At 39.7% G+C, this 51910-nt stretch overlaps 1 protein-coding gene across 1 annotated transcript; it reads right to left on the bottom strand.

Moving 5' to 3' along the window:
• Positions 1 to 8726: 8726 nt before the first annotated feature.
• On the bottom strand, positions 8727 to 45684 carry TPPP (tubulin polymerization promoting protein). The gene is made up of 3 exons (XM_008945082.1): positions 45374 to 45684; positions 19761 to 19914; positions 8727 to 9201 (listed from the first exon to the last, which is right to left on the bottom strand). The coding sequence occupies exons 1-3, from the start codon at positions 45682 to 45684 to the stop codon at positions 9007 to 9009; spliced, it is 660 nt and encodes a 219-aa protein (XP_008943330.1). The 3' UTR covers positions 8727 to 9006.
• Positions 45685 to 51910: the final 6226 nt, after the last annotated feature.

The following is a 51910-nucleotide window of genomic DNA, read 5'->3' as shown; positions in this document are numbered from 1 at the left end:
GAGGTGACCTTATTGCTTTCTACAACTGGCTAAGAGGAGGTTTTAGTAAGGCTGGTGTTGGTCTGTTCTCCCAAATTACTGATGATAGGATGAGATGAAATGGCCTCAAGTTTCACGAAGGGAGGTTTTGATTGGGAATTAGGAAGAATATCTTCCCTGAGAGAGTGGTCAGGAGAGAGTGGTTAGGCACTGGAACAGGCTGCCCAGGGAGGTGGTGGAGTCACCATCCCTGGAGGTGTTCAAAAAACGAGCAGATTTAGCACTTGAGTCCATGATCTAGTGTTTAGAGAAATGCTAGCAGGAAGGCTGGACTTGATGATTCTGGACATCCTTTCCAACCATAGTGATTCCATAAGAATAACTGGTAAAGATGAAATATATTCTGCTCTGGTTGCTCACAGAGTATTTTGATGTAATTTATACATTAAGCAATTTGCCTAACGTCTAAACTGTGAAAACACTGTTGATAACAAAATTTATCAGCAAATACCATTTACTTCAGGAAATCCAGGAATTGATGTAGTAACACATTTATTGATCACTTTACCAACTAAAGATACAATTTTATACAGTCAGTCAACAGCAGTTACATTTTATGAGAAGCTATTTTTAAAAAATGGTGTTTACAATATGGATTTCACCACAAATTTTCAAGCCAAGCTTTTACAGTGCTAATCAAACAACTGCTGTATTTTTCCCCCTAAAACATAAAAAATAATGCTGTAGACAAAGTAGCCTTGCCATTGTTAACGTGGGGTTAGAATTTAACATGACAACATTAAAAGGTTTAAAACATCCATAATATTGTCATTTCTTCCACATTCACACTGATAAAGTGATGCATTTAATACTTTCTAGCATTAATAAACAGTGTAAAAATATATCGCATATATATATATATATATATAAATTTGTTTCCTTTTCCTGAAAAAACCTAGTACAAACTAGTAGTATATAATCCCCCTTCAAGTTTCTTTTACTTCCTTTAGAGATTGAAAAGTAGTAGTTTTAAAACAACAAAAACAAACATAGGAAATAGGGAATAACTGTTGTGCTTCCCTATAACCTCTTGTCATGGCTACTAAGCATATTAACCCCTTGGTAAAGGTGGTTCCATTTCTGCTAACACCAGTTAGAATTTTGGCACTGACTGCAATGGGGATATGATTTTGCCTAGTGTGCTTTGCACTGGATGGTGCCTGGCCCCCTTTTGATCAAGTGGTTAGGATACATCTATCTATTTTAATTAAGAAATGTTATGCTCAAGTTGTTCATTTGCAATGAAGGAAAAAAAAATTCAGTGTTAAATTATTGAGAAAAAAAGTAAACTTGTAAGGTTAAATGATCATGTAAAATTTTAACCGTGTTGAAAACTTCACAGTGAACACAGTAGGCCAGTATAGCTGAATGTTAATGTTTGCAATGCCTACACTTACAAATATTGCAGGTTATTATCAGCACACAGCAGCTTCCCGGTTTTCTGGACCAAGATGAGAGACAAATGAAAATAAGAACACGAAATAGTAAGATTCATGGAAGGTTTTTATCATGCTGTACACTGCTCCAAGGAAGACAATGTCAAGACCTATCTCAATACCACAACTATTTAACGATAAAATTTTTATTAGTGCTCTAGGTAATCAAAGACAAACCAGTTTTGTCTCTACACTTCACGATCAGGTCCTGACAGCATCCACATACAGACCTGTGCAAACGAAGAACCAAAACAGCTAAACCAAGTTAGAAACGGATGTTGGAACAACATGGATAGATAAACAAGCTAGCAAAGGAATAAAGTATAATGGGGATAAATAAATGATTCATGACTGAAGAAAACCAACTCCAAACATTCAAAAATTATACTTCTGTATAAGTATATATTTCTCCTTTAATAGATAAATCTGTGAAACATAAAACCTTGCTAAGAATAAACTTCAATGTACTTATCTAACATTGACCATTTCTTTGCTTTACAGAATGTAAAAACAAATCACCTTGTATTGTAAGCATTATACAAAACATTTTCCCTGCTGCAATAGTTTGCCAAAGCTGATATACTCTGAACTCAGCACAGAAATAAACACAAACACACTTTTTTTGCGTCCTACAGCTTATTTTTGTCTATGACGTTGCCATTTCATATACTACAGTGCTAAAAAAAGTAGTTTGCCAACAAGATTTTGTACGGGACAACAATTTGTAAGTTAACTGACCTTACACAAAGCCTTTGTAAAGAGTTAGGTAGTTAGCATGAATATTACAGACATACAGCATCTCAGTTGCATGAATACAACCCTATTTAACGGAGCCCAGGCTGCATTATTTCACATTATTTATTTATTTTGTTTAAAAATAGCATTTGAGCAAATGCAAGCATAAAGAAACTCATGTGATGTAAGCTGGAGCTTAAAATAATTAACCACTGTGGGGATACAGATTGCTATCTTTTCTCTTTTTGTTGATCATCCATAACACAGTTCTGATCAAAATTTAAAGATAGATGAAGAGTGAGTGTACTTTTATGGCTGCATTTTTAATTAACTTGAATGTAACCTCATTCACATTTTGTCCTGAAAAACATACGTTGTAATAGAAAAACCTCGAATATGATAACTGGAGGTAAGGGCAAACTATCATGAGCAATATCTTTAAGACCTTTACAAATGCTTACAACAAAACTCACTTCATACAGTGTCATAAGCTTTATAGTACCTCACAAAAAGAGATGCTAGGTAACTATATTCAAAAATAACTCATTGGCTCTTTATCTGCAATGCAATATGGTAGGTCCTTAACATTCTTCTAAATCAGGTTGGTCAGCTGAGCATTTCAATGTCAATTTCCAAATGTAAGGTATTAAAAAAACAAACAAACAAACAAACCAAACCAACCACCCTCTTCTGTAGTCTTGCCACTCTTGTGTAAGTATGCCTCAAAGTAGTGGATATGTGCATGAATGTGTGCATGTGTGTCATTATGAATGTATTTTATAAAAAATCATTTCAGACTACCAGTATTGCAAACGTCTGTCAAGAATACCCAGAAATATGCTGGGTTTTTTTCCCTTTTTATTTATTTTCAGGCCTGCTCTTGCCAAAGTCTACCTAGAGCGAATGATCAACGAGCTTGAATGAAACAGGTAAATTCAAATGTTTTCTCACAACAAAGTAAAGAGTTATCTCTTAAACTTGTTTTGAAATCCATATTCTCCATCTAGATTTTGAAGCAATATAGCCAAGGTAATATACTGGAAAACGTGAAAAAATACCACATCTATTACAGCTATTTCTCCTTGCAAAAACAAATTACTTGGACAGTTAAGGTGTGGAGATTCTATCTGCAATATTCTTTAGCTTCCTGAAGCAACATTCCTAGCTGGGATACCTTTCAAAGTATGCTTTTTGAGTTTAATGCTCTAGCATGAATGCAGCTTCAGGTGTCTCACTAGTTTTAGGATTCTGAAGACTTAGAAAGAACATCCCAGTCCATCATTTCCAGCTTATATTTGGCAATCCAAATGGGCACTTGGGTGCACAAAATGAGTAACTGAATGTCTAAATGCTATTTTATGGGCAGACAATTCAAATACAGGAGGTACACATCTATCAAATGGAGGCACTCCACACTGTGAGAACTTCACAGATGATTGAGATCCCTCAGTATGCTTCATGTGCTTGGTTTTACAAAGGTTTATGCAAGGTTCAACTCTGTGTTCCCACCTTAATACACCATGACGTAGTACTTAATAACTGATGATGAACTACTGTGTGTATACAGTGTCAACTTGCTTCACAAATTTGAGGCAGAGGAAAATAGAAGGCCCATGTAGGTGTGGAATAACAGCCAAATTCAAATGGTCTTAAATAATTTTAAATAGTCTCTTGAGAGAACTCAGAGTAAATCTTGATTTTTCACCCTCACTCTCTCTCTCCTACTTTCTCACTCCAGAGGAACTCTGGAACTTGTGAAATTGTCACACCAAGTCTATGTTAGAATTACTGAAGAATGATCTCCCCCAGAAATAGGAACAGGGTAGCCAAATAAAAATGTAAAAGCCTTCTTAGAGCTTTACCTTGATGCCATAGCAGGAGAATGGCAGTGTCACCAACTGGCCAAGCTGAACGCCATTGGCTGCAGGACTTGAGTTTGGCCATTGTAAGATTTAAGGTTTAGCTCAACACGGATATGGTTTAGTTACTTAGCTGGATCCAAAGAGTATGTGTTATGTGTACACACACACACAGGCCTGTACAAGGCTTGAGCATTGTACTACTTATTACCAACTAATACAGAACATTCACATGACAAATAACGTACACAAAGGTGTAGTTATTTTGGCCCACATGCAAGGCTAGTGGTCAGTTAAGATGACACGCACTAATGCAACATATCATATTTGATCTATCATGAAGATTAAAGGTTTGTTTCTTGGCCAGTGCAAACAGAGAGAGAATATCTCATTCATGGATGACAGGCACATGACATCAGGATACTCATATCACTGAAATGCAAGGTTATATTTGGAATATCATACATGCAGGCACAAAGAATTAAAATTTATTTTATAACTATGACAAGCCTTAAGGAAAAAAACTTATCAATTACAGATTTAAAGTTTTGGGTTTGGAGAAATATACATGAGGATTTTCTCTACAGATGTTTACAGATGGCTGGGCTACCTATCACTTGCAAGCCAAACCCATAACAGTAATTTGATTTTTATTTTATTTTAATATTGAGACTATAGGGTAAAAATATGAGTGACTGAAATGCCAATTCATGAACAATTTTTTTTGCTATAACACCAAATAATTGTCAGAGGGATTTTTCATTTAGGTTAAGGTCAGTAAAACTCATTGAAATTATTGTACTTCAATCAAAACTATTTTCAAAGGACAATCTCTATGCAGATGAAAAACACAGGCTGTGATGCAAGTAGTTTTGAAATCTACCTTTCCCTTACCTAAAGTGAAAAAGAGAGATGGAAGGTTAGTTTGAAAAAAAAAAAACTTAGTAAAACAACGTGGGTAGATCTTGGCCACTGCCCAACGTTCAGTTTGGGATTCCAAATACTTGATTATGGTTAATGACATCTTTTCACACAGGACTACTGGAACAATGTGTGTTTTTAAATGTCTGCTTCTCAGTATTGTGATACTACTAAGGTGGTCGCTTTGATAGCCACAAAAAGCAGGACAATAATTTTTGTTTCTGATATTTCCATATTGATAAGATTGCTGCAAAACTCTCAACAAATAACTAAAGTGCATGGAGTGACTAAAGGGAATTAGTGAGCAAGCACTAAAAAGAAAACCCATTTGACAGGTTAAGCCTCAGTGGAGATAAAGGAAAGACTGTGTACTGCCATAGGGTTTAATTTTAAGTGAACAGTGTAATTTGAGTTTGCTCTTTAAGGCAGTTACTGCTAAAAGGTACCTGAACTTTGTGATCACATTTCTTTTGGCAGCATGTTTGGCAGTAGTGAAAGCAAAGATAATTAGGAACAACAGGGTTTTATAGAAGATGTTACATAGAAGAGTGATGCATAGTATAAAATGCTGAAAAGCAGTCTGTAAAGTTAGATGGAAGCAGTAGAGATGCCCCAAAAAAGGAGACAAGTGTAAAACTTACTTGGTACCCATGTCCTTACTTTAGATATGACATGTAGTTACAGTCTGGAGTATGGTACACAGGAAGAGCACGTGCCTTACAATGCTTCAAGGGTTGAAAACGGGTCAGCTCCTGTGCTATCCCTTCCCCTCATCTCTGAGGTACCAGCTGCCCTGCAAGTTGAGGGAATGGCAGGTGAAGAAGAAAATATACTTTGCTTCATTCCCAAGCAGACCTGGAGCTTACAGCTCAAGCTACTATTTAGGCTTTTAATTTCCTACAGATACTAGTGGAAAAGTAAGAGCTTAAGTAGGTGGTAGAAATCCTAAAAATACACAGCTGCATATGGTGCTTTTTTTCATAGCCCTGATCTTCCACACCAAGTGTAGTAAAAGGGAAAAATCTTTCCAAAGTTCTGTCTTTCCAGCCACAGCCACTTCTCTGTCACTGTCATATCAGGATGACTTCTTTTAATGCATCTTTTTGAGTTTTAAAACTATTCAACTGTAGAAATGAAGAAGAAACAAAGAAGTGTGTTCCTCAAAATAAAATACTGCTATCTGAAGCATCTTCTCATGTTCTGGTCCAAAGCTGACTATGCCATTGAAAGTATTTCAAAGAACATTGCACCAGGTTCACACAAAGTGCTTTGGTTCATTACAGGGATTTTACACTGTGCAAGTGATGCAAAGTAAGCTGTGGCAGAACCCCAGCTAGTTCCATAAGCCTCTTCTCAGAACCCAGCTCAATTTCTAGTCAGCGTCAGCTTGGCTCTGTCCCTCTTCTCAATTCCTTCGTATGCTTTCTGTTCTAGGACTGTGCTGGTGTCTCTCACACTGTGAACTAGCAATGTAAAACCAACCCTTAAAACCTTTCTTACCAACACTCCTCTTGTGTAGCAAGTCTGGCATTACTCTGTTTTATGTACCTGAGAAATCCTGACACTTGTGCATCTGAGTTAAGTATCACCTGATGTGCCAGACAAGGCAGCTAGCTAGCAACAAACAGTCACATCAACAGTGTGCTGAAGGGCTCTGCAGTAGACTTGACTTCACCTGCATTTGACCTGGGTCCAGATCTTTTCAGTTACCAGCGAGTTATGAGTCAGGTCTTGAAGTCAGTGGGAAGACCAGGCACTCTGCTTTTGCCTCTAACTTAGCTGAAGGACTTATCAAGGCTTAGAGGCTTAACCTTTTTTTTCACATAAAACAGGACTATCATGGAGCCTACTTCAGTAGCACAGGCACGAGTGATGTAGAGGGTTCTCTACATGTAGACAGTTCACCACCATGCTGGAATAACTTAGCACAGTATGCTGTTTTCTGCCTTGGACTGCGCCAGGTTACCAGTGCAACACAAGAATGGATCATCTCTCATTTTCCATTTCCATTCCATGGAAATTTTTCTTCAATAACAGTGGGTAACTCTTGGAAAGGCTTCAGAAAGCTGGATGCTTCTTATCCTGAGCATCCAAAAAATCCAAAAATCCTCCCAGTTAACCAGAGCTAGCCATGGGAAAAGCCATTTACATCTTAAACTAAGAATATGTGATAAGTTTGGCAAACTTCCCTACCTCTTCAAAACAAAACCCAAAATAAATTATAAACAAAAAAGTCTCCAAGTCTGCAAGGAAGTCCTTGTCTTTGTTGACTGTTATTGTTTTGTTTTCAGGCTGATGCATGGGCTCAGATGGTCATTGGAGGCAAAGTTACAAGAAAGGCTACCATTCAATGTCAGAAAAACAAAGCACGAACAATTTCAGGGCTCAACTCCAGTGGTCTGTTTCCAGACATTGGCCAAATATAGGCTATTGACCTTCATGGCACATAGCAACACACACTGCTCACTACATTTTATGTACTCAGACTGGAATGCTTATATGTATAGGGGAGAGCAATAGATTTATTAACCTTTATTCAGGGCTGAACATGAAAAATCAGTGCATGAGCTCTTTTTGAATGAGAGCAGAGCAAAACTGCTATCAGCTGTATTTGAATTCTGAAAATCTTACCTTTTATAACTTTAGAGAAGCTGAGTAATACATGAGGGTACTTGTTCAGCTCTTGTGGAAAACTGGCCCAGCCTTTTCTCTCCTTTTTAACCACTGTAAAAATGCATTATTTTTATTCCTGTTAAGCTGTTTTACCATTCTGGGCCACAAGCAGGTCACACTCAACTGCCTGTACCTTGTGCCTGTGGAACTGGTTCTCATTCTATAGCAGTGGAAAGCCATTCTCATCAATACTCTTACTCCTAGGTTACACAGCAAAAGTGAACAGAGAATCAAATCCCTTGGCTTCAAACAAATCTTACATAAAAGGTAGCCCAGTTATAACAGTACTTTTTTTTTGTGAGCAAATTGCATCTAATTACATGGATATTATTGTAAATATCCTTATTCCAAGAGACCATAAGCTTTCCTTACATATGTTATAGATTGAAGGGAATATGTGTGTAGTCACATTCACTTCATAGTGAATTGGCAGTGTTTAGTCATAATCAATATTTAGCTTCAATTATTAGCTTAATGTCCCTTTCATTTCAAATGTGAGGCTGTGCAAACTTGTGAACAGACTGCAAAAAATGTTAATAGACTTTCTTAGCAATGTCTTGTTCCTCACCTCTCAGGTTAGTACAATAGCTCCATCTAAATCCAGCCAGTAAGAACCATACTACAGTACACACAGTAACATACACAAAGTATACACAGGAGGAAAGTTCTTTCTGTTGACATAAAATACTTTAGAACCTATACTATTTTAGAAAAATCTTTTTTTTTTCTCAGTTTTTCATGAGTGGTGTATGATACTTACAGGCTAGCACCTCGAATATTACAACCACTTACACCCCAGCAGTATATTGTTGACTGTTTTAAGAGAAAGTGACAGATCCTATATAAGACATTTTTTAAAAGCCCCAAAACAATGGTTAAATCAAACTGCATAAATAATGGGATATTCTTCAGAAAGGCTGCTACAAGAGACCCTCTTTTCAAGAGGTTGTCTTTGACATCCTCAGGGCAGCTGGACATTTAGGAATGTTTGAGATCTTTTGCTTGAATTGACAAAGTGTTGTATAACCACTATTGACTTTGGGTTTTTTTTTGTCGTTGTTGTTTGTTTTTATTTTTTTTTCTAAAGCTCAACAAAACAACATATTTTTTGTACCAATATATTTATTTTTGCCAATATATGCACGAGGAATGTAATGAAGTGGCATTGTGCTGCAAGTAGCTCAGCAGATGTTGAAATCAGTTCCAGTTCCTGAAAACAACTTCATGACAACATAGTCTTAGCATTCACAATAACCAAAACATGTGGGATTCATCTACAACACTCTTATAAATATGTTCTCTTTCCCCCTCTCTTTCTCTCTCTGTGTTGTAAACCCTCAGCCTTACTTGCTTCCTTGTACTTTATGATCGTATGTGCCTGCATGCTTGTAGCCAGATACATATCCTGAAGAATCCACCAGATCTTCTCGGCCAGCTTTGCCTTTTCCTTTCCCACTGGGATCAAACCTCTCTTTGTGAGAACCTGTGAATTTTGATGTATCTGTAAGGCGTGATACCGTTGGAGATGAAATGGCTTTCTATTGGGAGAAAGAAAAGAAAAAAAACCCATACATCAGAAACCAATTGTTCTTAATACAGATATTTGTACACGTTACTGCCATTTAAATCTTTGCTAATAATAGAGACTATGTAAATATCTTCTCAATTCCAGCAACAGGATACAAACAAAGTTTGTTTCTTGCTGTTATATACAATGACAATAATCATATAGCCAAGAACAGTAGTGCAAATTTCATCAAAAACTTCTGGAAGAGACTTTCTATATGAAATAGTTCTGATAAATAATCAAGTTCTAAGCACTAAAGATATGAAGAAGTCATAGTGAACAGCCACATTTAAAATTTATTATGTCAACACCCATGCATAAAAGCCTGTTTCCACCATTAAAAAAAACCAAACCAATACAGCTAGAATTTATAGCTTCAAGAGGCAAATTTATTCTTAACCCCAGCACTCATGAGGGAAGTAACAAACCAGAAGGACTGAAAGTTATTTTCAATGTTAGGAAATTAGCAGTCTATGAAATGGCATTGAGCAAAGACTTCCCTCTACATTGCTTCCACTGAGTCATATCAGACTACTTAAAAAATCAAAGTTTTGCTGTCACTGAGACAAAGAAAATGTGACTACAGAAACAGAAAAAAACCCCAAAACTTTCACTGAACAGTGTAAGAGCTTCTTAACCTGTGTGTCTGGAGTAAAAGCGATCTCTCTGACACTTAAGTTTTCATTTTAAAATCATAAGAGAAAGGGCACTAAAGGAGACGGGAAAACACAGAAGGTTCTTGTGTAGTAGTGAAAATGGAGCTAAGATGAACAGACTGATAAAATCTGGGTATCTTTCTTCCGTGTGCCACCTTGTTAGGGTGCATTTTAGAGCCAAAAGTGAATAGGGCTTCACTGCGGTGAAGTAAATGCTCTGGGAAATTTATCATTCATCAAAATCTCATTCTCCCTCTACCCATCGTCAGCCCAAATAAATGCTCATGAATTTATAAATGCTCATGGTGTACTCTGAGCACCAAACAAATGTGTTCAGAGTAACACATAGCTCTTCCATAGGACAATATAAGTCAAAAATCTTTTAATGCTGAACGTGAAAAGATCAGAACCTGGAAAAGATGCTTGAATCTGTACCAAGAAAAACAGGATACTTGGATTCAGTCAGACTGCGAATGAATGCTGTAACTTGTATACCATGGAAGTTACACATTCTCAACACCATTTGAATAAAAGCTCTTTTGAGGGAATTTGTCCACATACATAACTACTTAATGAGAATTTCAGGTTGTAAACTTCTGTTGTTCTCCCTCTGAACATACCTATAATGCTCTGCATAATATATAAACACATAATGCTCTGCAGCACTATCAGATAAGGCCCTGAAGGGAAATGTGTTGTGAAGGTGTGAGTTCTGCCACTACTTAAAAGAAGATGACCAGTTAAGCATTCATTTCTCAAAATAGCATTGCTGAATGACCTGAATGACTCTTGCCTTGCAGTCTCAGAGTACTGTTTGCAAAAGTGGTTATTTTTTTATATTGAAAAACAGAAATTAAGACAATGCTTAGGAAGAAGTATTGCTTCTTAATACATACAGTTTTCCTGTGCACATTGGCCTGCTAGCACCTTATAACCAGGAAACTTGTATTCACAGTAGTGCTAATTAAAAAAAATAAACCCTCTGATCCGCAATTTTGTTAGCAGCCCAGCTAGATAAAATGAAAATGCAATAAAAATGTGTAAGGTGAGACATCAAAAGCAGAAAAGTGAAAACTCCCAGCCCGATGCCCAGCTGAGAATTTATTCTTTCTGTTCCTCAGGGTATTAGTAAATTGAACAGGTTGCACACACAGTCACCCAACAGAACCAAAGGATAATCTGTCCACTGAAGATTACTCTAAAAATTACTTGGAAAAGAAACACATACACTTCTCTAAGAGTGTTACCTATTAGCTGGGCCTGTTAGCTTCACCCTGGGTACAGGTACCAGGAATTCTCTTTCTACTAAAGTAGAAACTACTTTAAGTCTTACTTGTGAATCACTATTTTGTTTTTTTAAGTAAAGTAAAACATGGGGGCTTGTACCTTGAACAAAAACTCTTGCACAAACCACTAGGAACAAGCTTTTATATGATGCAGTGCTTCCTATTTGGTGTTGTTCACGAGTGAGAACCCAGCCACTACTTGAAGACAAACTGTCAGACTGCTTGAGCGAACAAAGTCTTCCACCAGCCACCACTCTGAACCATGATGCATCTATGGAAATGGGCAGTACATGTATCTCACCTAACTTGTATAAATGCACAGGCTTCCCATTTAATTTTTATTTTAAAACTCCTGCAGGGCATAAGAGCTGCAGAAGCATACTAATAAAGGGTCACTGTAGGACAGAATGCATCTAGCGAGGTTTCTTATGCTTAAGTTATTCCTAGGTCATTCTCCCTCCAAAAGATCATATGATGCTCCCTTTACTAAAGGCATTTTCTTAACTATTACCACACTTGTGTGTTCCTAACAAGCTTACCAAGAAAATGAAGATCCCATTCGTGACTCTCCCCATGTAAGCCAGCAAGGAAAAAACTAGGGCATGATACTTGCTAAAGTATCTTTCAGTCATCCTTAACACCAGAAGAAGCTGCTCCACAAGGTGCAAAAAACCTTTATAATCTAACTAAAAGACCAAACTTTGCTCTGTGTTCACTTATACAAAACTATTGCTAAAAGACACAGGATGACAAAAAGTGACAAAAAATTGTTTGCACTATAAATATGGAAATACTTCAAATACAAGACGGCAATATTCTGTATAAAGTTAATTAAAGCTAACACATACCTACTTTCCTTGTATTTCACCACTCCTACATTACACAAAATTATTTTTCTCCAAATGTGTGTATACTTTGCGTTCTTGCATGCAGAGAAAAGTCTCAGAAACTCGAGCTGACTGTCCTTACCAAATTCATTCTCAAGACAGATTGCTATTCTGAGAATTTGTAATGGTAGAGTTGAATCACATTTGCCTCATAACTCAAAATTAAAGTAAATAAAATTTTTGGTACAGTAACATGACTGTTAACAGACATGGGAAGAATTGTACGAGTGCAAAGTGGAAGGAAATGGATGCATACAAACACACAAGAAGAAACAGAAAAATGACAAGTAATAGTATGGCTTGTGTTCAGTAACAAAGGACATTCCCAGAACACTGCTCCCAGGACATCATTCCCAGTGATAAACTTGAGGAATGTGTTGTTTATATCAAGACAGACTGCACTCTGATAAGACTACAAGACAGATGACTTATCAGAAAAAAAAGTTGCACCCTGACAAGAAGATGATAGTAACAAGGTTGCAGCGTGCCACATGAGCCTTTCCTTTTCCCTCACTGAATGGGGTTTTGGGGTTTTGTTTGCTTCTTTCCCTCTACTAATTTCCCTTGGTACTTCTCCATTTGGAACTTATTGGTCATCTCTCCACAGATTTCACATTGACTGCTTCCTCCGGGTGTAGCTTTCATAACACTGTCACATCCTCTGGTGAAGACTTGTGCCAGGACTAAGAGGAAAACATTCTTCTGTAACTCATTCTTCTGCTAGAGCCAAGTGCTTTTCCAGTGCATCAGCAATACAGCAAATGGTTGAAATATAAACACTCTTCACTCTCAGTGTCCAACCAAAGATGTAGTCACATGACCTCCAAGTCCCTGGAAACATCTCAGATGAGCCAGCAAAGGTAGGCATGTCTCCTGCCTCTTCCAGCTAAAACTCCTCTCACCCCAAAAACCTCACTGAGAAGATCAAAACAGGCCACAGTCTCAGAAGCAGCCATGGGAAATAGAAATTTTATTTAGACCAGTAGATTTGCTAATTTAAAGTGATCATGCATTTTTTCATTACCAATTCAGTATTTTCCCTGCTTTGTGTTAGTGTTTACAGAGAAGTGCTGCCAAGACAGTGAGGAGCTTGGAGCATGTGGCATACAAGGAGATGACAGAAGGCTGTTTATTTAGACTCAGAGGAGAATAAAAAGAGGGGACACAAATCTTATTCCTGTCCTCAACAGAGGGGTTATACAAGACATAGAGTCAGTTCAGCAGTATGTAGCAAAAAACACCCATGGAAAAACAACAACAAAACAAAAACAAACAACCAAACCAACCAACCAAACAAAAACCAACCAACCAAACAACAAAAAACAGATAATGAACATGTTTGGAAGGTGAGAAATTCCAACTAGACACACTTCACCACTCTGGCTGGTCAAGCACAGAGATGGCTTACCTAGAGACTTGAGATTCTCTGTCCCTGGAGATTATAAAAATTTGGAATTATGAAGTCACAGAAAGATTTAGGTTGGAAAGAACCTTTGCATCTGAGTCCTTGCCTAGCATAAATCCCTGCTCACAACAAGGCTCAGACGAGCTTGAACAGAAGCTTTTCCAGTCAAGTCCTGAACACCTCCAAAGGTGGTTCCACAGCCTCTCTTGGCAACTTGCTCCAGTGTTTGACCACACACAGGGTAAAAACCAAAACAAACTATCCAACATCTCATCCAAATGCCAAATTACCCATGTTCCAACTTCCATCTGTTTGAAGCAACACCCAACATGAAAGACAGAGAGTGAAAGCTGCAGAGCCTTTTTAAACCATTAACAGTGCCACATTCTTCATTCCTCCTTTCTTATGAAACATCTCTGCAAACTCAGGCAAGTTTTACCTTCTACATCAGAATAACAGATGAATCCAAGAGTAGTTTACAGAACAAATAGAACATTCCGCTTCATTGGTTTTAAGAATTAGAATAAGTTTCAGAAATGCACTATCAATACTCATGAAACTGAATGGAACTACAGCAAAAAGGAAACCAGAGCACAGAAATGAAGAACATGGAATCCATAAACAGTAATGCATATCAAAATTTTTTTTTAAAAAGAAACCAAAGCCCCAAAACATTGGAATCCATGCATACGCATTTAAAAACCTGCAGAAAGTCAGGAACAGGGATGAAGCTTCAAAGAAAAATTTAGGTTTCAGTCATGTTTCTTCAGTCTGGCATGCACACAGACATACATAAAAGTGATAAGTAACTCCACTTTAATAAAGCTAGAAAGCAGTAAGTAACACCATTTTAATTAATCTGGGTGATTCCTTTCAAAGGAGGAACACTTACTCTTATATACTTCTCATCAACTAGTAGTCTGGATAGAGCTAGACCAAAATACATTTAGGAAGTTGCCTTATATGTGACATCACCTCCAGGAATAATTTCAATTCAATAAGTTAAACCTGTCAGTCCCAGATTTAACTCCACCAAGATAAGACCATGTAGAGCCCAGCCTTAACAGCAGATCAGGAACTGTACACAGAGCATTCACAAGTGACCCTTTCTTCTCCTCCTCTGTAATACTAGCCCCAGACTCCAGCTCCCAAGCATTTCAAGACTCCAAGCAACTACAAGTCATGGGATCTAGCAGACTGATCAACATGACCTCCCACGAAGCTGAAGACAATGTGCTAACACAATGTGCTAAGGAAGACTTTCACATTGCTATTAGTAGTAAAGACAAAAAAGAACAGGAAAGGTAGTACAGACTCAAAGGGGGGTTTTAAGCTGGGATTTTGGTGAATCCTTCTTCAACTTAATGTTACAACCACTCTGTAATACAACATGTTCCAATTTGGTCATAAGATAGTCCTCTTAAACTTCTAGATAATGGGAAGAACACAAGAACTGAGGTCTCTCAAGTCAACCCATTGTTTGTTTGGTTTGTTTTGTTTTTTTTTTAAATGTTGAAGGAAGATGAAAACCTGCATCAAATGCAGCGTGCTTCCAATTACCAGAATCACCTTCCAAGTGGTCCACATCTTAACTCTTTTAGTACCTTTATACACAGAGACAGACTAAATATAGTACCTTCATTACACTATTTATGGTCTATTCATCTCCTTTACAAGATGGATGGCTTCTAGCTCATGTCCTTATTTTAGGATTCAAACAACGTACATACATGCACACACCATGCTTTGTTCCTGTTTTTTCCCTGCCACAGTCATCACATACCCCAACCAGACCCCGACCATCTTGGTGGCCCTGCACTGGGCTTGTTCCAGTGTATCAGTCGCTCGCACAGGGGAGCCCCAGACTGAGCACAGGACTCCAGATACAGTCTCACAACTATCAAAGAGAAGGGAAGGAACACTTGCCAGGACCTGCTGGCTACACGTTTACTCATGCAGCCCAGGACACAGCTACCTTTCCTTGCTGCTGGAAAGGTGAGCTGGAAAGGTTCCCAGGTCTGATGGCAGGTCCTACCAGTTGAAAAGGAAGGCAAAATAAGGCATTGAGTATCTGGGTCTTTTCCACATCCCTTGCCACAAGGTCCTCTGTCACACCAAGCAGTCAGCCCACATGTTTGCTACCAGTGTGTTTACAGAAACCTCTCATGTTGTCATTCACCCCAATCACTAGTCTCAACTCCAGCTGAACTTTAGCTTTCATCACTCTGGTCCTTCATGCATGGGCTACATTCTTCCCACACGGCCTTCTCCCTGCTTCTACCTCCTGTGTACTTCCTTTCTGTGTTTCAGGCTAGTCAGCAGCTTCATGTTCATCCATACTGGCCTGCTGCCAATGCTTGCTTGACTTCCTGCACATGGGAATGGACTGTTCATGTGCTCTGAGAAAGATGTCTTGAAGACCAACCAGCTCGCCTGGGCTCCTCTGCCCTCCAGGGCAGTTTCTTGTGGGGAACTGAACAGGCCAAGATCTGCCCTTCTGAAGTCCAGGCTGGTAATTCTGTCACTCATCATCAGGATCTTAAACTTTACAGTCACCTGGTTGGTGCAGCTAAGGCTGTCTCACCTTTTGCATCTTTAACCAGTTCTTCCTTTGATTGTGAATAACAGGTCCAGAATATCTCTTTGAATCGTTGACCATCCACATACGGAAATTTTTTAAAATTCATTTGAGAAACATTATGGAATAATACCATGGTTAACATTACTCATGAGTACCAAGTCCTGGGATTGCAGATTTTTTTCCAACTGCCTGAAGAAGGTTTGATCTATCTCCTCTTAATCAGCAGGTCTGCAGCAGATGCCTACTACAACATTGTCTGTGCTGGTCTGTACTCTGCTCCTTCCCTGCAGGTTCTCTACTCGCTCATCACCTGCCCCAGGACAAAGCTAGATGCACTCAAGCTAGGCCTTTACACACATCACAATCCCTCTTCCTCATCTTCCCCACTGTATTTCATGAAGTGCCTCTATCCATCTATTGCAGCACCCTAGTCAGGAGAGCTGTCCCACCACACCTCCATAATCCCATCAAGGCCATAGTTCTGCAACTAATGTGTCCTGCTTGTTCCCCAGGCTATGTGCTTTGTACAGGGTTTTGAGAAGGGCCCCCAGCCCGGCTACATTTACAGAAGTGTGAGACCCTTCCTTGTCAAGCTTGTTACATAGACACATCTGTTCTGCCCCTTATGACCTTTCCTCTTCAGGTTATGGTAACCCTCCATATCCAGTTTTAACACATATCCAGTTTACCAAGTGAACTCTGCTTGCTCAGGAGATTAGCAAGCCTAGTTTGCAAAGACACTCTTGCTCCACATTGTTAAGATTTATTCAATCCTGCTCAGCAACCTCGTTCTTCTGCTCACAGCAGTCAAAACTCTGTCTGCAACACAAGCCATAACGCCAGGCATGGTTCACCTCTACCCAAGCCTTCCTCTAAAGATTGGGAAGGCAAGACCAGAGCTCCAAGCCCCTCACTCTCATCCCTATACTTCCATAGGCTCCCGATATGCTCCACATTGGCTTTGCAGCAGTACTGTTGGGGACCACAAAGAAGAGGAGGAAGAGGTTCGTGTTAGAAGGCTGGACAAATCTTGGCAGTGCATCTGCAACAATCCCAGATCCTGGCCTATCAAACAACAAAACTCCTGACACACCAGGTGGGGTCAAAAGATACATACCTCAATTGTACGCTGATGGACAATAAACTGAAATACATCAGCTTATCCAAAAGGTTTATGGAGCCAACTCAACAGCAAACAAGACTGATGAGGCTTTAGAGCTGTCTGGTATGATACAGGGGACACTCACACCATGGGAGAACAGGAAAGGGGAGCACCCTCACCATGGGCTAGAGTACCATGGCAGCCCCTCCATTGGTATTCTTCCAAGGATTGAGTGACTCAGGTACTTTTGAAAGTCACAGTCCAGATTATGATTATTCTATTGCATGTTGAGTATGAATAATCTGACCTGGTCTGCAGAGGGTCCAGGTGACTGAAAAGTACAGGTAACTGCCATTTTAGGTAATAGGAAAGCTATCCTAATTGCTAGAAATTCTGTGTGACAATAAGCTACACTGATTACTAAAATCTTTCTATAAAAGCTTTCGTAAAGCTCTAATTAGAATCACAAACCTCTGGCCAGTTCTCATTCCACCAAGGATCCCTAAAAGAACTGCCTGTCCCCGTAGCATCAGGTAGTGTTTGGTCCCGTTATCACCCATATTTTCCCTTTTGTGTGCACACTAAGTTCAGGCTCAGCTGACTCTGATGGCTTTTGCTGATCCTCACCAATGCCCAGAGTACTATACCTGTTCTGAAATTGGAGATCTGTAGGTGTAACAGATCTGTGACAACTTCTTGTTGCCAGAAGTCACAAGCTTCCAGCCTTCTCCATCTTGACAGTCTCTGCCCACTTGGTGTCCAGTTGGCACTCCTTGTGCAGCTGGGTTTTCCACAAATACCATCTCAGTCTTCTCTTCATCTTCCCCCTTAATCTGAAACCTCAGGGCCTTGACAACAGCACATCTCCCACAAGAGAGGCCACCACTGCCCTGACCTCCAGGGAGAGGCAGGAGCACTCTGCAGCACAGGGTCTGGACAGAGGGCTCCCCCCTCTGGAGCCAACGACTCTGACATGCTAATGGTAGTCCTGTGGAGTACTACTACACCTTTATGGATGTCCATGTGCTGTACAGCATGCTCTGCAGCATGTTGAGACCACCACTGTACAGTCTTCAAGTAGACCTAGATAGTCTTGAGCAGAATTTGCACTCCTGCTTCAAGAACTACTGTGTCTCATTTGCTTGTGCTCTATGGCCTGCACTCTGGCTTCCTTGCTCTTCCCCTAACAGGTCTTTCTTTCTGAGAGTTCAGTCCTGCGATCCCACACCACTGTCACTCTGAGCACCCACCACTTAGCTTTTAAAGCGCTGTTGCTGCTGCACTGCCCTGCCACCCCCACAGCAAATTTGACTGTACTGGACCTGAGCAACCTGATCTAGCTTTGAAGCCAGCCCTCCTATGTGCAGAAGGTTGAAAGAGATCATCCAGGTCCTTTCCACTTGAAATTATTCTACATTTCTATGTCAGGGACTCTGTTGATTACACACTGAGGTTCAGCTGGTTTCATTTTAAGAGCCAGCGATGACCAAAGCAAATACTTGTTTCACAGGAGGTGCAGAAAGGCATCCACCATAGCTACAGCACACAGCTTCTGGAACAGGAAAAGAAAGTACCTCTGTCTTGCTCTTGTAGCCTTTGTGTAGGTGTGAGGGCAACTAAAAGGCCCTAGACTTCATTTACATGTCTGACTGTACACTGTCAAAGACATATGGCCTGCACTATATATTCTATTGCCAGATCACTACCAAATGAGCTAATAAAGCTATGGCTTAGTTAACTCCTATCATTTGCCTGTTGCTTTTCTTCCTGCATGACCAAGCCAACCATACACCTGCTGTTGCAGACTAGAAAGCAGCCTGGAATTTCACTCAGTTTGAGTGTCTGGCTACTGAGCCTTCCCAACCACATCAGCCACAAGCAGGGCTTGTCGTAATTCTACAACAATCTGAAGAAGAAAAAATAGACAGAAAAAGAAAAAAAAAAAATCTTCTACCACAATATACACTAAATCCTTATTGTCTGATGTGAAAGTAAACCTTCCAACCTTCCTGTGGAAGCAGTGTCTTCCCCAGCTGCTCTTCAGTACAGACTTATTGCCCTGCCCACTCCAAACAGACAGCGCACAACATAAGAAGTTATGACACAAAAGATCTCCAAGTGCTACCGAAGCACACTGATCCACAAGCCTCACCTCATCATGCTTTCAGCTCCCTCCCTAATAAGTTTAGATTAATGTGTCCAGTAGTCACACTGAAGTTTTCTGTCTGAAACCTGAACCAAGTCTACATGATGCCCAGCATAGCTGTTCAATGGGGTTCTAAATTTAATTCGCTTCTCCTCTTTTTAATTTGGATACATCACTCTCCATGAACATTTCTATGTTCTCACCACAGACAAGAGCTCTCCTTGAATTTTCCTGCCCATGCTGAAGCAATGCCAGTGCCACAGGAGTACACAGTAGTGCAACACTCGGCTCTCGCACAATCTTTGCTCCCTCTCAGTTCAGCACAGTCGCTGCCTTCAGGCCCACAGAGGCATCCTGCTTGGATTTGTGGGTTGGAGAGGGAAGCAGGTGAATGTAACAACACTGCAGCAGGACAAAGGACAACCAGAACAATCCAGAACAATCCACCTATTAGATCAATAACATACCGTTACTCCAGATATAATTGGGGCTTTCCCTTCAATGAGTTTATATATTTCTTGAACTGCTTCCTCATCGCTCTTGTCTTTAAATCGCTTCTTGGAGAGTTCTTGAAGAGCTTCCTTAAACTGCTCAAAAGTGATAGTTCTGGAAGACTTTCCCCTGTAGAAACACGCAGAAATTGAAAGAAATTACAAGAAGCACAACAAGCTTTCCAAGAATAGAATGGTTTCAGTTTACCACAGTGAACAACAGGAAACCGCAACAGAACAGGATCCATGCAGCCCATTTGTGGTGTGAAATAAAACATATCCCGGGAACATCACTTTCTTTTTTATGTACATCAGTAGGATACACTTTAGTAACTTCCCTTGATTAATGTTCAGAAATAAAAAGGAAATAGAGGGACTTGGCCTGCTGTCAGCATGCCTGCAGCTCATCAAATCTAAGGCAGACACATTCAGTTGGTTACTTGCAAAGCCTGCGTGCATAGAAGACAAGAACTTAAGCATCTTAGGTGAGTTTTGTTATTTATTATTTTTCATTGAATATCCATTTATGACATATTATTCACTATTCATGTATTCACAAGTAAATTAAGAATAATACTGTTGTGTCATGCAAATTATTGAAAAGCTTTTAAAAACTTGAAATTCCTTGTCTAATGAAGGCTGAGAAATTTTAAAATTATGCCTTTAAATTTGACACCTGTTCTCCTTCTTAGACCATCACCCTCATTAAATATTCACAGGTTCATGGAAAACATAATATAGCAATCTGATAAACTCACAGACTGCCCAGAGATTCAGAGCGGAAAACTTGGGTTTGTTTTCACTAACAGGAAGCTCTTATTTCCCCATTAGTAAATTATTTGCTTAGGTTTACTTTTAGTGGAGAAGATTTTGCTGTAGCAGTGTACAGTGCAAAATCTGACAAGCAGAGTGAGAAATTCAGACTTCACAAACATCTATTTGTCCAGTCACTCCTGCAGATCTTTTACAGCCAGGCCGAAGAATTCAACCGATAAAACTCTTACAGAGAAACTCAGCATTCCCTACAGAGATGGATTTAACCAAAAAGGCAAGTCTGTTTGCTAGCATTTTAAAATTTTTTGTTTAAGCAGGAGATAATGTAGTGGAGTACACACTGATTCATTCTTTTCTCTACTACAAAATTATTTTTAGTGTTCCTCACTTTAAAATTCAGGTATGAGGCCACAGCATCAGTGAGATTACTCAGAATTATTATTTTTAAAAAATTCTTTTCTATTAATTTTATCACACACAAAACACACCTTTTCCTGTATGATTAAATTGCAGATTCCTTGACCTTTTGAACAAGAATTACATACTAAAATTAAACCATATATTTTAAGCTAAAATTTAAGCGATCAAATAGAAAAAAATCCAAAAAGACTTTCTGATACTTACACTGATGTAACCTTAAATAGTACCATCTTTAATAGGAGAAAATATTTTCAATTACTCACAATGTTACGAAACACTCAAAGTCAGAGAAACACTTGAGAGTCCATGTTGCTGGGAAAATGCTACCACATGAGCTTTGTCACTTTTCTTTTTATACCAATTTAGAGAGCATTTCAAGCAAATCAGAAAAAAAAACAACCCAACCACTCCCCACAAACCCCAACCAGTCCTTTCAACAGTTTATGCAGAAGTAAACAATAGGGGAAAGGATAGAGAAAGTGTGAACCAGCAACATAAATGTCAGGCTAGAAAAATTTTACATAGAAATATAATTTTAATTCAAGTGTCACAAAGAGCCACTGCAAACAACAATTCATCTATTATCAATTTATCTTTGATCTTCTCTTAAGACACCTTAAGAGGTCAAATTCCCCCTCCACTAATGAAAGGAGGAACTGAGATTTCTCTGTTTTAGACACCAACAATTAGGAAGTGACTCCTATTTCAATTAGTCAAACACAAAATGAAAATTCATTGCAGACTTTTAAAACAAGGGGAAATTGGTTATTCATAACAGAATTCAACACTAACACAACCCTTTACATCTTTTATTTCCAACATACTAATATGGCCTGTAGCAATAGGACAAAGGGTAATGGCTTTAAACTGAAAGAGGGTAGATTCAGACTAGATAGAAGAAAGACATTTTTTACAATGAGGGTGTTGAAAGACTGGAACATGTTGCCCACAGAGATGGTAGATGCCCCATCCCTGGAAACAACTAAGGTCAGGCTGGATGAGGCTCTATGCAACCTAAAGATGTCCCTCTCACTGCAGGGGTGCTGGACTAGATAACCTTTAAAGGTCCCTTTCAATCCAAACTATTCTATGATTCCATGAAAAGTGACAACAGTATGGACACTGCATGCCACAAAGGCAGTCATGCTCCCAGTTTATTTCCACCATTAAAAATGCCTTGTTCACATTCAGGAAGCCCCTTCCTGACACCAGCTTTCTGGAGGTCATGAAGTTAATCAAAAACAAAAAACCCTAAAAATCCCAAACAAACAAGGTTCTTTCTATTAAGCAATTGCTACAAAGAATCAGCTCCTTTGTATATATTTGTAACTTGTTTTCAGAAGCTCATCATAAATATCTAATTTCCACGGGAATAACAAAACAAATGTATTAACTTTCATTTTCTAAGTGTTATAAGTTCAAACAACTCATCTACAATTAGGTATGCCAAGAGCAGTGTCTCAGCTATTCTCTTACATTCAGAACTCCAGAGGGCTAATAGAGACCTAGAAAGAAGATAAAATACTGTATATTAAAAAAAGGAAAGTGGAAAAAAAGAATGGAACAGGAATGTGTGAACAGCTACAGACACACAGCACAATCAGACACTGGAAATGCAAATTAAAACTATGCTACCAGAAAATGAGACAAAACAGAATATAGTAGCAGTAGAGGCAAGGTGGGGGAAAAAAAATGCTTTTATAAAAACAGACTTCAAAAGGTTGTCCACCTCAGTGAAAATAACAAAATAGATGAGTGACATTAATGATAAAATATTTTTTAATATCCTGTACTTTATTATGACATAAAGAAACCTTTAGGAAGGATACATTCTTACATGACATTCCATTTTAAGCTCTGCTTTTTACAACAGAGTTGCTGTAATGCATCACTTTTTGGTGGAGGGAACAGTGTATTCATGGTACACTCATGGAAGTTGCTTGAATCTATGCCCACCTTTGGGAAGAGACTGAATACATGCAGAAAAAATTTAGGAAGCTTCCCATCACTTCCTCTTCCTTGATAGATGTCTCCACATGTAACCACTAAAAATGGGGAGATTCTGAACTAAAACTTGAATTTTTCAGTTTGCTTTAGGAAGCCCAAGTTCACATAAGTAAAAGCATCCATTCTGATCCTGGACATCAGCATAGTTAACATAAAGTGTAAAATACCAAACATTGTCCCAAAGTAGGTTGCAATAGCAAGGGATGATGTTTTCATTTGCAAATTATACTGGTAACAGCATCCTGTGTTCAATCAAACCTGGAAGTACCAGTTTCCTTCCATGCGCTTTTTGTCTCATTACTGAGCAAGGATAAAGCAGGGTGCACCTATTTCATTCTAAGTGTCTGAAATTGTGGAGCCTTGTGAACTGTCATGCTTCGAAAATCTGAAGCAAGAGGACTTCATCAGCTCACTAAATCAGTAGTTAATATCTTTATCAGGCTTTATTTTAACCTAAATATTTTAGGCTTCTCTCATGAAAACTCTCTTCTGCATTTGAAGTTAACCTTTTCCTCCTCTTGGTTTTACTTTTGTAACATTTCCCTCGTATGTGCTTCACTCGGTGAAAATTCATTTAAATTAAAATCTAAAGTTAAAAAAGAGAGGAAGCTATTTTCTTATAATAACACTTTGCATTTTATCTTTCAGAGGGCTGAAGAAGCTGATACAGCCACTACAGTTACAAAAGCTCTTTCTGTTGTTCAAGTACAAAGGCTTATGGCAAAGTCATTACAGATGAGAGGACTGGGCAAAGAACAAACATCACCTGTACTTCTGCCAGTTAAAGCAGCACGGATGAACTCATTGCTTGATAATCCAGGGAAAGACAAGTAAGAAACACAGGTAAGACATCCTTCTAGATCTCACCAGCAATCCCAGATGAGCTAACACATCTCACTCATGTCCCAAAAAAACCCCAAAACTAGAAGCTAGGTTTATTTTGATTCACTCTCCCTGGCAATGCGAAAATATTTGGTTAAAAAGGAGACCAGTCTACATACAAGGAAAAAATGTCCAACACAAACACTGTTGAAAGGAATCTAGAATATTGTCACAAGCCAATGGTGCATGGCCAAAGGTCCTCTAACCAAAAGTGAATGCATTAGATCCCAAGCAGTTAATCCATAGAAACTATACGAAAATGTTTGCAAATATGAAAAGGAAAAAATTCTCAAAGACAGCTTGCAGTTTATTAGCTATTTTTCAGGACTTCTGTTACATTATTAACCTGAATTTGTACAAATAGATGACAATCAGAGATAGGAAGAGAGACATAACACAATGAACTTCGGTGTTAGCACCCAGTCTCCTCGGCCTTTTGATAACCAGCAACCTTCCTTGGTGTTTTGTGTCCACACACCGTACCTATGCTTTGACTGTGTTAACATTCAGGGAGAACAAGTTACCTCTTTTGATGACAACTGCTAACCAAGAAGAGGACGTGGCAGTTGATCGAGAAAAGGAAAATGAAATCTCCACAGCAGAAATCAAATGGTTATATAAGGCAGTGCTGTTTTTATTAATGGGACTCAGAACAGAAAAGCTCAGCATCTCACTACAGACTAGGCATTTTATGATTACATGATGTGACATCTTACTCAATGCAGACAAAATTCAAACACAACTAAAAGAGGCCTAAGAACAATGGCATTAAATCGGACTTGACACAGTAAGATCTTAACTCCTTAAGTCTCAAGATTTTAGCGCTTCAATTATACTTTAATTGAAAACTGAATTGGATCTTGAAAGAAAACCCTTGTACAAGGAACAGAATAATGACTCATTATTATGTAACAACAGTGAGAATCCAAGCTTCCTTTTAGTAACATATCATCTAGAAGTTTTTCAGTTTTTCCTTTAAATTACACTAAAAACACTCAAAACTTTTAAGTGCTGCTAACTTTCGTGGAATTTCTTGTTTTCCTCCAGGTATTTTGTGATGTTGCACCAAAAAAAAAGCCTAGCTCTGGATCTTCACAATGTGTAATGTCATGAGGGGTTTCTAATTCCCTCATGCAGGATCTTTACAGCTACCAAAATCGCTGTTTCACCTACACTGGGACTATCCACATCGGAGAAGCATGAAAAGAACAATGCATGATGGTGGCAAGGCAAAGGGTGTGCATTCCAGGGGCATGTTTTGAAATCAGTATGAAACTAAAGTAAAATTACAAGTGCAATTTGAACATTTTATTGCTTGTTCCTATAGGGAACAATGTCTGGAACACTCTGTTCCAGTGAGGCCTCTGACAAAACTCCTATCCTAATTCAGAAGCTACACTGTTCAGTGTGAAGTAAAAATGTCACTGACTGAAGATGAGAAAAATGAAGCGAAAGGGATGGAAAGGTTAACCTTAGATTCATATAGAGCATTTAATTCATAGAGCATATTATTCAGGCACGTTTGTGGATGACCATAATGCCAAGATACTCATCTTTTGTAGTCAAGAAATTCAGAAAGCACTAGCTGATAGCTGAGGTACTCAGTTCCAGGACATTCCCCCCTACCCTCCAAGTAAATATTTCCAGTTACAGACTGGTTCGGGGCTTTTTTAGAGAAAAAAAAAAAAGTGTAATACAATTTGATACTACACATAAATGTCTTTGCACAGCTATTTCTGAAATATATTTTAAACATTAAGCAACATGGCTTGATGTATTTGGTGATAGTGATAGCAGTGCATTACTTCCAAAAATACTATTACAGAAACCAGAGCATCAGTCTCATCTAATCCAAGGTGTATCTTTAGAATTTAATACCACAGAATTGAAAAACAACATGTTTTTATCACACTGTCACAACAAGTATATATCATTGTCAGATGGCTTTACAATAGCAACATTCCATTTTTTCCAAAGGATTTCACAGGGTAGGATTTTTTTCTGTATCAAATGATGTATAAACATGAAACCAATTTTTGAACCCAGTGACAGCTCAATGATCATGAACTCTCCTGAGAGGTAAGATATATTCAGGTAAGCAAAAAAGTCTATCTGTGTGGAAGGAGTTGTTTTAGTGATCTTGAAGGCAGGGAGAAAACATGGATGTACGTACATCTGCTAACACTTTCTGCTGGCAATATAAGAAGGTGGCAGCACTAAAAGTAGACAGCTGGTGTTAACTGAGAGTGCGAGCTCAGTCTACGGGACTCATTGGCCATGGATGGAGATAGAAAAGTGTGAAATCAAGAATGACACACCAAGTGAAAGAAGAAAAACTAAGTACAAGGGGAATCCAAATCCAGAGGACACATGCAGAGAAACCCACAAGATGTCTGTTTGTCATAGCCAAGGATCAAATCACAACCTTCAGGAAAGGAGATTCCAGACTCTTGTTTCCTCTCCTTCTGCATATAGAAGAAATATCACAATTTCTCTTTCAAGCAAAACGAAGAGTTTTAATTGTTGAATATGGTGTTTTTTAAAATGATACATGCAAAACTGAAACCCACTCAGAAATCACATCTAAAATTAATTCTCTGTGGTAGGATGTTCAAAAGAATGTCAGAAAAAAACTCTCTACCTTAAGAGCACAGTTTTGCTTACTTTGCCTTTTGCAATAGAATCATAAAAACATAGAAATGTGGATTGGAAATCCATGGAAAAGACCCTTAAGACCCTTAATCCAGTGGAAAAGACCTTTAAGATCATTGAGTCCAAATACAAAACTAGCACAGGCAAATCCACCACTAAATCATGTCCATAAGTGCCATATCTACATGTCTTTTAGGTATCACCAGGGATGGTGACTCCACCACTTCCCTGGGCAGCCTGTTCCAGTGCCTCACAACCCTTTTTATGAAGAAATTTTTCCAAATATCAAATCTAAATCTCTCCTGGCACAACCTGAGCCCATTTCTTCTTGTCCTATCCCTTGTTACATGTGAGAACAGACCAACCCCCACCTTGCTACAACCTACTTTTAGGTAGTTATAGAGAATGATAAGGTCTCTCCTCAGCCTCCTCCACACTAAACAACCCAAGTTCCCCCAGCTGCTCCTCGGAAGACTTGTTCTCCAGACCATTCACCAGCTTTATGGACCTTCTCTGGACACACTCCAGGACCTCAATATTGTTCCTACAGTGAGGAGCCCAAAACTGAACACAGTATTTGAGCTGCACTCTCATGAAATGCTGGGGTTTGAACCCCGAGCCCTGAATTAAGGTTGACATATGGGTGATTCCCACAGCCCTTCATACAGAGGGGGTGAGTTTGCCTTACAGCTTCCCCCCAGGGTGCGGCCGGCCCTGCAGGGAGAGCCAGAAGGGAAATGAGCCCCAGGGGTCCCGCACTGAGTTGACAAAGGTCAGGTGAGGGATTCAGTAGTGTCTGTCTGTGGAGTGCACTCCACAGAGCTGCCTGGTTCAGGGCAGACCTCCTGACTCTCCCTGGAGCTGGGCCCCAGTCATCTTGGACCTTTGCAAACACGGGCTAGAAGGGTGAGAGCTGGCCATGTGGGCACCTTTGTCTTATGTGTTTAACCTGTTGACCTGGCTCTTTCCCATTCCATTTATGGGAAAATTTGGTTCTTTGTTTGTTCTGCCTATTGTCGGTCGGGCAATGTCGTTGCTGGGATCACTGGGGGGAATGTCAATTGCTTGTGAACTAATTGACTTGTTTGTACCCCCAGTGATTGATCATGGAAAGTCTTTCCTATATTCAACACAGTTCACTTACTGGTTTGACTTTCTGCTGGCTGTGTCATTCCTGATAGGCCTAGTCATTGGCAAAACACCTCAGCAGTGCCAAATACACCAGGACAATCACTTCCATGGTCCTGCTGGCCACACTATTTCTGACACAGGCCAGGATGCCATTGGCCTTCTTGGCCACCTGGGTGCACTGCCGGCTCATGTTCAGTCGCTGCCCACCAACACACCCAGGTCCCTCTCTGCTGTGCAGATTTCCTGCCACTTTTACCCCAGCATGTAGTATTGCATAGGGTTATTGTGATCCAAGTGCAGGACCCAGCACCTGGCATTGATGAATCTCAAACAATAGGCCTTGACTCATTGATACAGCATGGCCTGATCCCTCTGCAAAGCCTCTCTACCTTCCAAGCAGATAACACCCCACCCAACTTGGTGTTACCTGCAAAAGTACTGACAGCTCCCTCAATCCCCTCATCCAGCACTGGCCCCAGTACTGAGCCACTTGTGACTGGTCACCAGCTGGGTTTAACTCTCTTCACTGGAACTCTTTGGGCCCAGCTATCTAGACAGCTTTTTACCCAGTGAAGAGTATGTCCATCCAAGCCATGAGCATCCAGTTTCACCATGAAAATGCTGTGAGAAACAGTGTCAAAGGCTTTACTAGCATCCAGGTAAACAACATCCACAGCTTTTCTCACATCCACTAAACAGATCACCTGGTCACAGAAGGAGATCAGGTTAGTCAAGCAGGACCTGACTTTCATAAACTCCTGATGACTGGGCCTGATCACCCGGCTGTCCCGTATGCGCCACATGATGGCACTCAAGATGAACAGCTCCATAATCTACCCTGCACCAAAGTCAGACTGACTGGCTTGTAGTTCCCCCAATCCTCCTTCTGGACCTTCTTGTAGGTGGGCATCACATCTGCTAACCTCCAGTCAACTGGAACTTCCCCAGTTATCCAGGACAGCTGGTGAGCACTTCTGCTGCCTCCCTCAGTACCCTTGGGTGCGTCCCATCCGTAAACTTGTGTGTGTCTAAGTGGTGGAGCAGGCCACTAATAATTTCCCCTTGGATTATAGGGGCTTCATTCTGCTCCCCGTCCCTGTCTTCCAGCTCAGGAGGCTGGGTACCTGGAAAACAACTGGTCTTACTACTAAAGACTGAGGCAAAGAAGGCAATAAGTACCTCGGCCTTTCCTCATCCTTTGTCACTATGTGACATCATCCAACGGCATCCAACAAAGGATGGAGATTATCCCTAGCCCTCCTTTTGTTGCTAACGTATTTATAGAAACATTTGTACTATCTTTTACAGCAGTAAATGGCTTTGATAGGTCCTTACCACAGTGACTGAATAGGGGAACACCAAGCACATTAAATTCTTCTCATGATGCATAACAAAATACATTCAAGTTAACATGAAACTGAAGCATAGTAAAAAACGGCTCAACAAAAGCAGTCAAACATTTTTCAGAGAGATGATGCTGTCAGCAGGTGACAAGAAAACAAAAAACTCAGCAAATCGAAAGCATAAATAACAATAAACCAAGGCTGCTTCTGTTCAGACCAAACAATACATGTAAAGACAATGGGCATGAAGACAGAATCCTTATTTAAACACAGTGTTTTAATTTTTTGTATGTATCCAAAGAAGTTAATTTGGCTTTAAGTGGTCTGACTTCGTACATACCCTACATTTTCGGAAGAAGCTCTGTTGCAACATTACCATAAAGCAGTGATGCATGTATCTATCACAGAAGTTACTTCTCTCTGCTCCCTGAAGCATCAAGGTCATTCCCAGAAAAATCATACTATTCTTTTGCAGAACAGGCACTGAAATAACCTCCTTGAGAACATAAATAGTGATGAGCAGTTTCTAACTACTGGAAAGTGCAAGAAGCTGAAAAAGCTCATGTTCTGGTAACACTTGTAGCTTGGTCTGAAAACATTATTGCTTATGTGTGTCATAGAGAGATACATAAATTTAGATGTAAATACTTGCTTTTCTGTTATCAATGCCTTCTAGTCAAGTACCATTTCTGGACTGTTTCCCTTCTCGTTAATTTTTCCAGTAGCAAATTGTTCTTTCCTACAGAAAGAGAATTAGGGCTAAGGACAGCTGTCAATGCAGGTAGGAAGTCTTCAGGCTAAATTATACCTCAGCAAAAGCTATATACCACTTGATTACTGAGAAAGTTGTCACCTCATTTCTTCTATAGATCTACAAGTCTAAAGACAATTCCATATGTGAGCTGTGGCCAATGCAGAGAACAGTCTTTAATAAGCTCCTCTGCTATCCCTCTATCATTTCTGCCTACCATATCTTATGGAGATACATACCTTTGCACAGCTTAGGGAAAAAACAGATACTGCACCTGACTCCTTAGTTATTTTGTGTACCTTGAGAGCCATATCTATGCAGTTCCCATCCTAATACAAAGTTGCACGAATTGGCAAGGCAACCATCAGTCTGACTGAAGATTCCTCTCCTAATCATAACAAGAAATCCAATACACCATTGCAATAACTGTAGGCCCTTGAGCTCTGAGAACTAAACAATTCAATGTAGGCAAAGCAGAGACTGAACAGAAAAAAAAAAAAAAAAAAAAAGAGGGTTGCAAATCACAGAATTCTATCCATTTCCTGATAAAAAACCTTAGATAACTCTACCAAAGAAAGTCTGCCAAACAAGTAGTTACAATAAAGCTACATATGGCTTCAGAAATAAGTCATTTTGATTCCAAGGCAGTCTTCCTCAGAGTGAGAGAGATGGATGTGTCCAAAGAAGGAAACATATTTTACTAATGGAAGTCTCAGTTGTACCACAGAATCTGCTGAAGAGTCCATGTGAATGATATCTTGGCACTTTGTGAAAGCTATAAACAGTGACCACATTCCATATGGGAATCTACCTCCTTCCCTGGATTAAAGGTTTGTCAGTCAAAGTGCTGATTCATGTGCATCTGAAACTAACCCAAAAGAAATGCAGAAAATTATGCCAGTTAATGCCAATACAGATATTCTTTCATTTACATGACACTTCTCTCAATTCAAAGCACTAGCTGCATCTGAAAGATCCAAAATTTTACAATAAATGGAGGTTTACCCACATAGCTATCTTGCACACATCTTCATGATGAACCAAAATGATAAGGAACAATTAGGAAGCCTCCAAGAGGCTGGAATGAATTGTGAAAGCAGAGAGGAGACTGTGAAAGAACTAGTGTAAATTCTTTTGGAAATCTGTGACTTACTTAGATCAACAGCTACTTAAGGCAAGTATCAATGCAGCACTGGGAAAGATTCTGATGATTTTGGAGATGTATAACAACTTCACTGACTAAACTAAGGAAGCAGCAGGAGTTCACTGGACTATTTGGGGAAATTTCTGCCAAATTTAGCCTGTCTCTTAAATCTGTTGCAAAATCTATCGGGGCACAGGATGGCCCTTCATGACAGGATGAAACTGGAGCTGTGCTGAGATGAGTCCAACTGAACAATGATGCTGTGAGGAGATACCACTGAATAGATAATATGCTGTAATAAGCTCAAAATACCTTAGAAGCTTTTCCTTCCAAAAAAAAAAATCCCAAACCTTATGAAGTAATAAGCTACACCAAGCATCAGAAACCTTCTTGGAAAGGAGTACAAGCTCCCTTTTGATGTACCTCTTTTGTTCTCTGTCAGGTCACAACTCTCCAGGTTTTGAATATAAACTGCTAAACATGTGCTGCACTCTTGACTTCCACGTCGTACCAAGGGCACCTTCTGTTTCATTTCCAAACAGGAATTACTACATTCCTACATTAGCAGTATCTAGCATCTCTTAGTTACTTACATTCAGAAAATAAGGCTTCACATCTTTTTTTCCTGAACTACTACCTCAATTCTGAAGCTGTCATTTTCTTCAAAGCCACCAGTTTTACCAGCTGAAGCAAGAAAGTCAAGTAGTGCTTCAAACTGTCATTTGCTAACAATATGGTATTTTGGTGGAAGAAGGATATTCAGTGTAGTAGTGCCCATTCCCACAGTGGTTTGGTACAGGAGGGCAAGTTTTCTAAATTGTGGCCCGTTAATAGTGCAATTAGCATTAGAATTTTGTGCTTTTATTCCTGTGCATATATCAACAGACTGTCTTACCTACCATATGCTTATATACCCATTTATTTGCTATATGAAACATTTTTGATGACAACCATTAATGCATTTCCATGTGAGATAATTCAACATCTGGTCTCTCACACTACACTAGCACTGTCTATAGGGAAGATTGGTCTTCCTAAGGAAGTCAAGTAGATGCTTGCAGCCTATAAAGCAAAACTTCAAACTGACTCTTGCAGGAAAACAGGATAATATAAAACCAACAGATTAAGATATACCTGCACAGTGTATAACAGCCTGTGCAAGTCTACTGTGGAAACCACCCACAACAAGCAATGGACAACTGTCTTTGCAGGCTTAAATGCTAGTTATTTTTATCACAAAACATCTATATTAGGTATTTTTATACAAGTAGTTAATTTAAACCTAGCTTAAGTAGTTGGTACATGCATTTACAATTGAGTTACCTTTTCACAGTAAGGACAGCAAACCCAGGAGGAGCTCAGCAGCAACTTGTTCAGGCCAATGCTCTGCTTCAATTACTAGACAAAATCTGATAGGGTAGAACATAACCAAAGCAAGCTTTAAGCATTGCTAAACACTTTTTCCTACACCTACATAGGTCAACAAAGCCCTATGAGACCAGAGCTACAAAATCAAATGTCTTTGTGCCTTTCTACCCTGCAGCAGAGGGCTGTCTCCTTTAGAGGCACTGTAAGTCAAATCCTCTCACTATTTAAAGCTCCAAAAATCTTCAGAGATTTTTAACTGGAGCTCAAGGAAGATGATAAGCAGAAATCTTGGTCAGAATTCTTCTGAGTACGTGCAAATGAAGCACACTTTCCGTGCTTCATTTTCTAAAACAGCAGCATATGACAACTCAATAATGCTGTTGAGAGGTCAGTCAATACTGTAACTCCTCTAAAAATCACCACTTATGTTGGAAAACTGTGCTGTTCAGTAGATGACTTCCAATATTAAGAGATTACACTTGCAGCAAGCACATATTAGAATCTAATCAACACTTGGCACAAGTTATTTAGATAAATGTCCCTAGAAAGTACATCTTGTCATCTTCTTTATCTCAAGGCTTTGACAAACGGAGTTGAAATGTTTCCAAAAAGTGCAAATGTCATGGTAGATAACATCAAGTCAGTGTCCATAATTTTAAAGAAAACCAGTTCTCTATGGGTAGCCCTTAAGTCTGATAACTCTTATGGACCTTTACTGTTTATCTCAGGTGACTATCACTTCACTGTCCATCTGAACTATGCCTTTCACAGACTAGTACTTAAAGATGCAGAACTAGAACTTAAAGAAGCCCATGACTGGGTGACACAACATAGCATCTAAGAAGAGAATAAAAGGAACAATCTGCCAAGCGTGCATGAGACCCTGTATTGTTAGTCACAGAACACATCACTGAAACAGAAAAATAATTATTAAAATCAGACAAACTGTTCAAAATGGCTGATGTTGATTGAAGTTGCAGTCAGCTGGATTTGCAGGTCAAACTCAAAATGAGACTGTTAAATCAGCAAGTGGAGTTCATCTTACCAGTACAGAAGGAGGGAAACCAAGCAGCTTCTTTAACTGACTGCTCAGTACCCTCTCTATAGCTTTCTCTATCTGGCTAGAGGAGACTCAACAGGTCACAGTCTGTTGTCTTGACAGAAAAGATCAAGCTAGTGCTGTGCATTTTAGTTCAACGGCTTTCCCAGCTATGCCATCCACTTCAGCATAATGTAAAGCTCTCCCATTACTCTCATCTGAGGTGGAGTGATGAAAGAAAATCAACCTGTCTGGAAGAGGAAGATTTTCTGTAAAAGTAAGGAAATAATTTCTATTTATTTTTATGACAAAAGCTTAGAAAACCAGTCATGCTATTTGTGCTATCTAATAAAAGATGAGCAGCTGGAACACATTGCAAATGTATTGGCCCTTCCAAGGAATTACTAAATTGAATACTCTTCACTGTTCATTTTAAACCAGTACCAGGATTTACTGGGAGTAAAAAATGTTTACTGAGATTATAGTCATCTTTTAATCATTTATTTAATCACTTATCATCTTTTAATTATTAGCATGAAAAATGTCTAAAACTCAAATGACAGTTAACCACCATTTTCATCTGACAGCTATTTCCAATACAACACCTGAAAAGTCTCAAAATTCTTTTTTTTTTTTTTTTATATAGAAAATATCACCTAATAGAGTGGCTATCAGCTCCCATATAGGGTGTACATTTTCTTTCATCATACTTACCTTTCAGTACCTTCTCCTGTTGTTTTCTCACATTTGAAACCTACCTCTCAGCTTACAAAGCACTTTAGATGAAAAATGTAAGACCCTATAAATGCTAAATTACTCCCTTTTTCTTCATTTATCTATCTCTAACCTCTTTTAAGAATACAAATTCACGTGCTCGTTTCTTTTGCTAAAAACAAAACAAACAACAACAAACCCAAAAATAGTCCTCTTAAATCCTGCTTCCCAGGCCACCTTCTTACAACGCTGTAAACACTGATCTCTGAATACTTCCCTTGACACCATGCCATATGAGAACACTATGACACATGCTATTCTGCCCACAGGAGCACACTGATTTCCACTTGGATTACAAGTGCCCCCAGCATCTGTTTCCATAGAGCATCCACCACAGGAAGAAAATGTAAACAGCTTAAATTTGGAAGAAAGGTTACCAGCTGTTTCAAACTGAGACACAGGAAGACTGAGCATGAGCAGTATGAAAAGAGAGTTCATTGTGTCGGCTTAGTGGCACAAACTAGCTTGGCGTGCAGCAGTAGCTGCTATACATGGGAAGGTGATTGGACAGGATAGTAAACAGTGCAGTCCCCATTTCTCATCTATCCCATACCACAGAATCTTTTTTTTGCAAAAGTGGACACACAACACCTTTTTGTGGAATACAGACAGCACATGATGATGAGTAAGAGCTGCCCACCCTCTCCTCTATGATCCTCTCATCAGTAGCCTCTTGATTATTCCATTACAAACTCCATTCTCAGCACTATAAGTTCCATTCAGAAGCTTAACAAACACCTCCCCATGCCGAGCAATAAACATCTCAAATATCATGAAGCAGACAAATCCAGGGTTAATTGGTACTGCACTAGGGATTATGAGTCCATCTGGAGATCCCGTATAACTGAGTTAAGATTCCAAACAATAAACACAGACCTACCTTGTTTTCTCATACTGATTTTTCAGTTGTGGTGTAATGAATTATTATGTTACAGTATCACTGTATATCTGTTGTTAGCTGAAAAAAAAAAAAAAACTTCTCATTGCACACACTTTTATGATGATATAAAAGCTATCAGTTCCATCTTTTACACAGTGAAAAAAATACAGCCATTGACAGCACAATTGCCCCTCTCATTAGCTCACTTTCTCTTTAAAAATAATATTTGCAACTGAAGGGCATAGAATAAAGACCCAGGACATCTGGGTAATGAAGCAAGTGCGGTCATGTGTCATGAGAGTCACAGCCTGGTGCCAAAGATCACCACTGTTCTGCAGCTGCTGGTGCCCATGATCACAAATGGCACTAAGTGGTACAATGCTCTGCTGTTATCAGCAGAGACAAAGAGATTAGCAGGTCGACAGCACTAACTCCTTCACATCAGATGATGGTGGAATATCTGTTTAACTTTAGAGCCTTGTACTTTTATGTTTTTATGCTGAAGGAGGACTTCAGAAAGCATCCTATGAAGCTTGTGACACAATCACGAGAACTGGGTAACAGCACAAGACTAAAAGATTCTCCAGACTTTCAGGACTCTTCCTTCCAGAATGAAGTTGAGACAAAGAAGTAAGACAATTCAGTGCTGCTACAGTTCTGTTCTTTGTTGTCTGTCAGCACTCACTACCATCCTTTTTACAAAACATGCAGTTTAAAACACCAAACTAATACCAAGAAAGCTGGAGCATTCACCTGGCACAATGCAACAGGCTGGACAACCAGATCAGTGCAGTGCCACACAGTTGTAGCTGCATTGTTTCCCCTGAGGCAGCTAGCACACTCTATGGCAGCTCTCATTAGCTGTGTGCCATGCAGCTTTGCACAGAGCATGGCACCATTCCCAAAAAGGATCTCCAGAACCAATTATTGGGAAGTAAATGCAGCAAGAAAAGCTACTGGACTTATCATACATTCAAAACAGACACGCAGTGCAATTTTTTTTTACAATGAACTCCTGTCTTCACTGGAACTGCTTGCCTGCAGATATTTTCCACTGCTTGCCATCACTGACAAAGATTCAAGTTGGATTGAAAGCTGTTCCACAGCTTAAGCAGAAACCTACTGGCTTGATGCAAAACTGCAGCAAGGTTTTCTGTGTTCTTCTGTCTGAACTATGAATGAGAAGATAGGACAGAAACACCCCCTTCCTCCCTTCAGTATTGTCTTTTTAGTAACCAGTGGATCAAATGAAGCATCAGAGGCAAGTACTACCTAACAAAATGTGAGCATTACTCCCTCCCACCTTTTTTTTTTAAAAAAAAACAAATTATCTTTTGTCAACTCACATGGTAAATTAAATTGACCATATTAACACTCTGATGGGAGAGCTGCAGAAACTGGTGCTGGCTATTCAGGATACAATGCTGCTTTTCAAAATAACCAGCAGCTCAGTCATGGTGCTTTGTGCAGAAAAGCAGCAGTGTGCCAGGACTGCTTGCACTGCTGAAAATGCTAGCCATGGGCAGTAGGGTAAGGTGCTAATGTTACTCCTTACCAGAAGGTTACCATTTCAGCCATGGTCTTCCTGACTTGACTCTGTCAACTGTGATCATCCTTCCTCAGTTCCTCTCCAAAATTGAATGGCTTTCTGTATTTGCTCCTTCGACCATAAAACTTCAGAATCTAATAGCATTTCCACCAAGAAAAGTTTGCCTCAGAGATTTATTTATGTAGTGACAATGTTCTGGCCAGCCTTCAGAATCAGCACAAACATTAGCAATCTTAGTAAGGTTTTAAAAGTTATTTATCTGCTGGTGACATTCAAAACCTTTGTAAAGAATGAGAACTTAAAACTGACTATGAAATGGCGAAAAAATATTCTCAAAGGGAAACGTTTTACTCTTGGTGGGATTATACCAAGACTGTATATCAAAATTATTTAAAAAAAAAAACAAACCAAAACAAAATATTGGAATCCATGCATATATATTAAAAAAACCTGCAGAAAGTCAGGAACAGAGATGAAGCTCCAAAGAAAAATTCGGGTCATTGTACATGACATACAGCAGGGCTACATACAAGAGCAGGGCACATACTGCATGGCATGACTGAGTTAGCCTAGAACAGTTTAAGAAAAGCTTCATATAATTGTCTAACCTGGTAGAAGCATTCCAACTTAAAATTTCTGGGACACAGAACATAGGGCAGTTTCCTGTGGGAAACAGAACAGGCTAAGACTTGTCCTTCTGTAGTCCATGTTTGTAATACTGTTGTTCATCTTGGTCCCTCCTCTAAGAATCTTAAACTTCACAGTCATGTGGTTGCTGCAGCCAAAACTGCCTCATCCTTTACATCTTACTCATCTTCTACTTTGATCCATGGAAAATGAGAGATGAAGCCTACATTGATGTTTAAAAGTCTAGAAAATACTTGCTTGTTAATCATTAAAATAAGTTAATTTTGTAACTGACACAGATTTCACACAGATGCTATTATAAATGAAAAGAGGCAACTTTAAATGATGCAATATGATGACTTGCAAAGGAAAAAATAAAGGCAAAAACTCCTCTAAAAACCCACAACACAGGAACTCATACCAGAGCCCTACTTCTACTCTAAACCAGCACAAGTCCTTGTAATCCACAAGCAGCATGTGCCACAAAGTGTAGCAAGCACCAAGCAAGCTCCTCTATCGTACTGTGTATAGTATCATGCAGCATTCTCTATCAGCTGGGAAAGTAACCATCCACCACTGTATCTACAGCTTTCCACGTGATACCTACTCACACAAAAAGGTATTTTTAAAATCATAACCACCATACATCTTGAGGGGTACAGAATTTATCCATTCTACACACACAAAATTAGCCTGCATAACAGCAAGTGAATCTAAATCCATCTGGTAAGTGATCACTGGTTTACTTTTAGAATTTATGCCTCTTGGCAGAAGGGGGAGAAGAATTTCTTTGGTTTTTTAAATAAAGTGCAAAAGGCAACATTAGATTTGGCTTCTTGGACAGGAAAGGAAATTGGATCTTTATTTCAATTAAAATATAGGTGATGTGGTAAAGAACACTTGCTGTTGTAACTTACCTGCATTTCCATCTATAACTGCACTACTTCACAGTTTGCCTGGAAGGGAGAGATTTATTAGCACAGATTATGCTCTGCATACCACTCTATATGCACTCAAAGCTTACCTCCTGATGCAGACACATTGAAGTACACAAGTTAACTGTTATGCCCACTTCATGCATAAAGTAGGATTACACAAATCAGATTCTAGGTCACTATTAAGAGAATCTCTCCAGCAGGGAAGTAAAATACAACTTATAACTACTATATGCTTCGTTTATCTATAAAAGACTACTTCATACCTATCTACATATTTAAAAAATTTAAGAGAGGCTTCAGTAAAATCTCTGCAAAATACAAATTACTTCAGAGAAACCTCGTGGAGACATACTTGTTTTGAATGAGTGCAGGTGTCAAAGTATTCCTCCTTTCAAATATAGTAAGAAAGCAAAAAGTATCATATTTTTCAATACAAAGAAAAGATAACAATTGTATTATAGCTGACGAATGGATAAAACAGGTGCTCATTCTTGATAAGAGTTATTTTGCCAGCTGCTCAGAGCAAACATCGTCCATTTTAATTCTTCCACAGTCCTGCAGCAATGGTGAAGTAGTGCTGAATTAAGACTCATCTAGTCGCAGGTGGCACACCCCCACAGACAGACCTGACTGATCCAGACTGTGGGAACTAGGCTGAACAGCTGACTGTGCAAGATGTTCTAAGAATAAAGTATGGGTGGGACTGCTCAGAAGTCAGAGCACAATAAATTGTGTTGTGAAGATTCTCCATGGGAACAAAACCTTCCTTTCTCAAAAAGATGGAGGGGAGTTTTCTGGCCTTTACAACACATGGCTTCCTCAGCAACAAGAAAACATGTCAAAGCAACATCAGAAACTATTAGTGGAATTTGAGAGGATAATTATGCTTTCACTTGATCTTTTACCAAAAATATTTTAGAGGGTGGGAGTAAAGTATATTTAAAAAGCTTCTGTAGATTTAAGTAGTTCAACAACAACCCAGTATAGAACAAAAAAAAATTTGTTTAAAATTTAACACATAGTAACATCAAAACAAACAAATGTTTCCATGGAGACAACTATCTAAATAAATGCTCACAATGGATCCAAGGTGTGACGTCACCCAGGCTTGCCTGCAACCGTAGTAACATGCCAATGTAAACTGAAATATCTTCATTTTTCTATCTAATCATGTCATAGAATTAGCAGGTTTATGGCAGTGCTTAAACCATGCTCGTGCAGTGCTGAGTGCTAACACTTCTAAAATAAGAGCAGAGGTATTTATATCAGGGCTATTATTATTACCATATTAACTACATACAACAAGTGGAGTATGTGCATGGCATAGCTAACATATCACATTTCCCAGAGCAGTTGTTGACCCCAATAAACAAAGAAATTTAAGTTCATAAGGCAACATGCCAGAATGCTGGTCAGAGATCAGTAACATCTATTCTTCCTGCGTACTCTGTTTTCCTTAATACAAAACCCCCTGAAGTTCTTAGACTGCAGTGTCTCACTGTCTTGCTGGATTAAGAAGAATGCAGACACATGCTGCTTTTCATACCAAACACAGAACACTTCTGTGTCCTTCTCCTGTGTCACCAATGAGCTTGCTTTCTCCAAGGCCACAAGATTCATTACATCCATACTTGCACTCTGCAAGCACAAAACAAGACACACAGCCTACAGACTTTTGCAACTCTCAAAGAGTAACATAAAAGAAACAGTTAACGACGAAAATGTCCAAGAAGAAAGGCAATTGTTTCAGCTAATAAAAAGATACCCGTAGAAGTCCCATTCTCATGATAAAACATCCACTTTCAAATGCAATTGCACGTCTGCAAGCTTTACATCTCTACATTCAGAGGACTCAGGTTGCATTATCACTCTTAATTTCTGAAATACAAAAGAAAGATGTCTATATAAGGTTCAGATAGTGTGTGAAAAATTAATGCTTAGAATGATCTAATATTACTAAGATATTTCTACTAAAATTTGGCATTTTAGCAGAAGCCTGAGCTCCATGGAAGTTGACGTTATTATCCTTACAAAAATGGTGAAACATTATTTTTGGTCCTGTCATGAATATGTCACATTTCATATTCATGAAAACTTTCCTCCTTATAGAATATGACTGTGACCTATCCCTGTCTTCAAGCATGAAAATGTATTTAGGGACCACTTAAAAAAATTACTTCCTACAAGGTATTTTCAGGTTTCCTTTTTTTTTTTTTAACAATGACATGGGCAGGTTTTTCAGAAAAAGGGTTGTTCCAGTTTTGCCATGTAAAGACAAAAAGCTATCCTGATACCAATTAGCAGAAGAGATTTTAATGTAACTTTAAGCAAGGAGCTAGCTTTGAAATTAAAATTTACCCTGCAGCCACGGTGCTACTGTTGTATGTGGTTCAATGAACATATGAAGAAAAGAGACCAACATCTCAAGTTTTGACTGTGAAACAATAAAATACGGTAAAGAAGGCTTACTACATAACTTCATTTACAGTTATGTAAACTTTTGTTGGTTTTGTTCCATTTTTAATAGGAAATATTAATAAGATATTGTAAAACTTTGCAATTCACTCTTTGCAATTTATTTTGCTTTTCCAGGTGCAACATGGATAGAAAGATAATGATATTGTATGAGATGTCTTTACTGCATGCTTTTATAACCTAAAAACAAAATAAAAAATAACTTTCCTACTTGTTATAGAAACAACAGCCTATCATAACTGTATTAATGCAGTCCAAATATTTGGGATAAATGTAGGTGGTTTTTCTCTGGTTTCTAGGGATGTCACTTATCAATATTCATACATATGGCTACTCTCACAAGTGGGCTTTGGCATTTAATTTTAAGTAATTCCATTGCAAAATTAATTGCTGCTTAATTTCCTGTGTTTTCTGTGCTGACAATAGAAATTTTTTAAAATAAAAAAAAAGGCAGAAGAAGACGTATTAAATCAATTTTTAACACACAACAACTTAAATTACAATCCAACAAATTGGAAGCATTTCTGAGACTGTTAAGAATCTACAAATCATGGTTAAACAAAAATACTGGGGAGGGGAAGATCACCCAATTTACATCTTTTCTTACCAAATAATGTGATTCTAGGAATTCTTTCATGTCTGCTACTGTGATTTCTATGCATTAAACCATTCATTATTATCCTAAAGTATCATAGAATCACAGAATGTCATTGGTTGGAAGGGACCTCTGGAGATCCTCAAGTCCAACCCCCCTGCCAGAGCAGGACCATCTAGTCTAGGGCAGGTCACACAGGAACTCATCCAGACTGGTCTTACATGTCTCCAAGGTAGGAGACTCCACAACCTCCCTGAGGAGCCTGTTCCAGTGCTCTGGAACCCTTGCAGTAAAGTTCTTCCCCATGTTGAGGTGGAATTTCTTGTGCTCCAGCTTGTGACCATTACCTCATGTCCTATCTCAGGGCATAAGTGAGAAGAGGTTGCCCTTTCCTTCCTGACACCCAGCCTGCATATATTTATACACATTAATTAGATCCCCCCCAAAGTCTTCTCTTCTGCAAATTAAAAAGCCCCCCAAAAAGTACATACAAATGTTTACATCACGTGTTTGCTTGAAGGCTTTCAGCAGACCTTTCATGCAAGACAAATAGAAAAATTACACTTCAGTCTGACCTGACAACTTCATGCAGAAGCAAACCAGCATTCTGTAGTTATTTAGAACCACTGTGTTATCTGTAACCAAGGCTCATCAGAATTTCCTCAATCTTTGTAACAACAGAAACTTAACCTTAAATGATCTAATCTCTGAAAGACACACAAAGCCCCAGTTTTGAAGAAGTATCACACACTATTCAAAACTTTCAGAAGTTTTGTTCACTTGGTTTGGCAAGGGTGTTGAATGCACAAAAAATTTCATTCCTTCTCAGGACTGAATGGATAAGTCTCTCCTCCAGCAGAGGAAGTTACAAATCAGAGAGTAGAACACTACCTTTCAGTAGCTCTTGAATTTCCCTGTTACCCTGGCTATCAGTAACACATCGTTCCTACCTCTCTATAAATGAATAAATGAAGCCTGGGAAGTTAGCAAGATGACGAACATGGGCTTTATACATAGACACATTAATTCATAAATACAAAGAATAATTCTACCACATTGATTATTTTCTAGTGTTTGAACATGTGCCACTGTTATAAGCTCTAAGTACAACTGCTAGAAAACAAACCCTGCTAAACACAGTGGCTACACAGTAATCATAGAATCATTTTGGTTGGAAGAGACCTTTAAGGTCATGAAGTCCAACCACTAACCCAGCACTGCCAGGTCACCACTAAACCATGTCCCTCAGCACCACATCTACCCGTCTTTTAAGTATCTCCAGGTACAGTGACTCTACCACTTCCCTGGGCAGCTTCTTCTAGTGATTAACAACCTTTTCTGTGAAGAAATTTCTCCTAATATCTAATCTAAACTTCCCATAATGCGACTTAAAGGCCATTCCCTCCTGTCCTGTTGCTTGTTACATGGGAAAAGAGAACGATGCCCACCTCATACAACCCTCGTTTAGGTAGTCGTAGAGAGCGAGGAGGTCTCCCCTGAGCCTCCTTTTCTTCTGGCTAAGTAACCCCAGTTCCTACGAAACAGGAAGTTCTACCACAATGCTAGATGGCAACTGTAGTTGGGTATGACAAACATCTCTTATCTTTGGCTGTGTTCCCTGGCCAGACTACAGCTGCCAAGATCCACCAGCCCCATCTCACTGCACCACTATAGCTGGCCACAAGAATCCAAGGCCAAAGTCCATCTTGTGAGACGCAGACCAGCTAAAGACCTTAAAACCAACAGTGAAGTACAGAGCCTTCTGGTACCTATAAGCATAATTGTTCTTGAGGCATGGAAGCAGTGCTCTGCACTTTCTAGGGAGCTGGAGATCCTTTTAGAAAGTTTTTCATTCAACACAAAACGGGGAGAAACTTAGGTTGTCAAAAAACTTCAGTGCTCTGCAAGGAAAAAGCTGCTTGCAAAATGGAAATGAGTAAGAATTTTTGTGAGCATGCCTGTTTTGCTGCATCACCAAATCTACCATTGTCCTTTAGATGAAGGTTAAATGTGAAGCAAAATAGAAAGCAAGGAAAAGTAGCTGTCTGAATGTGCTTGAGAAACCCTGGATACTCAGCCGATGCATAAGCCTCCTAAGTTACAGCATAGCACTAACACTCGAGTACCTACAGCCATTAAATCTTCACTGTTAAAACACTCTATGTGAAATAAGTGTGATCTCACTAAAAAGAATTACTGACATATTCTCTCAAGAATAAAAATGTAAAAAACCCCAAACCCAACAATTCAAGAAAATGTGGAAGTATACCTACCGAAAGTATGCACATAAAAAAGCAGACCTTCCTAATAAAGACAGCAAATCTCAGCTGTTCTAAGTTTCCTCATCTGCCACTTAAGCAATATTAATTTAAAAATAAAATCATTTTAGAAGAGAAGAACATACCAAATGCATGCTGTATACACATGTACAGGTGAGGAATGAGCAAATAATTATAAACAATTAAGATAAAATTGCTTTCGCATTTGATGAGGTTATCTTCTAAATTATTAAATTCTAGGTAGAAAGACAAAAAGATGGCATGCTCCTTCCAAGAGAAATGATAACACTTCACAGCAGTCATGGGAGAAAGGTCTGAGAAACTGATGAACAGGCACCTTCCCACAGGGGCAGAGAAGAACCCCCCAGCTGAGTTTCGACTGCTGAACAGCCACAAGCGAGTACGCTGACATGCCCCTTGAGCCTCAGGTCTCCACCACCTCACAACTCATTTCTGAAGAACAGGACTGGATTCCTTCTGCCAGTAGGCACCAACCCTGATAATACTTCATATCTGGCAATGCTGCATAATTGTTATGCCATACCATGGAATTGTGCTATCACTAACTTGCACACATACTGACAGAGAAAGCAGTGTTAAGATTAAGCTGATGAAAGCCAAAGAAAATGTGAAAATAAATGCCAACATTATCTATCACAGATCAAGAAAGAAAGAAACAACCCTACAGCCTAAACACCCGTTTCAAATACACTAGCTCTCTGATAGCATAGCTAGCTCTGGCAACACAATCTCCAAAAAATATAAGTAGGGACTCAAAGAGGAAGTGGACGGATAGAAGAACAAGAGGATTGAAGTGTGCATATATATATATAGTGTTTTCATTTGCCTAGATGAGACCCCTGAGGAAAGAAGAAACCATGAAAGAAAGAAATCAAATAAGCAATGTCATTTTAAGTGTGCATGTTTACAGTGGACAACCTTTCAAGATCAAGGACCTTTTCTTCTCTGCCTTTCTATGCTTTGATGGGCCAGTGTTTGTAGCAGGTTTTCCCAACTACAATTGTAAACAACTCAGTGTGCATGTCCTCCCCAGCATTACATCACAGCAGCTGAGAGCACAAGCCAAATAAACGTTCTGCTAGTACAATTAAGGGACTTCCTTAAAGCATGCCCCTCAACACAATGAGGTGTGAGACAATTTAACAGCTACTGTAGTAAGGAAAAGCAGAAAAGACAAGGCTATCTGATCAGATACTGGGGGGAAGGTGAAAATAATACAATGCTACACAACAACAACAAAAATTATCTGGGTCTTCATACAGAATATACCAGAACAGTTGAATGTCTTTTCTTGGATTTGACAAGTTTCTGGATCAAGCCTGCCTAGTTTTGCAATCTGGAGAGGAAGTTTCACTAAAGCTCCAGTATGCTCACAAGAATAAGCCAGAACCACTGAGATAATCCTAACCAATTAATCACAGCCATAGGTCTGCATCACAAACTTACCATCAGTCTAGTGTGGCTCTACACTTTAAACTTGAGTAGGCGTTATGGTGGACATCAGGCCTGTTAGAATAATGGCTTTTAGTACATATCCCACCTTAGCTTCACTGCTCTGTCCTCTGAGGCTGAGTTTTGGCAAGATGTAAAACTACATCCTGATTTCATTCAGATATCCTTCAGGAAACATGGACGTTATTTACTGCAGTAAAAATTAAAAGGTTCTTGGAATAGCCAGCTATTATGTATAGACCTAATGACATCATACCTCTCTGCACAGCATAACACCTGGGACACTGAAACCAGTTCAAGATAGCAGGACAGAAGCTGAAAGCTGTATGTTCAGACAAAACAACAGTTTCATAAAGTAACAAGAAAGACAGTGATTGTGCAAAGACATACAGTGCTTCACAACATCTGCAAGCAACAGAAGATAAATTTAGATGATATCCACAAAACATGTTGGGGAGTCAAGGAAATGATGGCAGAAGGGAACTTACTTGATTTTACTGAAGACAATGTCAACATCTGTGATTGTCACGTTCTTCCCATCTATCACATGACAGTCCTTACATAGCTTTGACCAGTTCTTCCCATGCATTTCTTTTCCTGTGGCTCTCGTATCACCATGGATGGCAAATTTTCTAAAGGCCTCTTCCAGAGCACTTATTTCTCCTGCCATAGCTCCCTCGTGGGAGCTGTTTGAATCACAGGATAATCGTTTTGCTGCTCGGTCCTTTGCTGGATCTGAAGGAGACTTTGGAGGAGTCTTATTGGCGACTTTGCTTGACTTGGCTTTATTGTCAGCCATTGTGCTACAAAGAAGAGGAAAGTAAACTCATTACATTCATTTGCACTAGTTTACTTTCTGTTAAGTTACAGGCTATAGTCCATATCACAATGTCTGAAGAACAAGAGGTCTATAAAGTCATCAAGAACTCTGTGCCCTCCACCATCAGACAACAGTCCATAGAACTATGGAACTCTCTGTCAATTTAAAAAAAAAACTCCAGAATATTTAAAAAAAAAAAAAAAAAAAAAAAAGTTGTCAGGTAAGGAACACTCCAAAAGCAGGCACAAACCTAATTTCAACATCATTACGTCAGCCAACAAGAGAAGACCTAGGGTTTGTTTTTTTTTTTTTTTTAAATGGCAATCACCACAGCCACTCTACTGATTTGAATAAAAGTATGCCCTTTACTTTTATTTCTGAAGGAAAAATAAACAGCCTTTTATTTTCTGGACTGTGGCTTTTATATTATTTGTTATTGAAAAATTAAATATTTTGAAAGTGCAGAAAAAATAATAATGTTCTAACCTTTGTTATATAGTGTAAGGGCTAACAAGTAAGGAAGCCTCAGAAATGCTTAGTCAAGCCTCTCTTGTCAACACCACAGCCTTATACTGTCTTCAGTATGACAGCTGGATCTATTGAAAATATTTTTTACTTTCAGTTGCTAATAAAATAAAAGCTTACAAACCTGGTAAAGGAATATATTTAGCCTTGAGAAAGATAGTTCACTTCTAGACTTAGCTCTCTCAGACAACAATAAATGAACTTTGTATTGGGATGTTTTGAGTAGTTCCAGGCCACAGGGGAACAGGAAACACCCCACAGAAAAGGCTTCAGTTTTGAGTGGTGAAATCTGGCATGCAGAGCAGAATCATTTCAAAGAAATCCTCACCATCCAAAGCAGAAGTTCAAGGATAGATTAAAACTACGGCTCTGCTGTAGTTGCCAAAAATTGTAATGGATACTCCTTTTCTTGTTGAATCATATTTACAGATCACTTGTTAAAAATTCATGTAATAGCATGAAGTTCACTAAAAAGAAGTTACTTGTCTACGAAAATATTGACCTAGCCTCAACTTGAAATTTTGTTTCTTAACACTAGAAACAACACATTCTGAAGACAAATATATTGTTAATATATTATATTAGAAGGTAAAGAATTGCACAACACAGGATATGAAATCAGATTTTTAACAGGGTCAGCTCCTTTAGCTATTTTAATGATTAGAGATGAGGAATATCATGACATGTTGAAGAAATAATTTCTCAAAGAGAAATACAGAATAACCTGTTTGCCAAAAGTTCAAGATCAAATGTAGTTTTGAGTCTTCCTTACCCTTTTTTCCCCTGGACAAAGGGATCAAAAGGTGCTTGTTAACTCCTGCTATAACTAAAAATTAGCACTACTCTGGGGAGGGGCCACAGCAGGCTGATAGGTGGAAGTGACAGAAGAAAATGATCACTCTAAAATACGAATTCTAAAAGCTGGTAAACCAAAATTAAGTCACTGTTCAAAAGCATGAGCTGTGTAGATGCTGACTACAACAATCACTAACCAAAGAAATGCCTTTCATCACCATCCAAAATGTCTAATATACACAGATGTAATGCTCCATTTCCAGAGCCAGCAGAGGGAAGGAAGATGGGACTTAACCATCCCGTCCTCTCCAGATACTGCTGGCTCCAGCCTAGCTGGTCTACATAACAAAAGCACCTACATAAGACTTTGAGAGAAGCAGATGCTACAGCTGAGAAGAGTTGGGGACAAAACTGTCTTAAAAAAAAAAAAATGGAGTTCCAGAAATCTACAGAATATTTAGGCAGCTAGGTGGCATTGTGTTATGAACTGCTATAGTTTGTGTCATGTCATACTTCTTTAGTATTATGAAAAAACAGTTCTTGTCCCTTCTGTCACTCTTCAGTAGGTAAATAACACAGCACATTATACAGACAGGGATATCTATACAGACAGAGATTAAGCTAGGGATCAAACTGACTGAGGTCATGACTAACCCATGCAAAAAGAGACTGAAAAGTGCAGATCTGTGTTCTCAGCACATGCCTAGCTCATTAGAAAAAGTTTTCTCATATCATCAACATCCTTTCAGCCAGCGACTACAGTACATACTCATCTGCAGACAGACAGCTGGGAGAACTCCCCTAGGTAAAGTCAATGTATTAAACTGGATACTTCCAAAAAGCAGGGGACAAGCAGGTATTGCTTCAGTGAATGGTAGCTGCAGATTCACTATAGCTGCATGAGTATCAAGCACATATAAATAAGTCCAAAGACTCAGCACTGACCAACTGTCAGATGAAACTGATAGATCTGTATTAATTTACTCTCTTTCACTTGCCCCCATCCTCTCCAGGTGTCAACATATTGCAGGAATTCTGGTACAGCTTTGATTTAGATTTGGGGGAATTGCTCTTGGAAGTAATCCATCTCAGCACCAACAAGAAAAACCCACAGCCTTGCTAAACCCCAGAGTATTTCTGACAATGTGAGCAGCTTATGCAGCTCTCCGGAATATACGTGTGTCCTGCCTCCTCCGAATTCACTGGGGCACCTTCCCCAGCCCCAAGGCATGGCTAATCACTCAGGAACTGCAGGCAGCTCAGGATCTTGTAACAGAGTTAGCATCACTGCGATGTCACAGACGGCAAAACCAAAGCCAAGGGATGAAGAAACACATCTGTTCTGCTGCCAGAGTTCAGACCATAACGAGGAGCCTGGGACTCATGCTCCACACTGCTTTAAACCCCGGGCCCCATAGCGCAGGTGTATGGCTGTATGGAAGCTCTGGCTGCAGGGGAAGCACACAGGCCCACCAGCTCCAGTCCTATTAACTCCATTCACAATCACCACACCGAAACCTGCTTTTCCAAAAAATACAAGTCAACAGGAAAGTCTCAGAAGTGTGAAGGCTTAGCTTTTTGGGCTACACCACATACTTTCTCATCCGCTTTGTCTAACATGCTGGGAATATTCTGTCCTAACATAAGCTGAACCCCTTTCATCTGCAGCGAGTATTACAAAACCACTTTTCAAGCTAAGTCCTGCAGCATTAACTGTCCTGCAAATGAATACAAGTGTATTTGTCTAAGACAGCACAAAAGTAGATACAGGAAACACTCCAGTCAGTACTTACTACGGCCTCAGATACAAGCCAGTTAATAGACAAGGCAGCTTATTTTAAAACCATCTGTCCTTCAGAATATTTTCTGATCAAGCACTGGCTGAAATGAGGTTGGCAAAGGACGCAGCAGCAGCAGGAGCAGTGGTGTGTTCTGTGGCTGAGTGCTACATGGAGGTGGACTGGGGGGCTCCTGGAGCCAGGGAAACCCGAGGAAGAGCAGAGAGACGCACTAGGAGCCAGCACCTCTCATGGGCCAGGCTGAAAGGCTGATGTGTTGGGGAAATTGCTGTGGGAATTACTAGGGCCACTACAGGAGATTTAAATGGCCCTAGGGAGCCCTAGTGACCTGGAGCACAAAAAAGAGGGCGGGCAATAGGGCATGGTGTGGGAGGGTGTATGGAGGGCCCTGCATCCTGATTTTAGGTCCACAGTGCAGTGAAGTGCTCCAGGTCTCTGCCAAAATGGTGGGCACTAACGTAAAAGCTATAACCAGTGCTCCTACTGAGAAAGTCCCTGAGAAGTCTGACATATGCACTCAGATGGACCTAGACAGGAAGGATACTTCAGCACAGGTGAAAGGTTGACATGAGTGCCTAGACCTTCTTCCTGATGTAAAGCTAAGTATTTGCAAAACATGTGCACGGGCTGACAATCTGTTACATCAGGTCGGTGAGTTGCAATAAACAGTCATAAGACTACACAGCATTAGAGAAGCTGAGATGGAGATAGACAGGTAGTTTCAAAACCATGTTCCTATAGTGGACACCACTGAGAAAGAGGCACCTTGGATCCTGGTGAGCCAAAAGAGCAGGACTCTGCTTCATCACCCACCTTCTAACATCACCACCAAAACCAGATATGAAACTTTAACATCTACAGACACTCACATGCAAGCTCTAATGTGGAGAAAATTCACCAGCAGCATGTACTGTAAAAATAACTGAAGCATGTTCACAGTGGGTGACTCTCTGTTGAAGGGCACTGTGGCGTCCATCTGCCAGCTTGACAAGGAGTCACAAGAGGTATGCTGCCTCCCAGGAGCTAAGATCTGAGACACTGCCAAGAGTATGCCACAACTTGTCAAGAGCACCAACTACTATCCACCTGATACTCTTCCATGAATGCTGCTGTGAGCCAGAACCCAGGCAGAATCAAGGACATTATATAGCCCTGGAGATGGAGGTGTAAAATATTGGTGCCCAAGTTATCTTTTAATCCATTTTACAGGTTAGAGGAAAGGGACAGCCAGAAATAGATGAATAATGAGCATTGACTCGTCTGTGTGGCTGATGCCATCACACGGGTTCTGGGTTTTATGACAATGGGATGTTCTCTAATGACTGTAACCTGTTACAGAGGGATAGACTATACCTGTCTCGAGGAGGCAGAGGAATCTTTGGCAGCAAGCTGGCCAGCTGAGGCAGGCTTTAAAATTAAGGACTCCAGGTGCAGCGTCTAAGGTGGCAATGTGCACATCATCCCACCCAACTGGGGTATATGCCATGCCAACCACAGAACTGACAAATGTTCCTTAGCCACCTTCATAGAGCCAGAAGGCAAGCCACATCAAGGGTGTATGTATGGCTATGGTGGACCCTCTTGCATCCCTGCAGGGAAACTTTCTTGCTCCATTAAGTCTCTGAAATGCCTGTACACCAATGCGCATGGCAGGGGGAACAGGAAGAACTAGAGATCTGCGTGCAGACACAGGGCCATGACCTTATTGCAACTCCAGAGACATGGTGGGATGGCTCACATGACTGAAATGAAGAAGCAGGCTTGCTACTGGACTTCATACGAACAAACAAAGAAGGACTGGTTGGGGATGAGAAGTTTGGGGGCAGCTTTGGCTACAGTGGCCATGAGATGATAGAGCTCAGGATTAAGCAAGAAGGAAGCAGGGCAACAAGTAGGACTGCAACCCTAGGCTTCAGAAGAGCTAACTTTGGCTTCTTCAAAGACCTACTTGAAGGAATCCCACAGATTAAGACTCTTGAAGGTCCAAGAGAGCTGGTTAATATTCAAGCATCTCTTCCTCCAAGCTCAAGACTGGTGAACCCCTATGAGTAAAAAAATCAAGCAGAGGAGGCAGAAGAACTACATAGATGATCAAGCAGCTTCTGGGAAAACTCAAATGGAAGAAAGAAGCTTACAAACAGTGGAAAAAAAGGAATGGCCACATGGGAGAAATATAAGAAGGTTGTCAGAGTATTCAGAGATGTAATGAGGAAGGGTAAGGCCATTTGGAATTAAACCTGGCAAGGGACATCAAGAATAACAAGAAGGCTTCTTCACATACATCAGTAGCAAAAGGAAAACTAGGGAAAATGTGGGCCCACTGCTGAATGAGGTGGGTGTTCTGGTGACCCAGGAGGCAGAGGAGGCGGAGTTACTGCATGCAGCTTTTGCTTCACTCTTCACTGCTAAGACTAGCCCTCAGGAATCCCAGTCCCTGGAGATAAGAGAGGGGTCTGGAGAAAGGCAGGCTCTCCCTTGAATGAGGAGGATCATGTTAGAGATCAATTGGGCAAGCTGGACACCCACAGATCCATGAGCCCCAGTGGGATGCACCCACAAGCGCTGAAGGACCTCGCAGATATTATTGCTAAGCCACTCTCCATCATTTTCAAAAGGTCATGGAGAACAGGAGAGGTGCCTGAGGACTGGAGGAAAGGCAATGTCATCCCCATCTTCAAAACAGGAAAACCCAGGAAAGTACAGGCCACTCAGCCTCACCTTCATCTCTGGGAAGGTGATGAGACAGCTCATTCTGGAGGTCATCTCTAAGCATGTGGATGAAAAGAATGTTATCAGGAGTAGTCAGTATGGATTCACCAAGGGGAAATCATGCTTGAATAATCCTTCCATGTCTTCTGTGATGGCATGACCAATCCTTCTATGCCTTCCAATGCCTTTTATAATTACACGACTGGCTGGATAGATTGAAGGGAGAGCAGTGAATGTTGTCTACCTCAACTTCAGCAAAGGCTTCAGCACTGTCTCCCATGGTATCTTCACAGGAAAGCTTAAGAAGCGTGGGTTAGATGAGTGGATAGTGAGGTGGATTGACAACCTGGTGAAAAACAGAGCTCAGAGGGTTGTGA

Source organism: Merops nubicus, unplaced genomic scaffold (genome assembly GCF_000691845.1).
Source record: "Merops nubicus isolate BGI_N331 unplaced genomic scaffold, ASM69184v1 scaffold4808, whole genome shotgun sequence".
In the NCBI taxonomy this organism is placed as follows: Eukaryota; Metazoa; Chordata; class Aves; order Coraciiformes; family Meropidae; genus Merops; species Merops nubicus.
The sequence above is the reverse complement of the archived record's forward strand: the minus strand, read 5'-3'. Positions and strand labels throughout refer to the sequence as shown.

Bases quoted from the DNA above. Each gene is read 5' to 3' on its own strand.
- TPPP (XM_008945082.1), bottom strand. From the start codon at position 45,684: ATGGCTGACAATAAAGCCAAGTCAAGCAAAGTCGCCAATAAGACTCCT. The intron at 19,915-45,373 runs GTAAGTTCCCTT...GTGTTTCTACAG, and splicing joins ATTGTCTTCAGTAAAATCAA to GGGAAAGTCTTCCAGAACTA. The intron at 9,202-19,760 runs GTATGTTATTGA...TTCTCCCAATAG, and splicing joins CAATTATATCTGGAGTAACG to AAAGCCATTTCATCTCCAAC.